Here is a 72,089-nt window from a genome sequence, read left to right as displayed (position 1 = left end):
ATTGTGAGGAAGAGGAGAGAGCCGGAAGGGAGATCTGCAAGAGATGCGCCAAGAAAGTGCGGCACAACGAGCGTGGGCTGCAGTGTGACAGCTGCCAGGTGTGGCACCACGTCAAGTGTGAGCAGGTGGAGGATGGGGTGTACGAGGCGCTGAAGAGGCAGCAGGGCACCCTGTGGTTCTGCACACCCTGCAACCCCTAGGTAATGCAGACCATTGGGGAGGCTGACCAGATCATGAAAGAAAACAAGGAGATGAAGAAAGAGCTGCATGGCCTGAAGGAGAAGAATGATCTGACGGTTAAGAAGATGGAAGAGATAGAAGAGAAGTGGAAGGAGAGGGAGAACAAGATGGAGGAGGAGAAGGGAGATCTTAAGGCAGAGCTGAGCAAGTGGAAGAAGACGAATGGTAAATTGAAAGAGAACTTTGAGAGTTTTGAAGAGAAAATGAGGGTGAAAGAGGAGGAGATGGTGAGGAGAGTGACTGAGAGAGTGTTTGAGAACCTGGAAGAGAGGGAAGAAAGAGAGAAGAGAAAGAAGAATGTGATCATGTTTAATGTCAGGGAGAGCAATAAGGATGATGCAAGAGAAAGGGAGATAGAGGATAAAGAGCTGTGTGAGTATGTGTTCAGGGACAAGCTTGGGGTGGAAGGAGCACAGGTAGAAAAGGTGTACAGGCTGGGAGTGAGAAGGAGAGGGAGAGAGCGGCCACTAGTTGCTTGTCTGAGTGACGTGTACGCAAAGTGGGGAGTGATTAAGAGAGGTAAAGAGCTGAGTTATGTACGAAAGGAAGAGATTAAAAATATCAGGATTGGTGTAGATAAAACAAAGAAAGAGAGAGAGGAAGATGCAGTGCTAAGGGAAGAACTACAAGAGAAAAGAAGGGAGGGAGGTAAATGGATAATAAAGAAAGGCAGGGTTGTGAGGGTGGCAGAGCATCAAGGTAGGGAATGAGATGGGGATAGAGGGGAAAGAAAAGGGGAGGGGGAAGTATTTGCAGCAGTGAAAGTATTGTTGGGCCTCTAGAAGGCTCCGGGAGGAGCGAGCAGGGGGGCGGGGAGCAAGGCCCCGTTCGCCCCCCGCGGGGCTAGCGGCCAGGCGCCAGGCGGGAAGTGTTGCCAACTCGCACATATTTTTGCTACATGTTCTTGTATGATCTAAAATATACTGTAACGTTCTAGACTGTACTGTTCTGGATATATATAGGAGAAGAGGGCGAGAGGAGACAGTCCCAGTCATAGTAAGCTAGTGGCCAGTGAAGAGTCAAAAGTGAATTGTACTACTAAGGAAGATTATTAAACTGCTGAAGCTGTGCAAGGTCTTTACATATCTCCCTCCCACGGAGTCTCTTGACGGCGACACTGAACCCAAATAATACGTCCGGCTTAACACTGGTGTCAGGAGTGTAGCCATTTATTTTTTTCGCCATGGAGACTCGTTCCCAAGCTGCCCAGAGGGACGACATGTTGAATGAACTTTTGGAAGCCTTGAGACTACAGGGGGAGAAACAAGAAAGAGCACAGCAACAACAAGAAAGAACACTCCAAAAACTCAAAGAACAACAAGAAAGAACACACCAAGAACTCAAAGAGCAACAAGAAAGAGCACAGCAACAAAAAGAAGGAACACTCCAAGAACTCAAAGAACAACAAGAAAGAGCACAGCAACGACAAGAAAGAGCACAGCAACAACAAGAAGGAACACTTCAAGAACTCAAAGAACAGCTAGAAGATCGCTTCACAGGATTACAGATACAGCTAAAAGCAGTACAAGATGGAAGTGAGTCAGTGCGAAGAGAAATGACTGATGTGACCACGAACTTGGGACAACGCCTGATAGAAGTGGAGAAAGAACACACAAATCTTCATCAAGAGATGGAGGTGGTACGGGAGACGACACACAAAGAAATATTAGAAGTAAGTGACAGAGTGAAGGCCCTTGAAGACTGCTTGGCTGGAAACGGACAGCCAGTGCCTTCAGGGGCTAGTTGTACCCAAGATGCTTCTCCTACGCAAGTCCGGGGTTGTTTGAGCCCTCTTTCGCCTGAGTTTATCCCCGCAAGAAGTTCCGCCAGCCCCATGAGTCTGCTGGGTTCGCCTGTTAGAAAGAAGCCTCAGGAGTTTGATGGCAAGGTCTCCTGGGAGGCTTACCGCGCTCAGTTTGAGCTGTTGGCAGCTCGGAACGGATGGAATGACCAAGAGTGCGCGGTACAGCTGGCCACTAGCCTGAAAGGGGCGGCGCTGGAGGTCCTTGATCAGCACGACAATGCGACAAAGGGCAGCTACAGCGGGCTGGCACAGGCGCTGGAGCAACGATATGGGACCAAGCACCAGAACGAGCTCTTCAGGGTTAGGTTCAGAACCCGCAACAGGAGGCGCGGCGAGTCTCTTCAGGAACTCGCTCAGGACCTTGAGAGCATGGCGCACAAGGCATACCCAGGTGCCACCCCTGACCTACTGACGGTTTTGCTGCGTGATCAATTCATCGATGCCCTGGACAGCCCTCAGCTGAAGATACAAGTGAACCAAGCTAAGCCAACATCAATGCAGGAAGCTCTGGCACGTGCCATGGAGTTTGAGTCCTTTGTTAGCTCTAGCTTGTCAAGCTTCAGGGACGACTTGACTTCTGGCTTTAGGGCACGAAAGGGCGCTGTCAAACACAGACAGGTTCCAAGGAACGTGCTGGTACTGCGAGAAGGTTGGGCACAAGGAGATCGAATGCTATAAGAGAAAAAAGGAATATGAAGGTGGCGCTAGGAAGAAGCCCAGAGAAGGACCCAAGTGCTGGACCTGTGGAGAAAAGGGGCACTTGAAGAATGAGTGTCGGAAAAATGTGCCCCCAACGAGGGACCACCACTCGGGAAACTAAGGAGGACTGGTTCACGGGGCAACGACCAGTCTGTCCTGTACATGCCCCGAAGACATCAATGTGCAGGAGAACCACCATGACGAGCTGCCAAGTGGAGGGCAAGGTTGACGGAGTGTTGTGGCCTGTGGTCGTCGACATAGGCTCGGAACGCACATTTGTGCGGCTTGACGTGGTGAGTCATCGTCGGCTTCGTAAGACGTCGCATCGACTGTGTGGAGTCACTAGACACTATTCAGGGCTCAGAGGCCCAGTGGACGTGAAGTTTGAGCTCAGAGGAAAGAAAGAGTCCCTCTCTGTGTACGTGGCTGACATGGACGGCCCCTGCATCCTAGGTATGGATTATCTTGTCTCCCACAGGTGCGAGCTGGATTTCCGCGCTAAGCAGCTGACTGTAGGAGGAAGGAGGGTGCCACTGACGACTGTGAACAAGGAAGGCCTGCCAGTGACGGTCAAGCGCACCACCATTATTCCTCCGAGGTCGGAGATGCTGTTACCCTGTCAAATTACGGGTGTCCCCCCGGCTAGTCTGTGTGTGGTAGAGAGTGGAAGTCGATGCCCGGTAGAAAACGGGATGATTGTAGGCAGTACTTTGGCAGACCCTACTGCAGCGGAAGTGCCTGTCGTCGTGGTCAATGTCTCCTGCAGCCCAAAGAAAAGAAAACAAGGGACCATGGTGGGGTTGTGCCAAGAGATCGACCAGAAACCGAGAACCTGTGTCTGCAGGAGAACCCTGACGAGGCCCCAAGAGGAGCTGTCCGACTACCTGCGCGACCTGTTTGACAGGAGCTTCAAGTGTCTAGAGGGGCCCCAAGTGGAACAGCTCAGGGAACTTCTCGTGAGGAATGCAGATGTGTTTTCCACAGGACACCTGGACTTGGGGTGTACGGACCTGGTAGAGCACCACATCGACACAGGTAGCCACCGCCCAGTGGAGCAACCTCCTCGAAGGATGGCACCAGCCCGTCGCAAGGAGATGGATGAGGTGATGGATGATCTCCGGCAACAGGTTAATCGAGCGGTCCAGCAGCCCGTGGGCGTCTGCTGTAGTGCTCGTCAGGAAAAAGGACGGCTCCCTTAGGTGCTGCGTGGACTACCGAGCCCTGAACGATCTCACCATCAAGGATTCATACCCACTCCCACGGATCGACACACGCTCGACGCTTTGGTGGGCTCCAAGTGGTTTTCAACACTAAATATGAAGTCTGGGTATCACCAAGTCAAAATGTCGGAGCAGGACAAAGAGAAAACAGCCTTCTCCTACGGTCAAAGCCTGTGGCAGTTTAAGGTTATGCCCTCTGGCCTCTGCAACGCGCCGGCCACGTTCGAGCGGCTGATGGAAAGGGTGCTGGAGGGACCTCACTGGAAGATGGCACTTATCTACCTCGACGACGTGATTGTCTTTGGCCAGACCTTCGAGCAGGAGATGGAAAGGCTATCAGAGGTTTTCGCCCGGTTTAGAGCTGCACACCTTAAGCTCAGCCCGAAGAAATGCTGCCTATTCCAAAGGGAGGTCCAATACTTGGGACACATCGTGAGCGAGGCTGGAGTACGCACTGATCCTGAGAAGGTGGCTGCGGTAAGGGACTGGCCGACACCCACCAACGTGAAGGAGCTGCGGAGCTTCCTCGGGTTGTGCTCATACTACCCCAGGTTTGTAAAAGGCTTCGCTACGATTGCTGCACCACTGCACCTCCTGACGAAGAAGGGGCGCAAGTTTCAGTGGACAGCGGAAACTCAGGTTGCCCTTGAGAAGCTCAAGGAGGCCCTCATCAGCTCGCCCGTACTCACCTACCCAGACCCCTCTAAGCCTTTTATAATGGATTGTGATGCCAGTGATGAGGGGATTGGTGGAGTGCTGTCCCAGGCATGTGCCGACATGGAACGGGTTGTGGCCTACTTCAGCAAGAAGCTCACCCCAGCCGAGAAAAAACTATTGCGTAACCCGGAAAGAACTCCTGGCAGTAGTCAAGAGCCTTGACTTTTTCCATGCTTACCTGTACGGTGCAACTTTCACCATCCGCACGGATCACGCTGCATTGCGGTGGCTGAAGTCACTGAAAAACCCTGAGGGTCAGCTTCCTCTCTGGATAGGTAAACTAGAGCAGCATCATTACACTATTGTGCACCGATCTGGGCTAACACACGGTAACGCGGACAGCTTGAGCCGGCGCCCCTGCCTACCTGAGTGTCAACATTGCCTCCAGAGGGAAAGCGTCCAGAATATGTGCCGCCGTGCTACAGTGGAGCAGACAGCGGAGGTGCCATGGGAAGACTTGGGAAAACTGCAGCGGGAGGACCGAGATCTGAGACCAATTATGGAGTGGCTGAGTCAGTCGTCAACGCGACCTGGGTGGGAAGTAGTCTCGAGAGAAAGCCCTACCACCAAGAATTACTGGACTCAGTGGGACACTCTTCGGATGGACAACGGGGTGTTGCAGCGACGCTGGGTCTCTCATGATGGTCTTGACCACTACTGGTCCACGGTGCTACCTATCAAATCCCGGGAAGGCGTCTCGAAAGAAATGCACGACAGCATCACCAGCGGACACCTTGGGGTAAAGAAGACACTGAGTCGCCTGCGCCAAAGGTTCTACTGGGTTGGCATGAGGAAGGACGTGGAAGAATGGTGTCACGCGTGTGAGGTGTGCTGTGCAAAGAAGGGCCCCAAGAAGCGTCACCGTGCCCCATTGCAACTATACCAGGTTGGAGCCCCCATGGAACGGGTGGCAGTGGATATAGCAGGACCCTTGCCTCTGACGACGAACGGAAATAGGTACATCTGCGTCACAATGGATTACTTCACCAAGTGGCCGGAAACCTAAGCCATCCCTGACCAGGAAGCCACTACCATCGTTAAGGTATTGGTGGAGGAGTTCTTCTGTCGCTTCGGTGTGCCTAACGAGCTCCATTCCGACCAGGGAAGGAATTTTGAGTCAACAGTCCTTGCTGAGTGCTGCTAGCTCCTGGGTATCAAGAAGACCCGGACCACCCCTCTGCACCCACAGTCAGATGGAATGGTGGAGAGGTTTAATTGGACGTTGGGCCAGGAGTTGGCCAAGCAGTGCAACAATGATCAGTCTTCATGGGATCAGAAGCTGCCTGCGCTCCTCATGGCCTACAGGTCTGCCGCCCACGAGACTACGGGGTATTCACCGGCAAAGTTGATGTTTGGACGTGAGCTGCGATTGCCGGTGGACCTACTGACAGGAAGGCCTCCTGGGGAAAGCCTTCCAAGGGACGCCTCCAGTTTTGCCCGTCAGCTAGAGGAACGGCTGGAAGAGGTGCACCATCAAGTCCGTGGTGCCTTGAAGTTCTCCGGGGAGGCCATGAAGCACGGTTACAATATGAGGGCAAGCCACGTTGACTTCAAGGAAGGAGACCAAGTCTGGCTTTCCAACCCGCAGAGGAAGAAAGGACAGTCTCCGAAGTTACAGAGCCCCTGGGAAGGCCCTTATACTGTGCTAGAACGCCTCTCCGACGTGACTTACCGAATCCGGAGAACGGAAAGGACCAAGCCGAAAGTTGTCCACGTCAACCGCCTATGAAGATACCACGGTCCGGGAAACTACACCTGGAACAACTACAGACACCCAGCAGCCAAGGAAAACGAAAGGGACGTCCAGGACCGAGAGGAGGTCGACGACCACATAGGCCTTCTGGACCTTTCAGCCGAGGGAGATAACTTCCCGGCTTCGGCAGATGTTCCAGGGACACCCCAAGAAGCGGACGACGACGAGGCGCACCAGGAGACAGACGCGCAGGAGGCACCGAACAATAGACAGAGACAACGCAGACGTCCACAGCGATACGACGATTATTATGTTTTTGATTAATTTTCTTATGTTTGTATATAGTTAAGTGTGTGATCGAGACGATCACAATTAAGAGGGGGGGATAGTGTTGTGCTTTAAGCTTCCCTCGGCGTCCATGGGCCTCTAGAAGGCTCCGGGAGGAGCGAGCAGGGGGGCGGGGAACAAGACGAGCCGTCCGCGCCCCGCGGGGCGCGGCCAGACGCCAGGCGGGAAGTGTTGCCAACTCGCATATATTTTTGCTACATGTTCTTGTATGATCTAAAATATACTGTAACATTCTAGACTGTACTGTTCTGGATATATATAGGAGAAGAGGGCGAGAGAGTGCCAGTCCCAGTCATAGTAAGCTAGTGGTCAGTGAAGAGTCAGAGTGAAGTGTACTACTAAGGAAGAATATTAAACTACAGAAGCTGTGAAAAGTGTTTACATATCTCCCTCCCACGGAGTCTCCTGACGGCGACACGGAACCCTAGTAACACGTCCGGCATAACAATAGAAACAAAATGTAAGGATGTATTACACACAATAGGAAAAATAGAAAAATGGGAGGTTAGGTTAGTGCTAGTCTACTTTAGTGTTGGTGATGGAGAGAGAAACAAGGAAATAACACAAGAAATAGAAAAAATAATAGAGGAAAACTCGGAGCCACTGATGATAATGGGTGACTTTAATGGACATGTGGGGTTCAAGGGAACACAAAAAGTAAACAGAAATGGGAAGGTGATTTTACAGTGGATGGAAAAGTATGGATTGATTATGTTAAATGATGACGAGAGGTGCGAGGGAGAAGTGACATGGAGCCGAGATGGACAGCAGAGTGTAATAGATTATGTATTGGTGACAGACAAGGTGTATAATAGGTTCCATAAAATGAAAATAGATGAAAAAAAGGAAGAATATGATCAGTCGGACCATAACCTGACAGAGGTGGAATTAAGGGTGAAAGAAGAAAAGAGGGAGTTCAAGAAAAATGAATGGATTGAGAGGGAGTACTATAAAATAGATAAATCATCGCTAGAAAGCTTTAGGAAAAAGTTAGAAGAAAGTGTGATGAGGAATAAGGTGGACAGTATAGAAGAGCTGGAGGAAAAAATGAGAGAAACAGCAGATGCAGTGCTAAAAAGTGTATATAGAAGAAGAGAGAAAAAGCTACGGGACGGCGAGGAACCAGCATGGATAAACGAGGAAATAAGGAAAGAAATAAAAGAAAGGAAGAGGTTAAACAGGAATAGGAGGAATGCAAAATACAAAGAAGAGGAGGAAAAGTGGAAAAAATTATATGTAGAACAAAGAACAAAGGTACAATTAAAGATAAGGAAGGAAATGTATAAACAAGAGGAGAAGATAACAAAGGAAATTAAGGATAAGAAAGATGGAGGGAAAAAGATGTGGAAGTATATAAGAATACTTAAAGGGGAAAAGGTTAAGGATAAAGACACTTTAAGGATATATGGGGAAGACGGAGTGGAACTGGAAAGAGGAAAGGTGGGGGAGGAAGTAAAAGGTTTTTGGAGTGGAGTGTGCAGAAAACATGGAAATTATAATATAAAGGAAGTTTGGAACACAGAGAAGAGAGAGGAGTATGTAAGGGAGTATGAACAGGTAAAAAAGGACATAGAGGAAAACCAGGCTGTAAAGTTGGGGGACATTAATAGCTGAGGGCAGTGGGGTGGCAGCATACTGAAAAATGTGGAGTAGAAGTGAGAGAACACATGGAAATGACAAGAAGGGTGAAGGGGAGGCTCATTTTCCTAGAAGAAGAAAGCATAAGGGAAGATAGAGTAATTAAATGTATCAATAGAATGCAGAATAAAAAAGCAGTTGGAACAGACAAAATAAAGCCAGAATTGTACAAAGAATTTGCCAAAAGTAAAGTATTACTGAAGGTGTTGGTTGAAGACCTTGGGGCAGTATTAGAGACAGGAAGGATACCAGAGGGATGGAGGGACTCTAGGACAGTCATGTTGCCAAAGAAGTGTAAACCAAAGGTTACAGAACTAAGGCCAATAGCTCTGACGAATGTAGGGTACAAGCTAATGATGGCTATGATTAGAACTAGCTTGCAGGAACACATTAGGATAAATGGTATAGGTAAGGATACACAGGCAGGATTTACAGAAACAGGATAGAAAACAACCTTTTTATTCTAAGATATTGTGTAGAAGGAGCATATAAGATGAGAAAACCATTGATAGTAATCTCGATAGATTTTGCAAAGGCCTATGACAGTGCAAGAAGAGATAAGTTAATAGAAGTTTTAAAGGATAGCAAGGTAAACCCAGATATAATAAACTTCATAGCAGGAGTGTATGTAGGAGATAGAACTAAGGTAGAGATAGATAAAGAGGAGGAGGAGATAGAAATAGAAGTGACCAGTGGGATCAGACAGGGATCTACTGCCTCAACTACACTGTTTAAGATGATAACATTTAAAATAATTCAGGAGTTAGAGGAGCTAGACTGTGGGTATAAAGATGAGGCGTTCAGGATTACCTCACTCTTCTTTGCAGATGGCATGGTTTTTTGCAAATAGTGTAGGGGAAGCAGTACAGGTGATAGAGAAGATGGAGACTATAGCTAAAGAATATGGACAAGAAGTAAATAAGCAGAAAAGCAATATTATCATTTTTAATATGGAAAACAAACCAGAAAGTATAGGGGGCATTAGTGTTGGGGATAGAATTACATATTTAGGAATAATAGTTAATGACAAAAGAAACTGTTTTCAAATGCAAAAGGAAAAAATGTACAGGAAAGCGAGAAGGCTAGCAAATATGACATACAATGTAATTGAAAAAAGCTGTTCAAGAATGTTAATAGGAAAGACTTATTGGAAAAATGTTGCACTGCCATCCATCCTGTACGGGGTAAATATAATAAACATCACAAAGACAGACATAAGAAAGTTGCAGAGGATAGAGAATGGGGTGTACAGGAAGATTTTGAGGGCACCAATGTATGCACAGGAAGCAGCACTCCGGGGGGAAATAGGAAGCTCCAGTGTTAAAAACAGGATAAGGGAGGGACAGTGGAAGTACCTTACGTATGTTCTTGTGGAAGGAAACGATTTGGTGAGAAGGGTGGGAGAGGAGATGATAGAGAAGAGACAAAGTAGGTGGGTGAGATTTGTTGAATGAACTGAGAGCAACAGAGGGACTGAGTGTGAGTGTGAGGAATGAGACAAAGGAGAGTATAAAGCAGAGAATGAGAGAAGTGGATACAAGAGAGTGGAAGAGGCAAATGAATGAGAAAGCAAGCCTTAAGGTATATAGAAAATGGAGACAAGAGTTGGGAGGGCAAGAGGAGGTATACACCAACAACCAAGCCTCAGAAGTGCCATTCAGATGCAGGACAAACAACATGCAACTGTAACGTCTTTTTTTCCAAGGTAACGCTACATTCCTTCTGACGGCCACCGATTAGATGGTAATGTGGTAGCGGGGTGGTCGTCTGGCTATTTCCGAGCGGTTGTCAATGATGTTGAGACAAGCCTCAGGACAAGTGAACACTCGTTCTGGGTTGTGATGGTTACCTTTAGTGGGGTAATGATGGAAGGTGGGTGGATTCCCGTTTGAACCACTCTGAGACAACGTTTTGTTAAGGGGGGGAGTGGTGATAATTCACTAACGTGCGTGTGTGTGGGTGTGGGGGGGGTGTTCAGTAATGTCCAAATGGCAGGTTGACAGGCTTGAAATTATAGCACTTACAGTTGTAACTTAATAACTTTTCTTGTGTATGAATATAGTTACAGCCCCTGGGCGGTTAGCGGAGTGACATTTTTAAATGAATAATGAATACATACATAAATGAATATTATTGAACCTAACTAACTATCTATCAGGGAGATTGGGGAACATTTGAATGCTTTTCTGTGTTGAAGACCCTTGAAGTGCTGACTGGTGCAGGATGGAGGAAGGCACTGGGGCGATTGAGGCGCTGTTGACGAGGCGTGTTTGAAGAGGCCGTGGTTGTGTTGTTTAAGAGCTGAGGCGTGGTTGAAGAGGCTGTGGTTGTGTTGTTTACGAGCTGAGGCGTGGTTGAAGAAGCCGTGGAGGTGGTTATGACGGCAAGGCTGGTTAAGGCGTTGTTGAAGAGGCTGCTTCTGCCCTCCTTTGTTTCGCCTCGCCTTGCTGGGTTTTGCTCCGCCTTGCCTTGCTGTGCTCTGCTGTGCCGTGCCTCGCCTCTGCCGTGCTTGTGGTGGCGTTCACAGGGCTGTGATGGACGGTCACGCCAACCTCTCAACGTGCGTCCTCACCGCTCGTCGGTCTCGCTCTCTCCTCTTACTCTGCCTTTATCTCAGGGTTTCTGTCTCCTCCCTGGCCGCCCTCCTTGCTCCCTAGGGGTGGGCAGGTACCGGTACCAGTACCGGTACTAACGGTACCAGCTAAACGGTACGGTACCGGTACCAGATTGCTCGGTACCAGTACCAGTTGCTCGGATTTATTTATTGGATTTATTGATAATTCTTCATGTCCGATTTTTTTTTTAGGTTGCTAATTAATATTGTTATTGTTATTAGACTATGATCGAGTACACCCATAATAACTATACATGCTATTTTTTTACCGAAAAAATAAATATTCACTTCATTCAGAGAGAGAGAGAGAGAGAGAGAGAGAGAGAGAGAGAGAGAGAGAGAGAGAGATCACCACTCAGTGAGTGGATATCTCGGTGATATGGGTACTCGACTACTCGATCATAGTCTAATAACAATAAAAATATTTATTAGCAACCTAAAAAAGACAAAGAATCGGACATAAAGAATTATCCAGTAACTCCAATAAATAAATCAAATAATAAAATAATGGAAACGGGAGCCGTGATGGAAACGGAAAGCAGGACAAAATGGTGGGAACTTGGGGAGACGGCCAGCGGGGCAGTGACTCAGCGTCTACACACAGGGCCCATACCACATGGAGGCGGGCGAGCGCCGAGCGTCACTGAGATCCAAACAGTACCGATACTAGCGGCAATACGCAGTGCCGAGTGATCATTAAGCTTCCCGGAACCCAAATGATCATGAGGCTTCGCGGTACCAGGTACCGGTACCTGGTACCGCGAAGAATCGATTCCTCGCGGTACCCGGTACCGGTACCTGGTACCGCGAAGCCTCATGATCACTTGGGTTCCGGGAAGCTTAATGATCACTCGGCACTGCGCATTGCCGCTATAGTCTGTTCGGAGCATGAAGACGGTTCAAGGTGTGGCAGATTCCAGAATTCCCATGAGTGCAGCGCCGCCAGTTCGACCGCCAGTTATCAGATTAGCACTCTCTCCCGGCCTACCCCCCCACAACCCACCTGTTTATCTCTCTCTCTCTCTCTCTCCCGCACGACCCGGGGGAGGGACCTAGGGGGACACACCAACCACCACCACCACCACCGCTACCAACACCACAACGTGGCAACATGGGAAAAATCGCTGCCACATGTCATAGAATTTATACAAATCCTTGTTATAATCCTAAACATCGACACTCATTGTACGATGTAGCTTCCTTTACTATATACAGAATATATAAAATATCGCTCTCAAATAGCACATGGATGGGAAATAAGAGAGAGACGCATGTACGAAGGCTGATTTGGCAGCATGGGTAGAGGTAAACGACGATACCAGCTCCACCCTGAACCGACTTCTTGCTCTGAACAGATTATAGTACCGGTACCGTTTGGATCTTAGTGACGCTCGGCGCTCGCCCGCCTCCATGTGTGTAGACGCAGAGTCACTGCCCCGCTGACCGTCCCCCCAAGTTCCCACCATTTTGCCCTGCTTTCCGTTTCCATCACAGCTCCCGTTTCCATTATTTTATAATTTTATTTATTTATTGGAGTTACTGGATAATTCTTGATGTCCGATTCTTTTTCTTTTTTGGGTTGCTAATAAATATTGTTATTGTTATTGTAACGGTCCGAATGTGAGTGAACGAGAATGTGAGTAAGTCAGTGAGTAACAGAGTGAGTAAGTGTAAGCGAGTGCGTGAATGAACGAGAGAATGTGAGTAAGTCAGTAAGTGTGAGCGAGTGGGAGCGTGAATGAGTGAAAGAGTGAATGGGTGGCTAAGGAATGTAAGTGCGTAAAAGGTTATGAGAAGATAACACGGCGAGCGAATGAGTAAATATCGTGAACGAGAGTTACTGAAATCCCTCATCTCAAAGCCTCGAACCCCCCCAAGAAACCAATAACTGGTTAGTTAGATAGGTAGGGGTTTGATTGTAAAAGAATGTTCCGGAAGGGAGGAGAAGCAGGAGCTGGCGTGAGCGTCGGGCTCGGCAGGGGACATCCACGATGGGAAAGGGTGGGAGCTGAGACACCTGACACCGCTCTCACTCCAACCAACTCACTTTTCTTGCTTCCTGCTGCTCGTCTCCTGACTAGCCCGCCTCACACAGCAGGCCGTGGGTGGGGTGTGGGTCGAGGGCTGAGTCAGGAGACGAGCAGCAGGAAGCAAGAAAGGCAGCGAGTTGGAGTTGAGTGAGAGAGGTGTCCATCTCTCCACTCAGCCCACCCCGAAAAACCATCCACGGCCTGCTGTGTGAGACGGACTACAGGATGGGAACTTGTATGGCGGGGTAACCTGCCCCTCGACTGCCCTGGTGGCCGATATACCACTGCCCCAAGCTGCTCCCTACATCACGACGAGCGCCCGCCTCTTCACACCACCCGAGCTGCTCCCTCTCCACATCAAGCGGCGCCCGTCTGTCCATCACCAGGACCGCCCCTTTCCCCATCGGTGGTTGAATACCTCATTTCTGCCGGACGGGCAGATATGTCAAGAAGCTTCATCCTAGAAACAGATGCCAGCCTCACCCATGTGGGTGCTGTGCTAATGCAAATCGATGATAATAATTTACCCAGGGTCATCGGTTATTTTTCCAAAAAGCTTCGTCCGGCAGATATGAGGTATTCAACCACCGACAGGGAAGCTTTGGCTATAGTATTGGCATGTCGCCAGTTTAGTCATTTCCTGTGGGGTACCAAAGTATTTATTCGGACCGATCACCAACCTCTGGTATCCGTTTTTAGACAAAAAACTAAATCCCCACGCATGAATCGTTGGATATTAGAAATGAGGGACTATCAATTCACCATTGATTACAAATCGGGAAAAAAGAACGTGATGGCTGACCAATTAAGTAGCCCAGTAAGACCCATAAGACCTTGGGGCGGCCAAAGTGAGTTATTTCTGGGGAAAACAAGAGAAGAGTTTAGCCAGCTGCAAATGCAGGAACCAAGGTGGAGGGAGATGAGACAGTATTTAGAGGGAGGATGTATCCCACCGCTGCCACCATATGTAGCGTGGAAAGAAAATAAATAAAGCTACATCCCCTTTTGACGACCACTATGGTTGTGATGGTATGTGATAGCGTGGTAGTCGTCTACATTCCCGAGCGCTGGTCCCGGATGGTAAGGCCTCAGGACAAGTGAACACTCGTTCCGAGGTTTGTGACCAGAAGGGCGTTACTTGTGATTAATTATGGAAGGTGGGAGGATTTCCGTGTGAACCACTTGTGAGACAGCGTTAAGAAACTGGATGGTGATAATGTACTATGGGGGGGGATGTGTGTGTAAGGGTTCAGTAATCTCAAATGAGCAGCAAAACAGGCTCCAAATTATAACACTCACAGTAAGGTTGTATATAAACATGTATTTAGTTTCATTTTTCAAAGGTTCCTCCTCCAGCAACCAGAGCTAAGCATTATGTGTATTCCCCAAATCTCCCTTGTGCCGGTAGCTAGTTAGATTAGAGGCATATACAGCCTGTCAGCCATTCATTTTTTTAGTACTCCGCTAACCTTTGAAAAATTAAACTAAATACATGTTTATATACAACCTTACTGTGAGTGTTATCATTTGGAGCCTGTTTTGCTGCTCATTTGAGATTACTGGGTTTCCAGAGCATTTGAGAAGAGTGCCCCGCGGCTCTATAATGAGTTACCCGGGATGTTAAGAACAGTGACAGTCTGGCAGTCTTCAAGAAAGCGCTGAAGACTCACTTATTCACTAAGTCCTACGACTTAACAAATATGAGGATTGAAGACAACTTTAGGTGCTAATATTACTGTTATAATGTTAGCGGCCCTGTGGAGCGCTGCTGCGGCGGCGCAGACCGGGGCCTGAATCCTCATCAACGGTATCAAAACGTACAACTAAAAGCCTTCAGTAAATTGGTTTCCCTTCTTTCTGTATCACTTGTTGGGGTTATTTCCTAAGCGAGACTGCTGCCACATTAATAATTATGGTCACCAATCCCTTACAAAATACCTTTATATGCTCTAGATTAATATTACGAAGACTGTAACAACTCCCATAGGTTAGTATGTTTTGGGAGGCGCCCACCACGTTAAGTTAGGATAGGCTTCCCAACCCCAAAATCCACATGATGAGGCGGGGGCTCTAGGAAGCCAGCACTCTGCAGATGCGCAATCAACGTAATAAAATTCATAATATTAAAGATGAAGAGCTATAGTCCATGTAGTGATATTCTAAAAGCTTTACCCCTATATGATGAGCTAGTGCTGATTTAAATAGATAGAGACTAAAGGATGACCAGGGATTCTGGGAGGCTATTTTGTACTGGTGGACTCTAGTGGGTAGATCAGGAGTTAGAACAAATAGGTCTGAAGGAGCGATTGCAGATTTATTACGAAAGATCTGCCAGTACTTGATTATGTTCATTATTGTGTGTGTGGGATTTAGCTTATAGTTTATTTTGGGGGTCTGGGGGGCACACATTACACAACTTATGCTTCCATTCACTTAAATTTAAGCACATATAGATAAATTTTATTATCAGGGATACATACAACAAGTATATTTTTCCAAATATAATATAGATACAAGGATATAGTGTTTTTTAGACCTTTACTCACTATGCTTCCATTCACTTTACTCTCTTATGCTTTCATTCACTTAAATTTAAGCACATATAGATAAATTTTATTATCAGGGATACATACAACAAGCATATTTTTCCAAATATAATATAGATACATGCAAGGATGTAATGCTTTTTTTTATTCCTGGTGCTACTTACACATGTATCCTTAGTTGTATAATCACACTCTGTACTGTCTGGGGGTTGGGACGGCGTGCTCCTCCCTTTCATGGCATGGCTCACACCGTTTCTGATCTTGTAGCGAGACAAAACACACACACACTCAGAAGGCAGGACTGTCGGCCTTTCACTGCCGCAGGATCACACACATATAGGAGGGCAGGATTGCTAGCCTTCTGCTCCAGCTGGGAAGATGAGTTCACAATTTCATGGCTTACATCCTGCACCTATTGTAAACAGGTAAGATACCATACTAAAAAAAAGGGTGCGGCTGCTGAGGTGAGGCAGGCGAGCTCGGGGCTCGAGGGCACCGTTGTCAGATTATCGTACTCCAGAGCCGCGTAATTACCGGTTTCTGGCTATAACTGTTGCCAACAAGCATCAATAATTAACCATTTAAACGATATCCATATATGAAGGCAGTTATTTGGGTGATGAAAGCAGTTTATTGGGTCGGAAATCGGCAAACATAAAAGGCTGAGTACGACAATCTGGCAATGTTGCTCGGGGGGACCGATTTTTCCAGCGTTTTGGAGTGGGCCGAGTAGCGCATATAAACACAGGTCGGCGCATGCGCAGTAGAGGGGGGAACAGGGGGGTGTGGCGGACTGAACGTTCCCCCTTGTTCCCCCCTCTACTGCGCATGCGCCGACCCGTGTTGACCCGCCCCATTTAAAGGGGGGGACCAGCTGGCCCGCATCTACTGCAGACTGATCGGTCCCCCGACGAGACATCGGTCCCCCCTCCTTATTCTGTCATTTGCATGCCTGTTATTTTCCACTGTGATGTTAGCGGCCCTGTGGAGCGCTGCTGCGGCGGCAGACCGGGGCGTGAATCCTCATCAACGGTGTCAAAACGTACAACTAAAAGCCTTCAGTAAATTGGTTTCCCTTCTTTCTGTATCACTTGTTGGGGTTATTTCCTAGGCGAGACTGCTGCCACATTAATAATTATGGTCACCAATCCTTTACAAAATACCTTTATATGCTCTAGATCAGGCATCACCAAATGGCGGACCCCGGTCCGGATCCGGACCGAGCGATGGTTCTGTCCGGACCCGTGACCAATCTGCGGCCGGGTGACAGCGGGGAGGGAGGGTGTGGCGGGTGGCGGGGCGCCGTGCAACGCTGGCGGGTGTCAACAGGCCAGTGAGAGCGTGAACACTCAATTTCCTGCAGTAGGAAGGTCAAGCTAATATGCAGGGTGGCAGGTATGACCAAAGGGCGTGGTGGGTATCTGGGTGGCATGCACCTTTCACCATGGTGACGAGGTGGTGGACGGTGGCAGCCAGCAGGCGACACGCGGGCAGTGTATAGTGTGGGGGTGGGGGTGAGAGCGGGGGTGGAGAGCGTTCGAGCGTGCTGCCTTGACCTTGCGCTCTCAGTGCACCACAGCAGAGAGGAAGAGACAGATGAGAAAAATCTTTAGTCAATACTTTGTTTGCACATGTTTTTCCTAAAGAAGCCACTTTTTATTTATTGTTTTCTGAAGATGTTGAGTTTTTTTTTAACTTGAATAGTAGGCTTTCAATTTTTAGGCTGGGACATCTTCAAGAAAAAAAATAAAACTTTAATCAATGCTATGTTTGCACATATTCTTTTTCCTAAAAGAGCCACTTTTTATTCATTTTCTCCTGATGATGTTGACTGTTTTACTTGAAGTGTAGGCCTTTAATTCTTTAGGCTGGGACCTCTTTAATTTGAGAGAAAAAAGGGTTTTTTGGCTCTGCTCGCAATTTATTTTATTCTGAGATTTCTGTTTTCTTTAATCTGAAATAAAGGCCTTAAATTTATTTGCCTGGGACTACTTTTATTTAGGGCAAAAGAGTTAGCTGTGCACTCTGTTAAACATTTCCTGCAGTGAAAATAGACAATAAATACTGTTGAATCCATATGAAAATGTCGACATAGGGAACGGCTATAAGACACAAGCTGGACTTCCGTTCGGACCTTTTACTTGGGGGAAATTTTAAGAACTGGACCTCAGTGACTTTTAATTGAATACCCCTGCTCTAGATTAATATTATGAAGACTGTAACAACTCCCTTAGGTTAGTATGTTTTGGGAGGCGCCCACCAGGTTACGGTAGGATAGGCTTCCCAACCCCAAAATCCACATGATGAGGCGGGGGCTCTAGGAAGCCAGCACTCTGCAGATGCGCAATCAACGTAATAAAATTCATAATATTAAAGATGAAGAGCTATAGTCCATGTATAGTGATATTCTAAAAGCTTTACCCCTATATGATGAGCTAGTGCTGATTTAAATAGATAGAGACTAAAGGATGACCAGGGATTCTGGGAGGCTATTTTGTACTGGTGGACTCTAGTGGGTAGATCAGGAGTTAGAACAAATAGGTCTGAAGGAGCGATTGCAGATTTATTACGAAAGATCTGCCAGTACTTGATTATGATTGATTGATTGATAGTTTATTGTTGCAGGTAAACAACAAGGGAGAAGGGAGGAACTCACTATGCTTCCATTCACTTTACTCTCTTATGCTTTCATTCACTTAAATTTAAGCACATGTAGATAAATTTTATTATCAGGGATACATACAACAAGCATATTTTTCCAAATATAATATAGATACATGCAAGGATATAATGTTTTTATATATTCCTGGTGCTATTTATAATTACCCATGTATCCTTAGTTGTATAATCACACTCTGTACTGTCTGGGGGTTGGGACGGCATGCTCCTCCCTTTCATGGCATGGCTCAAACCGTTTCTGATCTTGTAGCGAGACAAAACACACACACACTAAGGAGGGCAGGACTGTCGGCCTTTCACTGCCGCAGGATCACATACACATATAGGAGGGCAGGATTGCTAGCCTTCTGCTCCTGCTGGGAAGATGAGGTCACAACTTCATGGCTTACATCCTGTACCTATTGTATACAGGTAAAATACCATACTAAAAAAAGGGTGCGGCTGCTGAGGTGAGGCAGGCGAGCTCGGCACCGTTGCCAGATTATCGTACTCCGAAGCCGCGTAATTACCGGTTTCTGGCTATAACTGTTGCCAACAAGCACCAATAATTAACCATTTAAACGATATCCATATATGAAGGCAGTTATTTGGGTGATGAAAGCAGTTTAATTATTGGGTCGGAAATCGGCAAACATAAAAGGCTCAGTACGACAATCTGGTAATGTTGCTCGGGGGGATCGATTTTTCCAGTGTTTTGGAGTGGGCCGAATAGCGCATATAAACACAGGTCGGCGCATGCGCAGTAGAGGGGGGGAACAGGGGGGAACGTTCAGTCTGCCACAGGGGAACGTTCAGTCCGCCACACCGATATAAAGGCAAGACTCCCGCCGACAAGCAACAAGCCGACAACCCAACTCGACTCAACTCAACGTGGCCGTTTTCGGGAAACGGAGAGAAAAATAACCCTTAGAGGAAGGAAGGGCAAGGTGTGAAGACCCAAGAAGCGGTGCAAAGCGTCACGGGGCTACGGAAGAAGAAGAGGAGGGCGTTATTTCTCACAAGTGAGTGCTCCTTCCATTGTTGTGACTGCCGTAGTTTGTTGTGTCCAATATGTAACGTTTTCTGTATTTCAGCATTGTTTTGAAGCCGACATGTGGAAGTTTGGTTCCTCTGTCGCAGGACGGCTGTAGACTTTCTTAAAACAGTGGAGGGAATGATACAAAGCCTTGGAAAAGTGCCCCAGGAAATCTTGGGGCCAAATCTCTAGAATTACACCCGAGTCAAGGCGGCAGCCTTAACCCTATACGTTCCGACCCCTTGAGATTTTTCGCCCTCGTATAGCCAGCATCGTATTGATTTTTCTGAACAACAATAACGCTCGTGAACACTAAGTACTGGAACCTAATCAATGGTGTAAAGCAATAGTGAATAATGAGTGAAAAGAAACTCTCAAGAAATAAAATCCTTTTCTCCCTCTTCCTCCTATTCTTCCTTCTTTTCTTCTTCTTCCTCCTCTTCCTATTCTTCCTTCTTTTCTTCTTCCTCTTCTTCCTTCTTTTCCTCCTCCTCTTCTTTCTCCTTTTCTTCTTCCTCCTCTTCCTCTTCTTTCTCCTTTTATTCTTCCTCTTCCTCTTCTTCCTCCTCTTCCTCCTTTTCCTTTTCTCGCTAGCTTCTCGCCTCTTTTTCTTCCTCTTCCTTTTCTTCTGCCTCTTCCTCTTCTTCCTCTTCCCTTCCTTCTTCCTCTTCTTCTTCATCTTCCTCCTCTTCCTGTTCTTCCTCCTCCTCCTCTTCTTCCTCTATTTCCTCCTCTTCTTCCTCTTACTCTTCTTCCTGCTCTTCCTCCTTTCCTTCCTCCTCTTCTTCCTCCTTTTCCTCTTCTTCCTCCTCTTCCTCTTCTTTCTCCATATACCTCTTCCTCTTTTCCCCTCCTCTTCCTCTTCTTCTTTTCCTTTTCCTCTTCCTCTGCTTCCTACTTTTCCTCCTCTTCCTAGCTTCTCATCCTACTCTTCTTCCTCATTCTTCCTCTCACTCTTCCTTTTCTTCTTCCTTCTAATCTTCTTCCTGTTACTTGATTTTGCTCTTCTTCTTCCTCCTCTTCCTCTTTCTCTTCTTCCTCCTCTCCCACCTCTTCCTCTATTTCCTCCTCTTCTTCCTCTTCCTCTTCTTCATCCTCTTCCTCCTTTTCTTCCTCTTCTTCCTACTCTTCCTAGTCTTCCTCTTCTTCCTTCTTCCTCTTCTTCCTCCTTATTGTCCCCTTCACTCTTTTCCTCCTCTTCTTCCTCTTCTTCCTCCTCTTCTTCTATACTTTTCCACCTCTTCCTAGCTTCTCGTCCTCTTCTTCTTCCTCTTCTAGCTTCTTCCTCCTTTTCCTCCCCTACCTCTTCTTCTTCCTCTTCCTTTTCTTCTTCCTCTTTTTCCTCCTCTTCTGCATCTTCCTCTCCTTCCTCTTCTTCTTCCTCCTCTCCCTCCTCTTCCTCTATTTCCTCCTCTTCTTCCTCTTCCTCTTCTTCATCCTCTTCTTCCTCCTTTTTGGTGATGATGGTGATGGTGGTGATGATGATGGTGGTGATGATGGTGATGATGGTGGTGATGATGATGGTGGTGATGATGATGATGATGATGGTGGTGATGATGGTGGTGGTGATGATGGTGGTGATGATGGTGGTGATGATGATGGTGGTGATGGTGATGGTGGTGATGATGATGGTGGTGATGGTGATGGTGGTGATGATGATGATGGTGGTGATGATGATGGTGATGATGGTGATGATGATGATGATGGTGGTGATGATGATGGTGGTGATGATGATGGTGATGATGATGGTGATGGTGGTGATGATTATGGTGGTGATGATGGTGGTGGTGATGATGGTGGTGGTGATGATGATGGTGGTGATGATGATGGTGGTGATGATGATGGTGGTGATGATGGTGGTGGTGGTGATGGTGGTGTGGTGGTGATGTTGGTGATGATGATGATGTTGGTGATGATGTTGTTGATGATGATGGTGATGATGATGATGATGGTGGTGATGATGATGGTGGTGATGGTGATGATGATGGTGATGGTGGTGATGGTGGTGATGATTGTGGTGGTGATGGTGGTGGTGATGATGCTGGTGGTGATGATGATGGTGGTGATGATGATGGTGGTGATGATGGTGGTGATGATGGTGGTGATGATGGTGGTGATGATGATGATGGTGATGATGGTGATGATGATGGTGATGATGGTGGTGATGATGATGGTGATGATGATGATGATGGTGATGGTGGTGATGATGATGGTGGTGATGATGATGGTGGTGATGATGATGATGGTGGTGATGATGGTGGTCGTGATGGTGGCGTTGATGATAAGTGTCAGAGAGAGAGAGAGAGAGAGGCCAGTCATAGGCTATTTGACCGTTTGAACCTAGCTCCCTCTCTTCCATCTTTCATAGTATTTTTTTTATTTCGCTAAATTTCTCTTTCCTATTCGTCTTTATATCACAAAATAATCTCTCTCTCTCTCTCTCTCTCTCTCTCTCTCTCTCTCTCTCTCTCTCTCTCTCAATGCATCCAGGTCCCCCCCAAAATAAACCATACGAGGCCAGTGATTTATAGAAAGTAATTTTTTTTTTTTTTTTGCCGATAAGAGTATATTTGCTTATATTGAAAGGAACTGAATATGAATGACATGAATATTTCGCAGCAAGTGACACTGGCACTGATATTATTTTAGGTATTATCATTGTTGCCTGGTTAATATATATATATATATATATATATATATATATATATATATATATATATATATATATATATATATATATATATATATATATATACATATATATATATATATAGAGAGAGAGAGAGAGAGAGAGAGAGAGAGAGAGAGAGAGGCCAGTCATAGGCTATTTGACCGTTTGAACCTAGCTCCCCTCTCTTCCATCTTTCATAGTATTTTTTATATATATATATATATATATATAGAGAGAGAGAGAGAGAGAGAGAGAGAGAGAGGCCAGTCATAGGCTATTTGACCGTTTGAACCTAGCTCCCCTCTTCCATCTTTCATAGTATTTTTTATGACGCTAAATTTTTTTTTTGCCGATAAGAGTATATTTGCTTATATTGAAAGGAACTGAATATGAATGACATGAATATTTCGCAGCAAGTGACACTGGCACTGATATTATTTTAGGTATTATCATTGTTGCCTGGTTAATATATATATATATATATATATATATATATATATATATATATATATATATATATATATATATATATATATATATATATATCTGTGAAAGATGGAAGAGAGGGGAGCTAGGTTCAAACGGTCAAATAGCCTATGACTGGCCTCTCTCTCTCTCTCTCTCTCTCTCTCTCTCTGTCTGACTCCAAGCACGTACGTTTTTACTGTATTAGATATATATATGAATTTTCTTGCCAAAGTACAAGAAATTAACATATACGAGACACAGTTATCACCTTATGGTAGTGTCAAAATAAGTATTGTGTGCCATAATTCGTCATAGAAAACGAGCATAGCAACCCCTCGCCTCGCATGGCAACACAAAAACACACACACACACACACACACACACACACATACGAATGCACGCACATCAATATGTATCAAGAGGGATGGCATGTTCCTCTCTTGTCTATTGTTGGTTACTTGCAATAATAAACTATCAATCAATCATCAATCACAAGCTCGTGTCGCCAACTGCCGTTGAATAACTCTCGTACACAGCGGGCTGTGTACGTTTTTATTATGTTTTTATTACAGCCAGCTTGTTTGTTGGTCTGTTTAGTGTATCACCTAAAGCTTTGTTAACATAAAAGATGCAGAACATGCAGTATAGCACTATACAATACAGGAATATTAATACTTATAACAGTAATAATATCGTCATCCGGAGGCGTTTGAACGTTGGTTTTTTTTTCACAGCGTATCGCCGTGCTTCAAAATGATTCGCGTCGGTGTTTCTAAATATTCGTGTTTAGCAAGATAACGGAGGCTCCTATGGTTATTTTTGATATCGCATCTTAATCTACGGTATTTTCTACGTTTATCAGTTGGTCTGTTTTTCTTTTAAACTTGGTAATAAAAAAAAAATGATCGTTTTGACAAAAATCCTCAGGGGGGGGCAATTGTGGCCCGGGTCGGAACGTATAGGGTTAAGGGGAGTGGATGCCTTTACAAAATTATGTTTTACGACCTAGAGGTTAAAATTGAGTTATTGACATCATAGTCCCCCTTAACATGTCGCCGTTTTCTGGTAAAATTATACATACACTAGGTTAAGATTCGTTTTAGGTCCGTGCCAGTGTCTCATTACCTACCTTATGAAACATCAGTATCTCTTCCTATATCTTTTCTACAAACCTTCAACAGTCATGGAAACGCTTTGAAAATCCAATTCAAGGACTTATTTTTTACTCCTGAAAATAGGGGAGAATGTTTACGAAAGCGCGTCGCCTCCTCTGGCGACGGTGCAGCCGGTGTTGCGAGAAATACCTCCTTGCTGAAATAAGTCACATATACATGTGGGGGTCGAGGGCGCAGCCTCTGCTAGTAAATCGTAAAGTTCGGTTGGAGTAGTTTAAATATGCTCCCCGACCCTAAACCCTCTGCGAGCTATTTTACTGCTGCGGCGGCTGCAGCATCGTCGCGGCCGTCGCCAGAGGAGGCGACGCGCTTCCGTAAACATTCTCCCCTATTTTCAAGAGTAAAAAAAAGTCCTTGAATTGGATTTTCAAAGCGTTTCCATGACTGTTGCATGCATGAATCTTTACCATACATTAGGATAAAAATGATATACCCAAAAGGAAACCATGGTTTATTATCATATTCAGGGCTAATTGGCACCTGGTCCCCTCCTGTATGACAGGATATTACTCACTCGCAGGTGAGGGTATCAGGGGGCACCACCCTCCTCTTTGTCGCCAGGATTATTAGAAGCCACCTGGCTGGTAGTCTTCACTTCCTTCTCTTGAATGGGGCTTCTTTTTGGTCCTCTTCTGTACAGTTGTTCTGCTTTCTTGAATGAAGACTATCAGCTAGGCGGCTTCTAATAATCCTGGCGACAAAGAGGAGGGTGGCGCCCCCTGATACCCTCTCCTGCGAGTGAGTAATATCCTGTCATACCTGGGCTGGCTCTGCTGACTCTGCCTCTCGTGACGCTGGTGGCGGTGCCCAGCATGGCCAGCCGTCCGGTGGTGCTGTGTCCCGTTCTGTCCCTTTACCACAGTAAATTCATCTCAGATCAATGTAAATAGTATTAGTAATAAGTTAACTTTAGTTTCATACTTTCTGTCTCAAAACAAGATTGATATCTTAGCTGTTACTGAAACGTGGCTTCTTCCTTCTGTTTCTGATTCTTTCGTTGCCATTCCCAACTATAACATAGTGCGTAAAGATACATCAGCATCCACTGCCAAACATGGTACCTGCCTTTATATACGCAACACTTTTGCATATTTAGCGCTGGACCTACCAGTCAGAAATTTAGTAGGAGCTCACCTGCCTTCCTATGGTGTATATATTCTAGCAGCTTATCACCCTCCCTCAAACTCCCAACTGCATGATGTTGAATTTAAATCATTCCTGGAGGACTTTGCTCCTGGTAAGGAATTAATCCTTGTGGGAGATTTCAATCTACCAGGTATTAACTGGTGTGGTGATGTGCCCACTGCCTCTACTGCCCATGACACCTCCTTCCTTGACTGCTTTATGTCTCTTGGTCTTCATCAGTGGGTGACAGAGCCTACTAACACGAGCGGACAACACTCTTGACTTGGTATTTACCACGGAACATGACAGGGTTTTTAGACCCTTCTTTTCTTGTATTAAATCAACTCTTTTATCACTCATTAATTACTCCATAAATGATCTCACCGTCTCGTATCCCTGGTAGCGTGATCCGGCTTAAGTTGTTATTGGAGACTGGTGTTCGGGGATAAACAAGGGAAAAAGTAAATATACATTTATTTAAAATTAAATGAAAGTAATTGCCTTACGCAATATTCTATGCTCAGACGATCATAACACTGGCATATTCAGCAATGGATGCAACATATGACAAACGACATGTCTTAAACATAATATTACAATATGTGCTCAGTTGTTGCCAATAATAATAACACTCGTCGTTCCACAAGCAGTGGTTTGTATCTCTCTGCTTACATCACAATCATTATGTACTCTCTTCACAAAATCCTAATAACACATTCCTGTAGTATAATCTACTACAAGTCATGGAAACACATTATTTTACCACACCCAGTGGTTTTACCTTTGCTTTACATCGCAAACAAATAATCACAATCCTGTCCCACTCACAATCCTACTTCACATCTCCTACATTATAATCTCCAGGACAATACAGTCGGTTTCTCTTAGATTCTCGAATTTCTACTCACGATTAAGATCACAACAGCCATCCTCGGCTGAGTGAGTAGCAGGTCTGCTTGAGGCGAGAACCAAGCTCGGTCTACTCATACCACTGATTTCTAGGCCACATTTTTCTTTGCTTTAGGCGGACTTACATCCTTGACACGCCCTTAATTTTCTACATAACCAATGGCCAATACTTCCTGTCACACCCATCTGCTCGCTCATTATGTTGTATTGTTTTACTTCTCCTGCTATTCGTGAGTCAGTCTTAAGACACTCCCACAGTGATTTTTCTGTTAAATTATTGGCTCATAACATGTCGCCACGACTGACGCCACGGGTCAGAGTCTTTTTCAATGGTTGTTCACACTTTCTGACCACGCCCACTGGGAATCTGTTTTCTGTATCTGAGTCTGGGTATCTGTTTTCCTTTACCCTCGTTGTTTCCTCCTTGAGATGTTTACACTGTTATATATGTCACCCTTCTTGTTAGTGTTTGTCCTGTCAGATGTTTACACAGTTGTATATCTCTCATTCCTCTCTGGGTATCTGTTTTTCTTTATCCTCGTTGTTTCCCCTCTTTTGTACTTGAGATGTTTACACTGTACTGTTATGGCTATTCCTCTTGTTTGTTCGTTTTCTGGTTCCTGACATACTTCCCCTTCCGGAAGATCTCGCCCCTGAGATCTCACAGGTGTTGGTGGAGAAGATACGCCTTGCAATGTCTGCAGTTGGCTTGAGTCTGAAAGGAGGCGGCACTGTGCGTAGCGCAGGACATGGAATACCCCACGGCAGACGTCACCAGCAGAAGAACCAGGATCACGACATGGCGAAGGCAATCCACCAATGGATTACAGGTTGAAAGGGCTGATCTGGCTCGACCACAGAATTTAGGGGCTGCAAGCCAGCTATTAGCTCCTGTAGGGGGATGAACTCAGCACTGTGAAGAGAACCTTGCCGAAGCATCAATATCCCATTATCCGTCAAGCTGACAGTATGTCTGTTTACAGGTTATGGCATGTGAGTGTCAGAGTGATGGGGGAGGCAAGTGAACAGGTCCAGTAGCCAGGACCTTTTATAAACATAGGGGGAAATGTTTTCAAGATTATTGTGTGGCAGAGGTTGATCACTGACTCATATTTCAAGAAAGCAGCCGATTCACAAGAGGCTGCGTCACTAGCCTCATGGAAGGGGCCTGTGGGAGGACAAACTAACATATGGTTATTCTTGTTACAGTGTTTTATACTAGAAAGCATAAAATATATTTTCCTATTCTCACTGAAGGCAATACATCTTGAATCAACACTATACATAAGAAAGTAAGTGCTATTCTGCACAGAAAATGGAAGGGAGTCGATTCGAAAGACATCAAAGGTGTCCATCGGATCTCCTCGCAAAGGTTTGGTGAAATAGAAATTACGAGAATCGTGCAAAGCCGTTGTCCTGGAGGACAGTTATTACATCCCTATATAGAGCTAAAAAATCAAGAACTGCAAGGCACAAAAGACCTGGAGGCCGATCCTAGGCTTCCTTTAATGTACTGAACAACTGTTTGTTTCACATAATGGTTGGAGTTATGTATGTTTGCAGGGGAGCCTGCAGACTCAAATATAAATCTTGTATACCTGGTCTTATGTGTCTCAATGCTAAGTCAAAATATAACAATTCTTGTAGGAGCTTTTTTCTCTTCCTAATGCCATAGTCTATAGTAAAATGGCGCACAACTTGGTTCAATACATCTACAGCTGAATATAGCCTGTTAAAGGCAGATTGCATGACATGCATATTATTTAATGATGTTGAGTTTTCCATAATAAACATTTAACTATATAAAATCTTTCTCAGTTAATGACTCTAGTCCTCTATTTTTCCATGAATAGCATCAACTTGAGCCTGGGTCGCGGTACCAAATAGGTTATTAGACAAGGATCCTCAAAAAATAATTATTTCCCGTTTATTTTTTATTTTTTATAAATCATAGAAGCATGCAGCTTGTTTTGATTAGTAGTCATCACATAGCCTAAAACTTTTCTTAGATGATGCAACAGTGAACTGAAGTCTTTTTCAAAATTAAAGAGTGTGTATTTTATTGCTTTTACAGCTGGATACTCAGGTGACATTTGAATAACATTTCAAGTAGCGAAGCAGTTAAAATTCGTGCTTTATATAATGCAGCTAAAATATCTTCTGTGAGGCTAAACGGTACTATAGTCTCTATCTGTGAGGACTATAATATAGAGAGTATGTTGGTGTGAAACTTTGGCCAGCACGTGTTGGGGACTCCTGTTGTGTCATTGAGTCGTACACCGAAAGAGTCAAATCAATCTTTGGTTTATTTCGTCATATTTCCGCTCAATTATTGCATTTTCATCCTTATGCATTATTCCTGTTCTATATCGTATTAGTTTTGACATTACATTAGGCAACTCTTGTACCGTCGAAAAGCGAAGGCTTTATCTATGCCGAGGTGGCTCTGAAAGTTTGGGAGTAACCTGAGAAGGTAGGGACTGTGCATCAGCTGTTTATTGCTGTTGTTGAACGAACATTATTTAATGTGTCATGAGTAGCAGTCACCTCTCCGCTACGAGTTATCATTTTCGGTAGAATTTTTCTCAGCGATTTCACGGTTGAGCAATGCAAAGAATAGATCAGTGTCTGTCTCTGGATTTAAAGGTTATGCTCGCCTAATCGTTGGACATTGCTGCACATCAATGCAATCTTCATGAAGAACTTTTACTATATCTGTGGGGGCCGTTGAAACCTTACTAGTCCTGAGGTTCCTAATTTTTATCATTATATCACTGATCTTCTCTATTACCCTGTAGGGTCCATCAAAAATAGGTTGCAACTTTTTCTTTTCTTTATTTTTGGTGTATGTTTGAGGAACACTCTGTCGCCAACGTTGATAGTTTTGATTTTGTAACTTGGTAATACTTTTCCATTTCTTCTCTACTTTCTTCATTGTAAACCTGGCATCTATTATAAACTTTCTTTGCAATTGCAGCCATTTCCTTTTCATAGGAGTCAATATCATAAACTTTCCTTGCAATTGCAGCCATTTCCTTTTCATAGGAGTCAATATCATAAACTTTCCTTGCAATTGCAGCCATTTCCTTTTCATAGGAGTCAATATCATAAACTTTCCTTGCAATTGCAACCATTTCCTCTTTATAGGATTCAATATCATAAACTTTCCTTGCAATTGCAGCCATTTCCTCTTTATAGGAGTCAATATCATAAACTTTCCTTGCAATTGCAGCCATTTCCTCTTTATAGGAGTCAATATCATAAACTTTCCTTGCAATTGCAGCCATTTCCTCTTTATAGGAGTAAATATCATAAACTGTCCTTGCAATTGCAACCATTTCCTCTTTACAGGAGTCAATATCATAAACTTTCCTTGCAATTGCAGCCATTTCCTCTTTATAGGAGTAAATATCATAAACTGTCCTTGCAATTGCAGTCATTTCCTCTTTATAGGAGTAAATATCATAAACGTTCCTTGCAAATACAGCCATTTCCTCTTTATAGGAGTAAATATCATACCAGGGCTGCTGAATTTTTTTCTAACATAGTGTAGGGTACAGGAGGATCTCTAAAAATCCTCTCTCTGTCTCTCTCGATAAAATGGGGACTCCTTTATGGTGCGATAATACGCAGGATTATAGGCCAAGATGTCTATAAGTAGCATTATATCCCAAACGGACACATTTCCTAGAACATTCTCCTCAAAATGTTAACAACAGTATAATTTATGCCGCTTTATTATTCCATTTCCATTTGTATGGTAAGCCGTTATTCGCGTGTCGCTGGTAGCTTCTAATTTATCTCCTGCATCACGGAATTAACGAACTCTGAACCTTGACCTGTAACAACTGTCTGAGGAACACCGTGTACACAAACAACATCCACGTACAATGCCCTTGCCATATCGCGGGCTTCCTTACTCCGTAAGGGTACTATAATCAAATACCTTTTAAAAACATCAACTATGGGCATTACGTATCGAACCCCATTGTCCGATACACCCATGGGACCCACAAGGTCCATGTGTATTCTTCCAAAAGGAGCGGTGACGTCTGAATATTGCCGCCAAGGAGCAGGGTGCAAGTTCCCAACTCACTTTTAAAACGACTACCATGACGCACTTCCTTACATAATTTTCTACATCCTGTTTCATTCCAGGCCAGAAAGCGAACTTTCTACACCGACATAACGTAACTTTGGTTCCTCCGTGCCCTGCAGTGGCGACGAATGAGCCAGAGTTATCGCCTTGGAAATACTTGGGGGGTAGAATCACCACCTTAGTGGCTTCTGCACGGACTCACTAAAACACATCATTTATTTCCACCTGTAACTCTGACAGGGGCGGCATCTCACATTATGCCCATCTTCAACACAATATACATAATTTCCACCTGTACCTCTAACAGGGGCGGCATCTCACATTATGCCCATCTTCAACACAATATAACATAATTTCCACCTGTACCTCTAACAGGGGCGGCATCTCACATTATGCCTTTTTTCTCTGAGTCTTTGCTCAATTTTCATTCATGGGGCTTCCTTCTTTTAGCAAACTTATATGCTGGCTGCTCATCATGCAGCTCACTAATCTCCTGAATACTCCAGTCAAGTGTGTGGCCAATACACTCACTATTCAGGTCCATACATATCATATATTTTATTTTCTCATTTTTCGGTGCCTGTTTCTTTTTCTGCACTAGTGCAGTACCTTGCCCCTCATTATCCACGTGTTCCACGGTTTTTGTTGTTCCCCATCCACAAACATTATCGCGCGTTTCCTTCTAATTCAATCTCAGTGTCCTGTTGAGCCTTCATCCTTGAAAAAAAAAATCTGCTACTATATTTTCCTTGCCAGGCAAATGATTGATTGTGAAACCATACTCACTCATGAGAGTCTGCCATCTAGCTATCCTGCCGTTGGGACTAGCTACCTGCAACAACCAGACTAAAGGTCTGTGACCCGTGTGGATCTCAACAGGGTAACCCAGTATTAATGGGCGGTTTACGTGTAACCCATAAATTACAGTTAAAGCCTCTCGTTCAACTATATTGTTCCGCTGTTCTGCCGTATTCAGTTTCTCACAAAAAAAGATACAGGTCTTAGTTTATCATCATTTTCCTGTTATTGCAATACTCCACCAGTATTGTAGTAGGATGCGTAGAGTGACTGTACCAAGCATTCTATCCTTAAGGGTTGAGAACGCAATTTTTGTTTCATCCGTCCATATGAGTGGAGTTTTAATTATTTATTTATTTATTTATTTATTTATTTTTTGTGTACCTTTCTTCCCTTTGTAAATCTTTAGAAAAGGAGCAACAATTTGTGAATAATTTGCAATAAATTTGCAATAATAATTAGTCAATCCAAGAAATGACTGTAAATCATGAACAGTTTGGGGGGCCAGGACGTTTTGTATGGCCTCCAGCTTGCTAGATTGAGGTCTTATTCCCTCTGAGCGGATGGCATGGCCCAGGTAATCTACTTTGTCCTTAAAAAAGTTACACTTCTCCATCTTAAGAGTCAGTTTGGCTTCCTTTAAGCGATCCAGAATTTGTTCTAAGTTATCTGCGTGATTAGAAAATATATCGCCCAGGATAATTATGTCATCAAGGTACACCTGAACCTTGTTGCTTAATAGTCCTGTAAGGACAGTGCTTATTATTTTCTTGAAGCAGGACGGGGCTGTTTTAAGGCCAAAGGGGAGGGAAGTAAATTCCCAATGTCCTGCTGGAGAAGAAAATGCCGTCTTCTCTCTGCTGATTTCATCTTGGGGGATTTGATGGTAACCCTGTTTCAAGTCTAGGCATGAAAAAAAACTTACTATCTCCCAATTGATTGAGTATGGTAATTATATTAGGGAGTGGGTACCGGTCGTCCCGTAGTGTTTTATTAAGTGCCCGGAAGTCCAGACAAAGTCGTAGTACTCCATGTTTTTTTGCACTGGGATAAGTGGGGCATTATAGGGTGATCGCGAAGGGCGAATCACACCCTGTTGCTGGAGCGATATAAGTTGTTTATTTACTCTGTCATGATAACTGATAGGAATGTTATATGAACGCCTGTACACTACTTCATCAGTGTTTTGCTTGATGGTGCTTAAAAAAATAGAGCGTTGCTGTTAATGGTTCTTGTTCTGTGGAAAACACTGTTATATATTTATCTATTAAGGACTTTAAAACCTAATTCTCTCTCTTCACTTGGGAATTTAGCGTCAACAATTTGATAGAGGCTTTTCTTCCTTACTTCAAGCTCTGCGGGCTTCAAGTCTGTTTTAGCTGTGTCAGTGGTCTGTACACTAGATACTTGTGGCAGATCAGCATATAGCTCATGAGTGACAGGCTTCACAGATCCTAACGTTGTATTATCATCTATCTTTACACTCACTTTCAATATTCAAATACGGCACAGTGACATAAGATCTTTGATTGTCAGATGAAGGGGTTAACTTAACTATCCCTGAGCACAAGACTCTAGCCTGAGGAGTACTAACACAAGGCTCAAATAAAGCTTCACTTGCCTGTAGTTGCGTCACTAGCGTTATGTAACCTGCAACAGATGCATGCAGTTGCAAAGGTTCCGCTGCTTGGCAACGTACGGCCTTATTTTCAGTGAGACCTTCTTCATTTCCATCTACATTTAGCTAAGATCCTTCACCTCTAGATATAAGACATATTTTTCCTGGCATAATTGTATGGTTTCGCCTTCTATTATCAGTTTTAAGCTTCGTTCTTTTGTTCCTCATTTAGTTGCAATGTTTTCAAAATAATCTCGTGCTACACGACAAATCAGTACTCAACATAATATGAGTTGGCAAATCTACATCGCGTGTTATCAATAAGTCTTGGAAACTACTTTTTCCTTCCATATTAACTTGTCTTTTATCGTCATTTTCAATATGGTATCTTTGCACAGAGACAATATTCACGGGTTTCGCTTCACAGTTATTTACTGCGAGCCCTAATTCTTTAATAAATTCATCCGTTAAAAACTCACACACGCTCCTGTTTCTAGGAGTGCTGCCACTTTTGCATATGTATTATCATGAGTAGTGCGATCTGCCTACCAAAGTTACTCTTGAGTTATGTTGATTATAGCCTTCTTGTCATTATTTTTAAGGTCACTCCCTTGTTCGTTATAGCCTTCTTTTCCTTATATTTATGTGAGGCGGTTACTCCCTTGTTTGTTATAGCCTTCTTTTCCTTATATTTATGTGATGCGGTTACTCCCTTGTTTGTTATAGCCTTCTTTTCCTTATATTTATGTGAGGCAGTTACTCCCTTGTTCGTTATAGCCTTCATCTTATTATATTAAAGGTTACTCCCTTGTTCGTTATAGCCTTCATCTTATTATATTAAAGGTTACTCCCTTATTCGTTATAGCCTTCATCTTATCATATTAAAGGTTACTCCCTTGTTTGTTATAGCCTTCATCTTATTATATTAAAGGTTACTCCCTTGTTTGTTATAGCCTTCATCTTATCATATTAAAGGTTACTCCCTTGTTCGTTATAGCCTTCATCTTATTATATTAAAGGTTACTCCCTTATTCGTTATAGCCTTCATCTTATTATATTAAAGGTTACTCCCTTCTTCGTTGTAGCCTTCATCTTATTATATTAAAGGTTACTCCCTTGTTTGTTGTAGCCTTCATCTTATTATATTAAAGGTTACTCCCTTATTCGTTATAGCCTTCATCTTATTATATTAAAGGTTACTCCTTCTTCGTTGTAGCCTTCATCTTATTATATTAAAGGTTACTACCTTGTTTTTTGTAGCCTTCATCTTATTATATTAAAGGTTACTCCCTTCTTCGTTATAGCCTTCATCTTATTATATTAAAGGTTACTCCCTGTTTTGTTCTTCGCTCATTTTCCGTTTTTTCCACTGCAAGTGTGCATATTTATTTATTTATTTATTTATTTTCATTTGTTTATTTAATGTTATTTGTAGTAGATAACTGAGGGGGGCACTACCCTGGCCTCCTCTTCCTCTGATTCTCTTACTTCACACATTTATCTTAATACTTCACACTATTGTCTATATGCTTCATTTTTTTATTTTTTTATTCATGACTTTTTATCCATACCTCACACTTTTCTTAGTATTTCACATTTTTTCTAGATCATACACTTCCTACCTGGGGGACGCGGGTTAGGCCTTTATAAAGTCACTCTATGGCTGCATGCCCGCCGCGGCACACCACCACTTTGTAAGGCGTAGAGCCCCGTGCTCCCCTCCATCCTGGGGTAATAATCCTAAAACAAACAAACCTGAGAGGCAGGACGCTGCCGCTGCCTGTCACCTGACACCCTCTCACTGATGAATGGATCGCGGCGCGGGTGGAGAGAGACTGCCCATCCCTCCCCACTCCGCCCGGGAAGGAACTCATGAATTCTCGGTTGAGTCGCGTGTGCTACCCATTGCACTACAGAACAACAGTGGTTGGCCAGAGTTTCCATTACCATATCGTCAAAGTCCATGTCCTCCGGAAGAACCATTAATTATATAATTAAATCGTCACTATTATTTCCGCCACTTAAAACGAGCAAAGCTTAATGAAAATAAGAGGCGTTTTCTCGTCAGAGTAAATTAAACAAAAGCACTGTAAGCACATGTCCCTATTTATCCCTATACCGCTGCCGCCAGTTTTAGACCCTTCTTTTCTTGTATTAAATCAACTCTTTTATCACTCATTAATTACTCCATAAATGATCTTACCGTCTCGTATCCCTGGTAGCGTGATCCGGCTTAAGTTGTTATTGGAGACTGGTGTTCGGGGATAAACAAGGGAAAAAGTAAATATACATTTATTTAAAATTAAATGAAAGTAATTGCCTTACGCAATATTCTATGCTCAGACGATCATAACACTGGCATATTCAGCAATGGATGCAACATATGACAAACGACATGTCTTAAACATAATATTACAATATGTGCTCAGTTGTTGCCAATAATAATAACACTCGTCGTTCCACAAGCAGTGGTTTGTATCTCTCTGCTTACATCACAATCATTATGTACTCTCTTCACAAAATCCTAATAACACATTCCTGTAGTATAATCTACTACAAGTCATGGAAACACATTATTTTACCACACCCAGTGGTTTTACCTTTGCTTTACATCGCAAACAAATAATCACAATCCTGTCCCACTCACAATCCTACTTCACATCTCCTACATTATAATCTCCAGGACAATACAGTCGGTTTCCCTTAGATTCTCGAATTTCTACTCACGATTAAGATCACAACAGCCATCCTCGGCTGAGTGAGTAGCAGGTCTGCTTGAGGCGAGAACCAAGCTCGGTCTACTCATACCACTGATTTCTAGGCCACATTTTTCTTTGCTTTAGGCGGACTTACATCCTTGACACGCCCTTAATTTTCTACATAACCAATGGCCAATACTTCCTGTCACACCCATCTGCTCGCTCATTATGTTGTATTGTTTTACTTCTCCTGCTATTCGTGAGTCAGTCTTAAGACACTCCCACAGTGATTTTTCTGTTAAATTATTGGCTCATAACATGTCGCCACGACTGACGTCACGGGTCAGAGTCTTTTTCAATGGTTGTTCACACTTTCTGACCACGCCCACTGGGTATCTGTTTTCTGTATCTGAGTCTGGGTATCTGTTTTCCTTTACCCTCGTTGTTTCCCCTCTTTTGTACTTGAGATGTTTACACTGTTATATATGTCACCCTTCTTGTTAGTGTTTGTCCTGTCAGATGTTTACACAGTTGTATATCTCTCATTCCTCTCTGGGTATCTGTTTTTCTTTATCCTCGTTGTTTCCCCTCTTTTGTACTTGAGATGTTTACACTGTACTGTTATGGCTATTCCTCTTGTTTGTTCGTTTTCTGGTTCCTGACAGGGTCGCTCAGGTGCAGCTCCATCCTCCCTTGCCCAACTGTGATCACCACCCTATATCCTTTATCTATACCTTTCATGGTCTCACTCCAGCCCAGACTCCAAAGTCAATTATACTATGGCACATGGGTAATTATCGAGCCATGAAAAATGCTCTCTTGGAATTCGACTTTGACTACGAGTTCTCAAACATGTCTGTGGAAGCTGCTTACAGTCGACTTCTAGAAATACTGCAAGCAATGATTTCACTGTATGTTCCTAGCAGAGTGGCCCATGACCGCCCCATAGTCCCTTGGAAATCCAAGCCACCAGCTGAACTGGTCAGGAGGCGTCACAATGCATGGGTTCATTATAAAGCAATGCGACAGTCATGGGGTAGGAACTCAGATGTTGCCCAGATAGCCTTGTCCTCCTTTCTAGATATTAACTATGAGTATAGAAGCTACTTCTATCAGTCACAGAAAGACTATGAATCCCACCTGATCTCTAACCTAAAGACTAAGCCTAAGTTGTTTCATGCTTACATCCGTAACAAGAAAGTGGGACGACCCACCATAGGACCCCTTAAACAACCCTCTGGTGAAATTTGTTCTTCTGCCCCAGAAATGGCAGATTTGTTTACTAAGGCCTTCTCTTCTGTATATTCTACCAGTGCCCCTGACAATCCAGTAGAGCACCAGCACTTTGAAGGTAACTTGAATAACTTGGTTATAAATCTGTCTGATGTCACCAATACTCTGCATGATCTAAATCCTTCCAGCAGTATGGGGCCTGATGGTATCCACCCTTGTTTGCTCAAACACTGCTTCTCATCCCTTTCATACCCCCTTCTCTGGCTCTTCCATCAGTCAGTCCAAACTGGTGAACTCCCATCAGTCTGGAAGTCTTCCCAAGTAGTCCCCATCTTTAAGAAAGGTGTGCATTCTTCCCCTCTTAATTACAGACCAATAAGTCTCACTTCAGTATCCTGCAAGTGTCTCGAGCGTATTATTGTGAACAATCTGAAATCTTTTCTCGTGAATAATAACTTATTAGATTCTAATCAGTTTGGCTTCCGTAAGGCTCACTCAGTTGATGATCAGCTCCTTCTAACATATGATGACGCCACCTGCTGGCTTGATCAGGGGCATATGGTCGACCTTATACTATTTGACTTTAGTAAAGCGTTTGACCTTGTTAATCATAACATTATGATCAGTAAGCTCTCCCACATCGGTATAGGGGATCCCTTACTCTCTTGGATACACGGATTTCTGAACGGTAGAGTAATGAGGGTTGTGGTTGTGGTTGGGGGTTCTGAGAGTGATTCTACGCATGTAACTAGTGGAGTTCCCCAGGGGGCTGTCCTTAGACCAACCCTTTTTCTCATTTATATTAACTTTGTGGCTCACGGTCTGACCTGTAAATACAAAATTTTCGCTGATGACCTGAAAGTATACCAAAAGATAAATAAGACTACGCCTTCTCTTACATTGTTAGATATTGCTTCTGTGCAGAGAGATGTAGACCTACTGGTGTCACATGCGGAATCGTGGGGGCTCAGGCTCAACTCGGACAAGACCCGTGTTCTTAGGTTCTGCCGAGGATCTGCTCCAAATCTTGGCCCGTACTCTGACTACTATATTAGAGGAAATCCTTTACAGTTTGTGCAGTCTGCATCAGATTTAGGGGTTCAAGTTGATACTTCATTGAAGTTTCATCTCCACATACGCTCTCTTGCAAATAAAGCTGTAGGAATTTCGTCGAATTTACTTAAGAGCACAGTTAACCGTGAGCCTGAGTTTATGAAATCTCTTCTCACCTCTCATATCCGTCCTGTGCTGGAATTTTGTTCAGTTATATGACACACAGGGTATGTAGCTGATACCGACATGCTTGAGAGAGTCCAACGACGATGGACCAAGGAGATTCTTGGACTTTCGCATCTTGACTATACCTCCCGACTGGATGCCTTGGGTCTCTTTTCTGTGCATGGCAGACTGCTTAGAGCTTACATAGTCAAGGTCTGGAAGATTCTCAATGGCCTGTCTCCTGTGCAACCCTCTGAGTTATTTTCCCTCCAGACATCATCTAGGACCCGTGGAAATTCACACAGAATATTTCTACCCCACAGCAACACAGAAATACGTAGGCGATACTTCTCAGTCCGAGTGATTGCTTTGTGGAATAGCCTGCCAGACACAGTTATCCTGTCATCATCCTTAACTGTGCTTCAGAGAAAACTAGCAGAGTACCTTGGTCAAAGGCTATACGAATTTTAACCCCTACATACTAATACCAATGTATTCTCATATATAATTTCATATGATCTCATTTTAACTATAGTTCCTAAACACTGGTCAAAGAACATATTAACTCTAAATTACTTTATTCTACTTACAGCAATATAAATATAAATACTTATTTTACTTATATACATATAAGTCATTATATTTTATAACTAGTCTTTACTTAGTGCAATCAACACACATTCCAGCAGCGGCTTAATAGTTTTAGTGTTAAGAGTAATTACACAAATATGTATTCTGCTGGCGTGTTGGCACTTGTGGGGTACCCTTCTCGTGGAACCCGTCTAGGTAAGATGTCTAGGTAAGATACAGGAGGGGACCAGGTGCCAATTAGCCCCGAACATGATAATAAACCATGGTTTCTTTTTGGTTATATCATTTTTATCCTAATGCATGTAAAATTTTACCAGAAAAACCCAACATATGGAATTATACACATTTCTCAGAGGAAAACGGCTCGTATCTCAAAACTTGAGTTTTTTACATATCAAGCGTCTCTCCTTTGTTGTTCTACAAGATAATGGAGATGTAAAGGTATCGTTGGAAAGAGGAAAGAACGGCGTATTTTTCCCCAAAGATAGATTTTCAAAAAAGGCTCTTCATACTGTGCTAGAATTTTTTTGTCAAAACAATTGAAAAAAATTGTAAAAGAAAAAAGATTTTTCTTCTCTTAATTTTTATTTCAAAATGAAATGTCTAATAAAAAATCTATCTTTGGGGAGGTGAAGATACATATATGTATATTGTCAACACTAAGTTTTATAGCAACTAGTTTGAAAACATGTGAGAAGAGATTTTATCGGTCACGTTTTTGCTTTTTCAAAATGAAAAACGTTTATTTCTACGAAACTAATTGGCGGATCTCAATGAAAATTGGGGATTTACTATTGTAGTTATTAAGGGACATACACACCAACAAATCATGAGGATCAGACAAATATGAATGTCACCTCTAAGAGCAAGAGGCATCCATTCCCCTTAAGGTCACCCTCAAGCCAGACAATTCCTAGCCGCCTCACAGTGTGGTCCATCTTTTGTTCTGTGTTATATGTCACAGTAACAAAGCCAGAGGTCTGGGCAAAGATTTACTATGTGCACCCATCGGTAAAGATTCGTTTTAGTACCGTGCCAGTATTTCATTACTTACCTTATGAAACATCACTAGCTCTTCATATATCTTTTCTACAAACATTCAACAATCATGGAAACACTTTCAAAATCCAATTCAAGGACTATTTATTGTTGAAAATAGGGGATAATATATTCACGAAAGCGTAGCCTCCTCTGGCGGTGGCCGTGGCGACGGTGCCGCCGCCACAGCCTCAAAATAGTTCGCAGAGGGTTTAGGGTGGGGGAGCATATTTAAACTACTCCAACCGAACTTACGACCTGCTGACGGAGGGGCTTCGCCCCCTTGACCCCCACACACACACACACACACACACACATGTATATGCAACTTATTTCTGCGAGGAGATATTTTTCGCAACACCGGCTGCACGGCCACCAGAGGAGGCTGCGCTTTCGTGAATTCCCCTATTTGGTATTATTCTAGTGTTTACCCATACTCACCCCTCGCAACCAAAATTGGGTAGGGGGACATTGAGACTGCGAGCAATGTGGTGGTAAACATGAAATGCGTCGCTAATGCATAGTTTTTGAGTTATGGGGGGTTGAAAAATACACTAGATGGAGGGAAATTCCTTACATTTACTTAGATGCACGGAAATTCCATACATTCAGAGATTTTTTTACCATGAACGGAAACCACGCAATTTCACTCAGTCTCCATACCAAAGGGGGTACGAGGGGGGCGAAGCCCCCCCTGTTACAGTATTAACCCCTTCACTCCGGTGACATCGGCGTCCGATGGGCGTCCAACGGCGTCATCGTATGGAGAGGGTTAGTCCTCTTCTAAACCTGTTAATCCTCTTCCATTTCCTCTTAATCCTCTTCTAAACCTCTTAAGAGGAAATGGAAAAGGAATTTAGAGGAGGATTGAAAGGTCTAGAAGAGGATTAATCCTCTTCCATTTCCTCCTGAACCTTTCCATACTGTGGCGCCGACATCTGCATCATGGATGGAAAGGGTTAAGGTTATAATGAAGCATCTAAATGGCAGCACTGCCGTCTCATCTATCTCTAAGGCTGAACTCTTCGCTCAAACTTTCTGTAACAACTCCACTCTGGACGATTCTGGGCATATTCCTCCTACTTATCCCCCCTCTAACTCCTTTATGTCTGTTATTAAGATTCTTAGGAATGATGTTTTCTATGCCTTCTCTGGCCTCAACTCTCAGAAGGCTTATGGACCTGATGGGAGTGCCTCCTATTGTCCTTAACCCCTTCGCGCCGGATGTTCAAAAAGCCCGCCTGGCTGATATACGGCTTGTTTGGCCGCACGCTGCGCTTGGGAAACCTGAGCCGGTATGTATCTGCTTGCCGCCTCCGTATATTATGCTGCTGAAAGCCCTCATTACATGTATCCCGTATTTGCAAAGCAGCATACACGACGAGTCAACATATACCTGCTATGCATAATATAAATTGCGTCAACGCGAAATAAAAAAAAAGCGAAATAAAGAAAGGGGAGAAAGGGGCAAGGGGGAAAGAAATAGAGAAAGCAGATGATTGTGTAGAGGAGGAAGAATGTCGAGAAATTATCAGCAAATACAACTGTTATCATCAGTCAGAGAGCTGCCAGATACTCCTTTGTCATCACAGACAATGTACAGGTAACTCTCGATTTACGCGAGTTTGGTTTACGCATTTTTTAAATAACGCGGGGTCCAAAATCCATTTTTTTTTTTTATTTACACGTTTTTTCCACTGGTGGTAATAATATGCATATTATGATATCAGAAGCTGTGCATCATCAGTATGTACGGGGATGTATTTCTCACAACACCAGCCCGGCCACCATTTTCATTGCTTTACTCAAGGACACTTGTCAATTCAAGCAGTAAAGATTACACCTAAAACATATAAATTTCGGAAAACTGTACATTGTCAATGTTCTTTAACCCGTACATATTTCTGAGCATTTTAAGAACTCTTTTTTTTTTTTTTTTCAAAGTTTGGGGTGCGCGTTATACGCCGCAAAATATGGTATTTATTTTTCGAGAGAAACCTACCTCTTGTTTGATTTACATTGTTTTTGATTTACGCGACCTCTTCAAGAACGCAATACTCGCGTAAATCGAGAGTTACCTGTAACTCGATTTACGCGAGTTTGGTTTACGTGTTTTTTAAATAACGCGGGGTCCAAAATCCAATCAAATGTTTCATTTACATGTTTTTTCACTTATACGCGATATTTTATGGAATGGCCACCAGGTGTCTCACGCAACTGGACTCACACAGCGCCGCGGCCACACAGCTGTGCTCAGTTCTTCCCGCGCGCCACTTGAACAACAATACAGTACCCACGCTGCCACGCTACTCAACAATAGGGGTGGGCAGGTAACGGTACTAGCTATACGGTACGGTACCGGTACTAGACTGCTCGGCACCGGTAACAATACTAGCTAGCCGCTCATGGTGTCACTCATTTCTTCCTCGCACGAGTGAGGCTGAAACTGAGTGCCTGAGTGGATATCTCGGTGATATGGATATTCTCTCTCTCTCTCTCTCTCTCTCTCTCTCTCTCTCTCTCTCTCTCTCTCTCTCTCTCTCTCCATTGAATGAAGTGAATAAGCATATTATTCCCACCATCACTCGTAGGTTATGACAGACAACTAGGCAAGACACAATTCACACGGTTCTGGTGACACGCGGCATGCAGCTGTTTGTTGTATGGGTGTGGTTGTGTGGTTTGTAAACAATGCAAATGGTGGCCGGGCTGGTATTGCACGAAATAACTCCTCGTACAAGACACATGATGTACAGTTTCTGATATCATATTCGCCCCATTATTCTCACTTATATTAATAATTAATAATGAACACTTGGATATTTTTTTCAAATATGATTTTTTTATGTAGCTTGTACTGCTCCTAAGTCATACAATCTTAAGCCACCTGTGACATCAAGATCAAGATCATACAAATGGCGCCCGACAGAAAAACGGGATAACAGCAAGGCATGGGAGATCCTCCACCGATTTCATTTTTGTATAGTAGTTATTTGATCGCCCTGTATTCTGTGGCAACATATCATAAGACAGCTACGGACTATGAAGGATTATAAACAATAATAAAGGTAAGTTTGCCGTTGTTGTTGGATAAGTCGAAAAACAGACCCTTAAAAACACCCCAAAGAAGAAAAAAAATCATTAAAAATTTGTACATTCGGCATATAACGTGCAGGGTTAAACTTTTGGGCACTTCTTATATGAAAAAGGTGCGCGCTATACGCCGAAAAATACAGTATTTATTTTTCGACAGCAACCTACCTCTTGTTTGATTTACATTGTTTTTGATTTACACGACCTCTTCAAGGACGCAATACTCGCGTAAATCGAGTTACCTGTATTTGGACTTCATTTGACTTGTTCCTTGGTGAACGAAAACACTGGGTCAAAATATTTCGACAACTTTGTAAGACATCATTGAATATTTCTTTTCTATTTTTTTTTCTAGCTTGTAAAATATATTTATTTAAGTTATGAAGTTACAGGAAAATAATGGTACTCTTGAAAATATATAACGATACTTGCGTGATCGAAAATAAACGTACACGGCGACATCACTTCATATCGCGACTGTACATATGAATGTATGACTGTATGTATCGAAACACAAGCTCAGTGTCACCACAGGATGTTAGGGGGCACGTAGGTGCTTATGGTCGTGAGAACCAAGCTGGGTTGAAGCTAAATCGGCACTCATCAGCACCGGAACGTTGTAAGTTCTGGCCAGTCATCACCGGAAGATGCACCCTTCCGGCGAACCAGTAACGCAAATAAAACGAGCGAGCAGCGCCAAGAGAGGAGAACAAGACTGAGGTGGGCACGAGACACAAGCTCCAGCTTGGGTGTGGTTGTCTTACTTATCTTCGTGTGACTTGCTCACTTTGTAACTATTGTGTAAAACTGTAAATATAGTTAAAACTAATCACACTTTTAATATACCAGAGAGAGAGAGAGAGAGGAGTGAACTCAAAGTGAACTATGGCTCCGCTCGGCCAAACATAATCCACATCACTTACCTTAAAGGGCTATTGTGTTATCTCACCACTTCAAGCAACTTGTGACACAGGCAACGGTACACCGGACCTGATGAGAGATAGTAGTTCGTGCCCTTAACACAAAACATAACGCTTACCCACAGTTACTATAAAAACTGGTAACGTAAAAGGCTAACAGCAGTCACATAGTTTTTGAGTTAGGATGGGTTGAAAATACCCTAGATGTAGGGAAAATCCTTATATTTAGGGATTTTTACCACGTATGGAAACCAAGTAAGTTCACCCACAGGGAGTTGGGTTAGGTTACATTAGTTTAGTTTAGGTTACATAGGATTAGGTACTTTATGATTTCCCTACACATATGTATGAGTGTTGCTAGATTAGGTGAAGAGTCTAGCGTATTGAGCTACTTATCGAGGCTGCATGTGACTTTTTAGACCACTTCCCATTAATTTGCCCTATTTGCTAACATGATTTGGCTACCTTGTCTTGAAAGCCACTACCGGTACTACAATACTTTTGAAGCATTTAAACATTATAGTTCTTTTCATCACAAGAGTCTTGCATCTATGTCATAGGTTGTGAGACGGTTCGCCGGCGCGCCACTTCGCCGACGGTCTCTGGACGGTTCGCCGTATTTTCGTTGAACCGTCCAACGGTCAAAGATCATGGGCCATTCCTACACTAGGCTCTGAATATTGGGAAGGCGATTCTTGGTACTGTTTTCTTTTTTGTTATTGGTTAAAATGTGAAATATTTGAGTTAAGGAAAACAAAACATTGGAAAATACAAAAAAACATTTATTTGTAGCAGAAAGGTACACACATGCAAATGAAAAGGATGACATTAAAAATGCATTAAAATGTCATTTAAAATAGGATTTATAATTATTGGTGTGCTTTAAAATCAAGTTAAAAACAAACAAATTACTCCTGGTCATTCGTAGCTTGATTCTGAGGGCTGGGCAATATTTTAGAGGAGGGTCTGCGAAGTTTTGAAATTAGTTTTAACAGGGTGTGGGGGCTAATTTTCCTTTCAGCGTAATCATCCCAGATGTTAAGATTTGTGTTCGATACTCCCTGTAACTTTTTTGAGTGTTCGAAATCCGTAACTGATGCCTCACCATAGGCCTACATGCAAATATTTGTAAGTCCCATTTTTTCCTACGTTAAATTTTGGTTGGAGTAAAGTATCACTATTCCTACTGTACTGGCCACAAGTTAATATATTCGTAGATGAGTAAAAATGAGGGTTTTTTTTCCATCACTCAGGAATTATTCTTGTGTGAGGATTTTAAAAAATGGAGATGATAATTGAGGTGATGGTGCTACGAAAGCTTGTTAGCGACGTCTGCGAGTGTGAGGGAGAAGGAATGAAGGAGGCCACCATGTCACGTACATCATGACTTAACCCTTTCATTGCTAAACGCTTGCAGCGGGCATTAGGCGTACTTGTTGGTGGCGCTAAACACCCACTGCGACCTCCACCCGCACCCAAAGCTCCCGCGTATGAGAGTGTTCCAACACTAATTCTCACAACACAGGATTGCCAATTGAGTGGATTCTTCACTAAATTTGGTGGAAAATCATATCAGCCCAGCGTGGCAAATGTACAGACGAGTAACTGGTGGATGTTCTTGCCCAATATAGCGTCATTTTTGCATAGCTTCACCTATCACCGACTGATTCTCTGACCAAATAGCTGTAAATATTGCAATATTCCAATGGTGTTTTTGGTTTTTAGCTGTGATGAATAGTTTTTGAGATACAGAGGTTAAAAGAGACCCTTCATTGGACTCCCCGAGCGCGCCTGAGGGGATAGTCTCATTGCGAGCGCCTAGCAATGAAAGGGTTAAGGGGAGGCGCCGCCTAGCATTAGTGGAGGGCACATTCATTTTATTTCAATTGTTCTAAGGTATTTTTTTCTTTGAAGACTTAGGTAAATGCAATAAGATCTGCATGTAACAGCATAATAGCTTTCGTGCTTTTGTAGAAAAAAATTTACAAACAAAATTTATTACATGTAATAAGAGCAGAGCTAAAAACGTTAATGGGAGCCAGCATGTTCACTCTATATGTACGATATTGGGTAGTTTTAATCATAACACCACTTGTTAAAAATTGTCCATTCAGTTTTTTAATATGTCTCACCATTCCTGTGCAAAAAGCCACCAAAATCAACATTTTATGTGTTCCATAATTCTACCACTTTTTTTACCTTCAGTAAATCATATCAGCAGTGTTTTCTTGTTTATAAAAAAATCAGACGGACAATTTCTTTATCATCCACTCGTCTTTCAGCAGATATTTGAGTTTTTTATTATGTTCAAAGCTAATGGAGTTATTATTCTCCAAAGTACAAAAAATACACTTACAAGATATCGGCTATTTTGTGTATAGATTCAGTAAGCGTACAAAATTATGATTTTTAGAGGATTTTACATTGATAAAAAACAACTTAGATACCTATGTAGTTGTATTTATGAATGACAATGAATGATATAAAAAATAATAATCATATTTGGCACCTGTGTGTGCGTGTCTGTGTGTGCGCACTAGATATCTCCTGGGCTGTAGTGTTCTGTGGATGCCTCCTGTTGCTTCTTCTTCGTTACTTTCTTTTATTTTGGGCTTCTCCTTTTCTTTTCCCGAGCTTCAAAACCTGCCAAAGTACAAGTGTGTGCGGGTTGTCATGGTGACGGGCAGCCTTGTTGCGCCTCTGCCACTCGGCTGCGACACTTTAGCGTTTGTACCAGACTCCCAAAACATGAGAAAAGGTGCAGAAAAAAACTAGAAAATAGTGGGTCATCCTCATATTCGTCACTGCCACCGCCATCACAATCATCTTGGGGTGGATGAGGTGGTGGTGGAGATGGAGGGTGTGAACATGCTCTCGTGCTGGAACCACACGGGGATGTTGGTAAAATTGGAGGCTCCATTTCCTCTAAATCCTCTGGTGTAGGGACATGTTCTTCCCCAGAAGTCATCAGCGGCACTGTCCATGTGCTCATCAGACTCCAACACCATTTCTAAAGCCTCAGCCAGAGAGGGAACGACCTTTCCCTGGCAGGGGCGTAGAGTGCGGTCAGACGTGTTTGCACACTCCCTGCATAAAACTGCATAAAACATGGAGGTGAATTGCCAAGTAGTGTATACGTACTTGCTGTGCATCCTGACCCATAATGTGTGTGAATGTTATAGCCACACAACCATCATGTAGGGAGGTATAGGGTTGAGAAGTGGTGACCAGCAGGCTAAGCATTACACATATAAGCAATGGCTCAGAGCATTCTGACCCATAATGTGTGTGAATGTTACAGCCACACAACCATCATGTAGGGAGGTATAGGGTTGAGAAGTGTTCACCAGCGGTCTAAGCATGACACATACAAGCAATGGCTCAGAGCATCCTGACCCATAATGTGTGTGAATGTTACCGCCACACAACCATCATGTAGGGAGGTATAGGGTTGAGAAGTGTTCACCAGCGGTCTAAGCATAACACATATAAGCAATGGCTCAGAGCATCCTGACCCATAATGTGTGTGAATGTTACAGCCACACAACCATCATGTAGGGAGGTATAGGGTTGAGAAGTGGTGACTAGTGGGCTAAGCATTACACATATAAGCAATGGCTCAGAGCATCCTGACCCATAATGTTTGTGAATGTTACAGCCACACAACCATCATGTAGGGAGGTATAGGGTTGAGAAGTGGTGACTAGTGGGCTAAGCATTACACATATAAGCAATGGCTCAGAGCATCCTGACCCATAATGTTTGTGAATGTTACAGCCACACAACCATCATGTAGGGAGGTATAGGGTTGAGAAGTGGTGACCAGTGGGCTAAGCATTACACATATAAGCAATGGCTCAGAGCCGTCAGCGGGGCTGTACAGGTTAATAAAACCCATTCAAATTAGAGTACACTGACACTTAATAGTGAGTGGTGGAGAATGTTGGTAAAGGCCAATGTCCTGCAGTACTACAGATGATGATGATGATGACCCCCTCGCATATGAGGTGATTCACACACACCATGGCCATGCACGCCAACCTAGCCCACAGTATTCAGTCCAGTAACATGGTGTGCAGGTTTGGTGCCGCGGCACAGTGAGCCATGACCCGTAGACTCGGTGGTGTTCAGGAGCTGCGCCAGAGCACCTGTAAACCCTGTCCATCAGCCAGCTGAATGTTAGATCCTAGAGGCAGATGCACCAGGTGTGTCGTTGAGGAGTCATCAAGTGCACAGGTAGGTACGGCTTCTTACTGAGCAAGTAAATGGTCAGTAAGAGTGAAAGGGGAAAAGTTGGGGTTCTGTAACCACACTCCATTTAACCCGTGTTATAACAAAACAAAACTTTGCTTAGTGAATAGCTTTTCAGCAATACAAACTGTTTGTTAAGGGGGCTTGCCTGTACCTTGATAGAACAAGTCATTGACCTAACACATCTCTTACCAGGAAGTGGTACCGGCCATGCTGGGAGGAGGACAGCGCCAAGTGACAGCACCAACTCTGTGTGTCCTGACATCCACTGCTGGTGCTGAAGTGAGGGTCTGAGGCAGGCAGCACAGGGCCAGGACACAGCACCAACTCTGTGTGTCCTGACATCCACTGCTGGTGCTGAAGTGAGGGTCTGAGGCAGGCAGCACAGGGCCAGGACACAGCACCAACTCTGTGTGTCCTGACATCCACTGCTGGTGCTGAAGTGAGGGTCTGAGGCAGGCAGCACAGGGCCAGGACACAGCACACAACTCTGTGTGTCCTGACATCCACTGCTGGTGTTGAAGTGAGGGTCTGAGGCAGGCAGCACAGGGCCAGGACACAGCACACAACTCTGTGTCCTGACATCCACTGCTGGTGCTGAAGTGAGGGTCTGAGGCAGGCAGCACAGGGCCAGGACACAGCACACAACTGTCTCCTGACGTGCACCGCTGGTGCTGAAGTGAGGGTGTGAGACACTTGCTGTGCTCAGCCCTCAGTGTCCTTGCTCCTTGGTGGATCCTTCCCTCACCTGCTTGCTTGGTCCTTGAGTGTAGCATTGAGGAAGACTTTCTGCCCCCTCACCCACAAGGCTGGCCTGCAGCCTGAGTGGCCAGGAGCAGCAGAGCAGACTGTCACTGGTGTGGGGACCAAGGGCTGATCAGAAGGACCACCACCACCTTGCTGCTGCCTTCTCCAGCCATAAAGGAAAGGGAAAGGTTGGGTGTCAGGACTGTAGCACAATTTGATAGTTGAGAGGAAGTTCATTAGACGCAGCTTTGCACACACTGGTCAAGGAAACCATGAGAGCCAAGAGTGTGAGAAAAGCCTCCCTGACAAGGGTGGCGGTAACTAACACACTCACTCACTCTGCTGAAAGAAATCATGGTTGTCAAGTCTGTGGGGAAAGTTTCAGTAAGAAGGGTAAGCTCAAGACACACATCCTTACACACACTGGCAAAAAATGTCATGAATGTACAGTGTGTGGGAAAAGATTTAATAAGAAGAGTGCCCTCAACAGACACATCCTTATACACACTGGTGAAAGAAATCATGAATGTGAAGTTTGTGGGAAAAGATTTAATCAGAAGACTCACCTCACCTTACACATCGTTACACACACTGGGGAAAGAAATCATGAATGTGAAGTTTGTGGGAAAAGATTTAACTGGAAGAGTCACCTCAACACACACATCCTTACACACACTGGTGAAAGAAATCATGAATGTGAAGTTTGTGGGAAAAGATTTAATCAGAAGAGTCACCTCACCATACACATCCTTACACACACTGGGGAAAGAAATCATGAATGTGAAGTTTGTGGGAAAAGATTTAATCAGAAGAGTCACCTCAACATACACATCCTTACACACACTGGTGAAAGAAATCATGAATGTGAAGTTTGTGGGAAAAGATTTAATCAGAAGAGTCACCTCAATGGACACATCCTTACACACACTGGTGAAAGAAATTATGAATGTGAAGTTTGTGGGAAAAGATTTAATCAGAAGAGTCACCTCAACATACACATCCTTACACACACTGATGAAAGAAATCATGAATGTGAAGTTTGTGGGAAAAGATTTAATCAGAAGAGTCACCTCAACACACACATCCCTACACACACTGGTGAAAGAAATAATGAATGTGAAGTTTGTGGGAAAAGATTTAATCAGAAGAGTAACCTCTACAGACACATCCTTACACACACTGGGGAAAGAAATCATGAATGTGAAGTTTGTGGGAAAAGATTTAATCGGAAGAGTCACCTCAACACACACATCCCTACACACACTGGTGAAAGAAATCATGAATGTGAAGTGTGTGGGAAAAGATTTAATCAGAAGAGTCACCTCAACAGACACATCCCTACACACACTGGTGAAAGAAATCATGAATGTGAAGTGTGTGGGAAAAGATTCCTTTCAAAGTCCTACCTGAAGACACACAGCATAAGACACACTGGCCACAAAGGGTTCAAGTGTGATGCTTGTGGGAAGCGCTTTATGACCAGAGGTGAGATTGCCAAACACGTGAAGATTCACCTCTGAGGTGTTGTGCTGTGTTGCTGTATGTGGGAGAGAGTAGGTTGTGGAGGGCAGCATTGACTAGCATAGAGAACAGAAAATATAGCCCAGATGGGGAATCCAGGGCAGGCTGTGTGTGTATATTTATCTATTTGTAGTGTACAGGGCCTAAGCTCAAGCTCGGACAGTCCTGTCTCCCAAAATATATTTGTCCAATTTTTCCTTCAATTTATGAATACTGCCCACTTCAGCCATGTCTGTATGGAAAACTGAACTTTATATCTTTAAGAAAAGTCCCCTTTCTCAGTTTCTTGCTGTGTCCTCTTAGTTGCCTCCTCCTTCCCATCTTGATTTAGTCATTTCTAACCACGACATTCATTCCACTTGTATTCCTGTACAATGCTATCAGGTCTCCTCTTTGTCTTCTTTCTTTGAATGTTATTACTGCTATCTAGTCTTGTATGACAAGCTTGATAGTTCTGGTACCATCTTGGTTACAATCCTTTGATCCGTTTTCCTGTGTGGTAACCAAACAACCGCTGCATGCTCTAGCCTTGGTCTAACCAATGTGGTCATTATTTTCATCATGTCCCCATCCAAACACTGAAATACCGCTCTAATATTTTGCAGCAAACTATATGTTTCTCCCAATATCTTATTTATGTGCTTCTCTGGTGTCAGTGTATCTTGTATTATGATTCCCAAGTCCTTTTCTTCATTCACTATGTCAATGATTGTTCCTCCCACCCTATACATTCCTCATGGTCTAGTTTTACTTTTTCACATTTTCATTTTGACGTTTCTTTTTGTTAACCCCTTCAACACGAGGACGTGTATACTGTGTCTTTGCGTGCCCCGTACCACATACGAGGACGCGCATACTGCGTCCTGGCTCGCTTTAGTCAATATACGAGTTATTTTATCTTTATATTTATGCATACATCTCAAAATTATCAATTAATTTATGCTTCTTTATGTGCAACATTTAATTCTGCATATTTTCATATATAATACATGATGATTACGTTGAGTTTATGGCTGAAAACTTGTTATATTCCAAACGACATTTGAGAGTTAGCGTGTGCGGCGATCCTGGATATGGCGCGGGGCGCTGTTTTGGCCTGGTCGTAGTGAGTTTCTTTACGTGCACCATTTAATTCTGCACTTTTTCATATTATGTTGAGTTTATGGCTGAAAACTTTTTTTCTTTTTTTTTTTTCTTTTTTCTTTTTTGCAACAAAGGAGGCAGCTCAAGGGCACAAAAAAAAGCAAACAATAATAAAAAAAAAAAGCCCGCTACTCGCTGCTCCTAAAAAAAATCATAAGAGGTAGCCGAAAGAGAAGTCAATTTCAGGAGGAGAGGTGTCCTGACACCCTTCTCTTGAAAGAGTTCAAGTCATAGGCAGGAGGAAATACAGACGAAGAAAGATTGTTCCAGAGTTTACCAGCGTGAGGGATGAAAGAGTGAAGATGTTGGTTAACTTTTGCTTAAGGGGTTTGGACAGTATAGGGATGAGCATGAGTAGTAATTCGTGTGCAGCGGGGCCGCGGGAGGGGGGTAGTCATGCAGTTAACAAGTTCAGAAGAGCAGTCAGCGTGGAAATATCGATAGAAGATAGAAAGAGAGGCAACATCGCGACGGAATTTAAGAGGTAGAAGACTATCAGTAGGAGGAGGAGAGCTGATGAAACGAAGAGCCTTAGACTCCACTCTGTCCAGAAGAGCTGTGTGAGTGGAGCCCCCCCACACGTGAGATGCATACTCCATACGAGGGCGGACAAGGCCCCTGTATATGGATAGCAACTGCGCGGGGGAGAAGAACTGGCGGAGACGATACAGAACGCCCAACCTTGAGGAAGCTGATTTAGCGAGAGAGGAGAGTAAAGTTTCCAGTTGAGATTTTGAGTTAAGGATAGACCAAGGATGTTTAGTGTTGAAGATGGTGATAGCTGAGTGTTGTCGAAGAATAGGGGATAGGTGTTTGGAAGATTGTGTCGAGTTGATAGGTGGAGAAATTGAGTTTTTGAGGCATTGAAGGACACAAGGTTCCTTCTGCCCCAATCGGAAATGATAGCAAGGTCTGAGGTTAAGCGTTCTGCAGCCTCCAGTCTGGAGTCGTGTACTTCCTGTTGAGAGGGTCCTCTATTGAAAGAAGTTGAATAATGCAGAGTGGAATCGTCGGCGTATGAGTGGACAGAACAGTTTGTTATGGAAAGATCATTGATGAATAACAGGAAGAGAGTGGGTGATAGGACAGAGCCCTGTGGAACACCACTGTTTTAAGTTTAGGGGAAGAACAGTGACCGTCTACCACCGCAGAGATAGAACGGCTGGAAAGGTAACTGGAGATAAAGGAACAGAGAGAGGGATAGAATCCGAAAGAGGGCAGTTTAGAAAGCAAAGACTTGTGCCAGATTCTATCGAAGGCTTTCGATATGTCTAGCGCAACAGAGAAAGTTTCACCGAAACCGCTAAGAGAAGATGACCAAGAGTCAGTTAAGAGAGCAAGAAGATCGCCAGTAGAACGCCCCTTGCAGAACCCATACTGGCAATCAGATAGAAGGTTAGAAGTGGAAAGGTGCTTTTGAATCTTCCGGTTAAGGATTGATTCAAAAGCTTTAGATAGACAGGAAAGTAAAGCTATAGGGCAGTAGTTTGAGGGATTGGAACGGTCACCCTTCTTAGGCACAGGCTGTACAAAGGCATACTTCCAGCAGGAAGGAAAGGTAGATGTTGATAGGCAGAGACGAAAGAGTTTGACCAGGCAGGGTGTCAGCACGGAAGCACAGTTTTTAAGGACAATAGGAGGCACTCCATCAGGTCCATAAGCCTTCTGAGAGTTGAGGCCAGAGAGGGCATAGAAAACATCATTTGGAAGAATCTTAATAACAGGCATAAAGGAGTCAGAGGGGGAATGAGTAGGAGGAATATGCCCAGAATCATCCATGGTGGAGTTCTTTCAGAAAGTTTGAGCAAAGAGTTCAGCCTTAGAGACAGATGAGACGGCAGTGCTGCCGTCAGGGTTAAGGAGAGGAGGGAAAGAGGAAGAAGTGAAATTGGAGGAGATATTTTTGGCTATATGCCAGAAGTCACAGGAAGAATTAGAAGAAGCAAGGTGTTGACATTTTCTATTGATAAAAAGTTTTGGTAAGTCGGAGAATAGATTTGGCACGATTCCGGGCTGAAATGTAAAGGTCATAGTTAGTGGGAGTTCAAAGGCTCTGGAACCTTTTGTGAGCTGCCTCTCTATCTTTAATAGCACGAGAACAAGCATGATTAAACCAAGGCTTTTTAGCATGAGGAGTAGAGAAAGAACATGGAATGTATGCCTCCATTCCAGAGACAATCGCCTCTGAGATGCGCTGGGCACACACAGAGAGGTCTCTCTCCTGGAAGCAGTAATCATTCCATGAGAAATCGGAAAAGTACATCCTCAGGTCGTCCCACCGAGCTGAAGCAAAATGCCAGAAGCATCGCCTCTTCGGTGGGTGCAGAGGATGTACAGGAGCGATAGGACAGGAAACAGAAATAAGGTTATGATCAGAGGAGCCCAGGGACGTGCAGAGAACTTTTTCAGGGCAGGTGCTCAAGTGAAAAAAAGGGCAAAAATATAGTAATGAAGGAGAATAAAACATATATCTGCTCAATACCCTTTCAAATTTGTTTAAACTGTCATAGGTACCAGCAGGCTAATATTTTATATGAACATAAAGTCTACTGTACTGATTATCAGTAGAAGACTAGGGAATAATATAATTATGATTGGGAGGGGACTATATTCAGCTCTGAATGGGACAATTAATTAAGCTGATAATGAAGACATGTATGGAACTAATTATAAGTTGAGGCAATAGTAAATTAAGCGAAATATGTAATGAAGTCGTGTCAATCCTGCGAGACATCGAACGGGCGGGGCACAGGCCTGTATTACATTTCTCTGAAAAGGGCACTTTTAAAACAGGAGCAAAAGGGGCAGGTGCTTGGGCACCCCTAGCACCCCCCCTCTGCACGTGCCTGGAGGAGCCCAACAGAGAGAACTGTTTGACAGAGTAAGCAGAAGGATTAGAGGTAAGGAAGAGGTCTAGAATGTTGGGCCTGTCTCCAAGACGGTCGGGAATACGTGTAGGGTGCTGAACCAACTGCTCTAGGTCGTTGAGGAGAGCAAAGTTGTAGGCTTGTTCACCAGGCTGGTTAGTGAAAGAGGATGAAAGCCAAAGCTGGTGGTGAACATTGAAATCTCCCAAGATGGAGATTTCAGCGAAGGGAGAGTGAGACAAGATGTGCTCCACTTTAGAATTCAAATAGTCAAAGAATTTTACATAGTTAGTAGAGTTAGGTGAGAGATAAACAGCACAGATGTATTTAGTAATAGAATGACAATGAAGTCTTAGCCAGATGATGGAAAATTCTGAAGAGTCAAGGTCGTGGGCACAAGAGCAAGTGATATCGTTGCGCACGTAGGCGCAACATCCAGCTTTGGATTGAAATATAGGATAGAGATAGTAGGAGGGTTGTATTCAATAGCGACATTTGAAATTTGGAGCACGCGGCGATCTCGGATATGGTGCGGGGCGCTGTTTTCACCCGGCCGTAGTGAAGGTGTTAAACACCATTTCCCATTCTTTACTCCATTCATGTATCTAATATAAATCTTCCTGCAGCTCATTACAATTATCATCATCTTTTATTTTTCTAAGCAATTTGGTGTCATCTGCAAACATACCCATTTAATCCATCCATCTATCTATATCTCTGAGGCCTTGCTATTGGTGGGAACTTCCCTCCAGGGGTTGGCCGCGGCAGAAATGTCTCCATCTCTCCCTGTTCTGGCACTCCCTCTCAGCACATTCAATCCTGCTACTTCCAACTCTCGCTCCAATAGTCACTCACCCAATTGATCCACTTCACAGGTGGTCTTCCCCTGACGCCCCCTCCCTCAGTCCTTCCCTCATACACACACTTCACGAATTTATTCTCCCCGATTTTCATCACGTGTCCAAACCACCTCAATGCACCACGCTTCACCCACTCCACACTCCACTCCTTTTGCTGTCGCACCCATACCAAACCGCTCATACACACTTTCATTACTTTCTCCATCCCATCATGACACACTACATGCATGTCTTACATAACTCATTTCCACTGCACGTATTCTCGATTGCTCTGCTGCATTCCATGTCCACGTCTCTGACGCATATGACAGAGTTGGCAGGATAATACTGTTCCTTATTCCCCTCTTTACCTCCATGCTCACTCTTCTTCCTTTCAAAACTCCAATGCACCCACCACCTGTCTACCCTTCACTGCTCTTTCCCTCACTTCACCTTCCATACTGCTATGCTTACTTTAAACAGTCCCTGAATATTTAAACTCAGTCACTTCCTCCATTCTCCCCTCCCCTAACCTTATCCCACACTTGGTGGTGTACCCTCTGCTCTTAAGTCTGTAAGGGTTTGCAAAATCAATGACCGGTTTTCTTGCCCTCTCAAATACCATAACCTTACTCTTTCCAGCATTCACTCTCGGTTTTCTCCTACACACCTGGTCAAACTCATCCACTATCCTCTGCATCGTCCCCTCATTCCCTGCCAACAACACCATCATCTGCAAACAGGCCGCAACCAATGACTCCTCCGTACCTCTCACTTTCAGCCTTGGACCAAGCTCCCCCACTCTGGCTTTCATTTCTCTCATACAACCATCCATGTGAACATTAAAAAGCCATGGTGACATTACACACCCCTGTCTCACACCCACACCAACACCAAAACTTTCACTCAACTCACCCTTCACGCGTACAGAGGCACTTACATCCTCATAGAAGGATCGGATTCCCTCCATCAAACGCCCTCCCACACCATATATCCATAGAACATCCCACAACCCCTTCCTGTCAGCCCTGTCATATGAGGCAATTACTGTAAAATGGGCGACCTGCCATTTTTATAGTTTTGAGAAAATCACGTTTAATCCGTAAACTGCGCCAGACATCTCAAGATGCTATGAGTTAGACTGCGCCAGACATCTTAAGATGACACGTGTTCCAAGGTGAATATTTATATTTCCCGTGATGCCAAAGTATATTCCAATGAACCTCGTGTGGCAACATCATCCTTCTTTCGCACCATGTAGTCACCATCATCATAATTAGTTGCTCTTTAGGAGCCATGGAGAGTAGAAGTATGTCATCTACTGATGCCAATCAGTCTCATTTAGCTCCTGCGGTCATGACTGAGGGGGAGGCATGGGAGGGGGTAAAAAGAAAGTATTGGTAAAGAGAAAGATTGTAGTAGACAAATTTGAAAGAGACAGTGATTCAGATCGCATTCAACCATCAGATTCGCTGGTCTGAGGAAGCGTGGCAAGCGTGAGCATGCTTCTGGCGCTCAAGGTCACAGACACGCGTGCTTCTCCAACAGTGCGTATTACTAGCTAGCCTAGTCACTCATTGACACCATCATCACTGTCCGATGGTTCAGAGTGGCAGAAAGATGAGGAAAATGACAATGGGGTTATGAGAGAAGACTCGGCTAATGAACTGAGTGAGGGAGGGGTGTCAGCTGGTGTGGGAGAGGAGTGGGAGGCAGAGGAAGAACAGGAGCCGCAGAGACGCGAGACAACGCGTACTCCATCCATCTGGTCAGATGGATCAGATTTTGTGCCAGACATTCATAACTGACAAGAATATTGCTGGTGTGACTAATGACTGGCCTCTTGATAATGATGCGCAAGAGGTTGATTATCGAAATTGACAAAGTGATGTTTCCTGTGATATATTTTGTTTGTTGTAACTGAAATGAATAATTAGTGGCAAGAGAATGTTCAGATGTGACTGTGCCGTGTGTCATCTTCCTTCTACCGCCGTCCTATCTACCCCGTCACTACCAGCGCTCCCAAAGTCGCCTCATATCCGAAACCTTTATCCCGCCATCATTGCCACATTAAGTGAATTATTATTATTATTATTTTATTTTTTTTGCACTACAGGTAACTCGATTTACGCGAGTGTTGCGTTCTTGAAGAGGTCGCTTAATTCAAAAACAATGTAAATTAAACAAGAGGTAGATTTCTGTCGAAAAATAAATACCGTAATTTTCGGCGTATAACGCGCATTTTTTCACCTAAAAAATGCCTGAAAGTTAAGCCCTGCGCGTTATACGCTGAATGTACAATTTTTTATTTATTTTTTTTCTTCTTTGGGATGTTTTTAAGGGTCTATTTTTCGTCTTATCCAATAACAACGGCAAACTTACCTTTATTATTGTTTATAATCCTTCATAGTCCGTAGCTGTCCTATAATATTTTACCATAGAATACAGGGCGATCTAATAACTACTATACAAAGACTAAATCGGTGGAAGATCGTCCATGCCTTGCCGTTATCCCGTTTTTCCGTCGGGCGCCATTTGTATGATCTTGATCTTGATGTCACAGGTGGCTTAAGACTATGACTAAGGAGCAGTACAAGCTACATAAAAAATCATATTGGAAAAAAAATGTCCATGTGTTCATTATCAATTATTAATATTAGTGAGAATAATGGGGTGAATATGATATCAGAAACTGTACATCATGAGTCTTGTACGAGGAGTTATTTCACGCAGTCCCAGCCCGGCCGCCATTTGCATTGTTTACAAACCACACAGCCACACCCACACAACAAACAGCTGCATGCCGCGTGTCACCAGAACCGAGATATCCACTCGGGCACTCATTCTCAGCCTCTCTCGTGTGAGAAAGAAATGAGGGACACCATGAGGGGCTGGCTAGTATTCGGTACCAAGCAGTCTGGTACCGGTACCGTACCGTATTGCTGGTACCGTTAGTACCGGTACTGGTTCCGGTACCTGCCCACCCCTATTGTTGAGTAGCGTGGCAGCGTAGGTACTGTATTGTTGTTCAAGTGGCGCGCGGGAAGAACTCAGCCGTGTGAGTCCAGTTGCGTGAGACATATGGTGGCCACTCCATAAAATATCGCGTATAAGTGAAAAAAAAACGCCTAAATTAAACATTTATCTGGATTTTGGACCCCGCGTTATTTAAAAAACGCGTAAACCAAACTCGCGTAAATCGAGTTACCTGTATTTGGTGCTCAACATGTCTCCCTTGGGTGTTGTAATACTAAAAATCGTTTTCCAGCAGGTTAATTTTTTGCCATTTATTGCGCACCCAGGAGCTATTCCCGAATCTCAATTGCGCAGTTTATGGGTTAAGGAAAAGTTTTCAAACTTGTCTGTAACTGGTATTTATAGCTGGATTGCAGCATTTTATGTGTTAATGAAAAGCTTGAAACAAAAGCCATTTGGCTACATAAAGAAAATTACCATGATAACAAGAATTAGCCTTCCTTTCAGGGTGAAAACATAGATTCTTGGAGCTATGTGTCTAGAAATTCTAGGTTTTGGGACACTTTCCTTTTGTGTTTGATTATTTTTGGATTGGTTTTGATAACTTTCATCAAGGGATATTTGATTATGTTAATGAAAAATAACTCGAAACATAAAAAATAGAACCTCATTCTATAGGTCTAATAAAAAAGGTCAGTTTCCCTTTATGGTTTATGTTGAAAATATAGGTACAGAAGGATGCTGACTGCGTGACGTCACAGCCATGGGAGTAGGGAACGATCACCGCATTGGCTAAGCCGCTCGCCTCTTTTAAAGAGACTGCCACACACTACACCCCCCACGCCGGGCGAGTTTGGTAGAAAAATCACGCAACTTTAGCCTAATGAATCATCCCCTCTTAGGTAATTCAGCTCTCAGGAGCTGCTAAAAACTCAATACCGTCCGATTTGGTTTGGTCACCCCTTTTACACTATATGCCTCTTACGGCTGCTCCAGGTCCATGAATGCAGCAAACGGCCTCCTATCCTTCTCTATGAATTTTTCAACTAACATTTTGAGTGCAAATATTTGGTCTACATAACCCCTCCCTTTCCTAAACCCTCTTGTTCATCACCTACACTTTTCTCAGTTACTTTCTTCATCCTCTCATTTAAAACCCTTCCATACCATTTACCATGTAACTTTATTTTTCTGGCATATCATTTATGTACCGTATATCAAAACCATTGTTGGCACTAACACTGATCCCTGTGGAACTCCACTTGTGATCTTTTTCCAATCTGATTCTTCATCATCTCAACATGGTTCTCATCTCTGTTTGTCAGGTAAGTTTTGTTCCATTCTGCCATTTTTCTCCCTTATCCTCCTCTTATGTTCTAGTTTCCACAGCAATCTTTATGTGGAACTTTATCAATGCCCTTTTTAGGTTCAAAAATATGCAGTTCGCCCATCTGTCTCTCCTGTACTTTATCTAGTGGGGGTCCCTGGGTTACCATGTCCTTGACCTGTGATGTCTAGAGGTTATGACGCAACCCTCATAAATGATCCAAATATCCTTGTTTTGATGTATGACATTTGCCATAATTATGAACTTCCTGCGTGAATTATTTGCAACCTCGGCGTAAAAATACGTTGTCACGCGGCGCTTGACCGAGGAAGAAGGCAAGCACATCTCTCTTCAGTACAAATGTTTACTGTCTAATTAAGACTTTACCACTGTACTAGCATAGGTTTGTCATTAAGTGCTTGTGGCACTTTGATATAAGGGTTGGGGCTGACAGTTTCTTCTGTTAAAGGGTTTGTTTTGATTACTTATAAAATCGGGTTACGATGTGTTGTAGGAACAGTACTCTGTCGTAAGTCGAAGACCCCCTGTATTACTCTTGAATAAAAACATTAGATTTGTCTGAATCCTAATTAACTTTACCTCCTTGCGGATGGTCCACCCACTGTCTTTTAATTACCTTGTCACACAGTGTGCACATAACACTTATTGGAGAAACTGGTCTATTGTTCAGAGGCTTTTGTTTATTTCCACTCATGTGATGGGACCACATGTGCCCCCTTCCATCACAGGGACTTCTTCAGTCCTAATTGAACAACTTATAATGTCATGAATTGGTTCATTGTCAGTGTTCACTGCACCTGGCCGGATATTTGATCTGGACCTGTTGCCTTCTTGCCATCTAGTGATTTCAATAGCCACAGTATCTTCTTTATCCACTTCTGTGTTTTCCATTCTTTTGACATTTCTCATCCCTCTCTTCAGATTCTGTCTCTTGGGAGTTATTCTTCTCTTGTTTTTTTTCCTTATTTTTGTTTCTTCTTTTCCTTTGTATCTTTTCCTTTTGTAATTTGTTGTCTCTTTGATATGTATTTTATTTCTTGTCTCTTTTCTTTCCACTTCCTTTTTTATCTTTCTTTTACTGTATTTCTTTCTTCCTTTCTCTGTCTTATTTTTCTTCTTTCTCTCACATGCTCTTTCAATTTTTGTCTCTTTCAGTCTTTCCTTCCTTGTTTCTTTCTGTTTCTTTCTTTCTTTCTTTGTTCCTTTTAATTTTCTATATGTCTATGTCAACTTCGCTGTCACATTCGTCCTCTTTCAGTTTTCCTTCATTTCTTTCTTTCCTTCGTTCGTTCTTTCCTTTCTTTTCTTTTATTTTTTTGTCTGTGTCAAGTTCGCCGTGTCACACTCTTCCTCTTGTTATCTGTGATGCTCTTTCTTTATCTTCTTTTTTTTTTCTTTCCGTTTACGTTCTCACAGCTCTTCCTTCTATTCGCTCTGCTTTTGGAGGACTGAGGAGGAGGAGGAGTGAGGAAGGGGCGTGGCGTGGCGTGGCGTGCGACCGAGAAGGAAGAGAAGGAGGAGCAGGAGGAAGAGGGGAAGGAGGAGGAGGATGTTAGGCGATTGCTCTCCCGGAACTGATCTCTCTCTCTCTCTCTCTCTCTCTCTACAGCACCTGTTAATGTAACCCTTCTAATTACACCTAAACTTTAATATACCTGTAATTGAGAAATGTGCTAATGAGTAAACACGAAAATACAATTAATAGACTTTTTTTTTTTTTTTTTTTTTTTTTTAGATGTGTAATGTAAGTCGATTCTTTTTTTACAGTAGCATGAATTAGTCTATAAAAGGATGTTTATGAAGATCTAGTTACTCTCTATATAAAATCTCTATATATAAGTATGTTTCAAAGTAATGACAACTCTATACTTAGATCTCTGTGTAAGATTGGATGACTTTATACTTTAGGTTTCGCTATATAAGTATGTATTCAAGTGTTTCGAAGCAATTACAACTCTATACTTAAAATCTCCATAATAGTTATGTCCCGAAGGTATCTAAGCCCTTATGACTACACTTCTGCCTGGGGCAGGCCCCTTTCCATCCCGAGTACTTCACTGCAGGATTTATCGACTTGCTCAAGCTACGAATTCTGTGGTTGTCCCCTTGGCCTCCTCCACTCGGGGCTGTTTTTTATAGAACTCATTTTAAACAAGGTTGGCTTCTGGGCAACGTGCCCCATGCCCGTATAGCCTGAGTTGGCGTTGACGGACTATGCGGGTAAGGCTGGTGTAGCAGTAGGAACTTCCTACTGTTACACTTCCTACTATAGTCTCTTGGAGGAAGAATAGATGGAGTGGCCCTCAGCGGACACCGTTCTTCACTGCGAGGTGAAGCATGGGGCGTAGGGGTGGGTGGAGCCTAGCCGGTGAGCAAGTCCACCCATAACATTGACTTTCTCGGGGTTCCCACTATTCCGTCTTGATGGCATCCGTCGACATTAATGACATCAGCAAAACAGCGGCCGCCTGTCAGGGATGAGATACACTCCGTCCCTCCGTCGCGTGCCTTATGTTGACAAACATGGCTGGCCTGAACCACAACGACTTCTTGATTGTTGTCGCTCTGCTTGCTGCTGGAGAAGAAGAGAGGCCAGCTAGGAGGAGGCGAAGGTTCTGGACACGCCAGCTGTGTGTAGAGAGGCCACTTCGCGGAGAACATAGGGTTCTTATGGAGGCAGAGAAGTTGTTCGGTGGAGAAGCGTTCAACGCAGCTTACCGGATGACCCCAGCCACCTTTGATGAACTCCTGGAGCTAGTCAGCCCTCACGTCGAGAAGCAGGTCACAACGTTCAAGGACCCTGTTAGTGTACCTGAGCGCTTGGGAATAACACTAAGGTATGTTGATCATGAATCCTATACATAATAATGGTAGGAACCAGCACTCATGCCCGTGTCCCGTATAGTTTCTACATCAGCCTCAAAATGGCCCTAAACTTACTTGATATTCACAGAAATTTTGCATGCTCGCTTCACTAGCCACCCTCCCCCAGAACTCATAGATGTATTTTGCCCTCTACTATTCATAAACCTTCCAAAGTTTCAGGCCTGTTCACAAAATATATGTGACAGTAAGGCTACACTCACATGAGTGCTGGTTGCCTGCCCACTTCAATATGTTGAAATTATCAACACCGTGGCTAAGATCTGGAGGTGAACGGAGGGTAGAGAAGGGCTGGTGGCTGCTTGATCTCTCTCTTCTTGCTGAGACTCGTTTATTTTCAGCGACAGGAACTTGTACAGACAAAACCCGAGAAAGGCAAATATGTACCTATCTCAGTTCAACTAAGAATACAAAACTTGATTTACAGAAACTAAATTAAATTAATTATAATAAAGGAAAATAATGGATTCAGTAATTTCAGCTTAAACTGTTGGATTTATAAAAATATGTGGAGGAGTAATTAAAGAAACTGTATTTTATATGGGAGACTTAAATAACTTCTTCACTAACTTCAACATACTCTCCACCATAGGAGTCTAGCACTCCTATTACATATGACAACTGTATTCCTGAGTATAAAGCATCAACCTTAAATTATTCATACATATCACTTAGGAAATACAATTCACAGCCTCAGAAACTAGTCCGTCAACTTGAACTTCAACTGAAGATTTCAAGATTTCTAGGAACTTTAACAGACCTACCAGAGCGAGTACAGGTAACTCTCGATTTACGCGAGTATTGCGTTCTTGGAGAGGTCGCGTAAATCAAAAACAATGTAAATCAAACAAGAGGTAAGTTTCTGTCGAAAAATAAAAACCGTATTTTTCAGCGTATTGCGCGCACTTTTTTCACATAAAAAAATGCCTGAAAGTTTAGCCCTGCGCCTTGTATGCCGAATGTACAAATTTTTAATGATTTTTTTTCTTCTTTGGGGTGTTTTTAAGGGTCTTTTTTGTCTTATCCAATAACGGCAAACTTTCCTTTATCATTGTATATAATCCTTCATAGTCCGTAGCTGTCTCATAATATGTTACCATAGAATACAGGGTGATCTAATAACTACTATACAAAATTGAAATCGATGGAGGATTGCCCATGCCTTGTTGTTATCCCGTTTTTCCGTCGGGCGCCATTTGTATGATCTTGATGTCACAGGTGGCTTGATTGTATGACTAAGGAGCAGTACAAGCTACATGAAAAATCATATTGAAAAAAAATATCCATGTGTTCATTATTAATTATTAATATTAGTGAGAATAATGGGGTAAATATGATATCAGAAACTGTACATCATGAGTCTTGTACGAGGAGATATTTCGCGCAATACCAGCCAGGCCGCCATTTGCATTGTTTACAAACCACACAACCACACCCATACAACAAACAGCTGCATGGCGCGTGTTACCAGAAACGTGTGAATTGTGTCTTGCCTAGTTCTCTGTCATAACCTACGAGTGATGGTGGGAATAATATGCTTATTCACTTCATTCAGTGGAGAGAGAGAGAGAGAGAGAGAGAGAGAGAGAGAGAGAGAGAGAGAGAGAGAGAGAGAGAGAGAGAGAGAGAGAGAGAGAGAGAGAATATCCATATCACCGAGATATCCACTCAGGCACTCAGTCTCAGCCTCACTCGTGTGAGGAAGAAATGAGGGACACCATGAGTGGCTAGCTAGTATTGGTACCGGTACCGAGCAGTCTGGTACCGGTACTGTACCATATAGCTAGTACCGTTAGTACCGGTACCTGCCCACCCCTATTGTTGAGTAGCGTGGCAGCGTGGGTGCTGTATTGTTGTTCAAGTGGCGCGCGGGAAGAACTGAGCTCTGCTGTGTGGCCGCGGCGCTATGTGAGTCCAGTTGCGTGAGACATCTGGTGGCCACTCCATAAATCGCGTATAAGTGGAAAAAACGTGTAAATAAATTCTTGGGGGGGATTTTGGACCCCGCGTTATTTAAAAAACGCGTAAACCAAACTCGCGTAAATCGAGAGTTACCTGTACGAGTTTCAGCAGCTGTCTCAGGAAGTGGACTAGAATCTGAGGACTCCTGGACAGCTGCATCAACTTCAGGTAAATCTTGGACAGTCTCATTAACATCAGTATACTCATGGCTAGATACTTCCAAGTTATGTAACTTCTGAACTGCCCTATTTAGTACTCCTCTGGGAGTCTTCACATTTACACTTCTGAGAACACCATCCTGACCAGGGAAAATATCTACAACCAAACCCAGGGGCCATTGTAGCCTTGGAATGTTGTCCTCCATCACAAGGACTAAGACACCTTTTTTAATTAAGCCTTGAATGTTGTGATGGCTGCTGAGTCACTGCCTCGCTGACCGTCTTCCCAAGTTCCCACCATTTTGTCCTGCTTTTCGTTTCCATCATAGCTTCCGCTTCCATTATTTTATTATTTTATTTATTTATTGGATTTATTGGATAATTCTTCATGTCCGATTCTTTTTTCTTTTTTAGGTTGCTAATATATATTGTTATTGTTATTAGACTATGATCGAGTACATCCATAATAACTATGCATGCTATTTTTTTATCGAAAAAATAAATATTCACTTCATTCAGAGAGAGAGAGAGAGAGAGAGAGAGAAATATCCATATCACCGAGATATCCACTCATTGAGTGGTTCTCTCTCTCGCCTGCTACACCTCCCGTATTTGATCATCTGATACTCCATCAGGCAAGTCTTTATACCCAAAAACTCTCGCCAAGGGATTTAAACTCGGTTTTTTTCGTCCATGCTTTATTGGGTAAATATGATATCTCTCTCTCTCTCTCTCTCTCTCAAAAAAAATTAACGAGTCATACGAATTTAACAGTGGCAAGTAAAAAGAAAACGAAGTATTGGGCTATTTTTTTTATCGAAAAAATAAATATTCACTTAATTCAGAGAGAGAGAGAGAGAGAGAGAAATATCCATATCACCGAGATATAAACTCATTGAGTGTTTCTCTCTCTCTCTCTCTCTCTCTCTCTCTCTCTCTGATTGATTTTTTTTTTTAAAAAAAAAATAAAAATAGCATGTATATTATTATTATGCTCTCGGTCATGGTCTATATAATACAATAATATATAATAAACTAAAAAAATAGGACATGAAAAATTATCCAATAAATCCAATAAATAAATCTAATAATAAATAGAGCAACGAAAAGCATGGAAAAATGGTGGGGACTTGGGGAGACGATTGTGGACAGTCTCAGAGCAATGACTCGGCAGCCATCACAACATTCACAGGGCCCATACCGCATAAGGCGACGGGCAAGCGCCGAGCCTCACTAAGATCCAACCGGTACCGACACTAGTGGCAATGGTCAGTGCTGAGTGATCATGAGGCTTCTCGGCACTGGGTATCGGTACCGAGTGCCAGCTGAATCGATTCTTCTCGGCTCTCGGTACCAGTACCAAATGCTGATTGAATCGATTCTTCTCGGCACTTGGTACCGGTCCCCAGTGCCGAGAAGCCTCATGATCACTCGGCACTGACCATTGCCGCTAGTGCCGGCACCGGTTGGATCTTAGTGACGCTCGGCGCTCGCCCGTCGCCATGTGGTATGGGCCCTGTGGAAACAAACTAAGCCTTGAAATGTTGTGATGGCTGCTGAGTCACTGCCTCGCTGACCGTCTTCCCAAGTTCCCACCATTTCGTCCAGCTTTTCGTTTCCATCACAGCTCCCATTTTCATTAATTTATTATTTAATTTATTTATTGGATTTATTGGATAATTCTTCATTTCCAATTCTTTTTCTTTTTTAGGTTGCTAATATATATTGTTATTGTTATTAGACTATGATCGAGTACATCCATAATAACTATACATGCTATTTTTTATCGAAAAAATAAATATTCACTTCATTCAGAGAGAGAGAGGGAGAGAGAGAGAGTTTTCTTTACAGAAAATTTATTTGGGAATTTCATCAGAAGTCATAAAGATAAAAAAAAAAAAAAATACTCCTTTGGGTACCAGTACCAGTATCGGTACTAACTGTACCTGAGTTTTCGGTACTGATTCTACAAGTACTCAAATTAACGGTACCTGCCCATCCCTAACTGGTACTGGTACCGGTGTCACGGGCCCGAATTCATCAATCTTACCAACCACGCCTCTGGTATCTCTCACATTTACCGGAGCGCTACCAGAGCTGCGGCATCTTTCAAACACGGCATTCATCAACGGTATGGTAACGCTCCGGTAACTCGCACCCTAGCAACGATTGGTTGGGCTGGATAGCCAGTCACGTGCGACCTTTGATGCTGTATTTCAGCTTTCACGTGTCGTTTGTTTACTAATACTTTTAGACTTCAAAATCAAGACGTGTGTATTGTACAGGCGTAAATACTGCCTTAAAAAAATAATTAGCGTGGTGATCCCTCAATTAGATGCGTTTTTTACGAATGAATGCACGTTACTTGTATATTTATTCTTGAAATAAAAATATACTCGCTTATGTAGCCTAGCAATATTCTGAACATTTTTATATGTTACCTATAGTTTTCCGTCGCCAACGCCAGCTGCGTGCCTCGCTATTACAAGATTGGGTATTATTCTAATGTTTGCCCATACTCACCCCTCGCAACCAAAACTGGCTAGGGGGCCATTGTCATCATGCCTCACTGGTGCAGCCAAGCAATGGGTGTGGGCGTGGGAAGCTGTGGCTGCTGAGGTGAATGGCGTGATCGAGTGGCTTCGTGAGTAGTGTAGAGGAGGTCAGAGCAAAATTTTACGACATTAAACTCCACAGCAAGAATATCGGAGACTTGAGACGGGAGGTGACTGTCACAGACAGAACATTATTCCCTCTGCAGCGTTTTAACAAGTAGGGAAAAGTCATGTGGGTGGACAGTACCACAGACTTACATACTATAGAGTGCGGCTTGAAATGAAGCCGGCCTGAGGCCGTGCACGGGTCTGCCCAGTTCATCCCAAACCGACGACTTCACACACCTCACTCCCACCCCGTTTCCTGACCCCAACATTCATTTTTTGAGAAAAATGGAGACCACCATCATCTTGAGAAAATTCTGCATCACACTAGCATAAAATTGTAACAATAATGTGTAAATACACATACGAAAATCAAAGTTAAATGAATAGGGAGTACACATTTTCTTGCATTTATTTCTCTTCAACTCCTTCGTACTCAGCTGGTTTTCGTCACATCGCTTCTATAAGCCCAGATCCTAAATCTGCATGCTTTTCTGCTTCTGATGGTGTAGGGCACGTCACGAGGTAAAAAATACATTGGCTCAAAATCTCCTCCGAACATTAGCCGCGGCAGTGTCTAAGCACTTACCACGCCTGCGGTAACTCAGTTACGGGTGCTCGGAGCCGCGGTAACTTTTGGCCTTACCACAGCTCCGGTAAGTGGTTGATGAATGCCGATTTACCGGGTGGGCGGAGATACCGCGAGACTTACCAGACAGAGGTCCGGTAAATGGTTTGATGAATCCCGCCCCTGGACGATGATTGGCTGGCGTCTCGATAAGCTCCGCCCCTTCCTCGAGCCTCACCTGTTTCCTGACTTTCATTAATTTAGGGTCACCATGACAGCTTTCATGCGCATCATTTGAGCCTGCCGCTCACGCACAGCCCCAAGGCCACGGCGTGAGGCAAGGAGACTATAGTCTCTTTGGCGTGAGGTGAGCGGCGAGTCTGACTTGAGTAAACAAAAGCCGATGCGAATGAACCCCGTCACGGCTCGGCTTATGTTCGGAGGCGATTTTGACCCTATATATATTTTTACCTCGGGACGTACCCTACACCATCAGAAGCAGAAAAGCATACAGATTTAGGATCTGTGCTTAAAAAAGCGATGCGTCGAAAACCAGCTGAGTACTAAGGAGTTGAAGGGAAATAAGTGCAAGAAAATATGTATCCCCTACTTCATTTAACTCTGATTTTCGTATGTGTAATTTTACATTATGGTTACAATTTTATGCTCGTGTGATGCAGAATTTTCTCAGGAAGATGATGGTGGTCTCAGTTTTTCGTAAAAATGAATGTTGGGGTCAGGAAACAGGGTGAGAGTGAGGTGTGTGAAGTCGTCGGTTTGGGCAGACAACGAGGATGGGCTATAGGAGTTGCCGTGAAGCGTGAAGGCTATAGGAGTTGCCAACGAGTGATTTCCTCCCGCCTGTATGACGATACCTTCTCTATACTTGCCTTGGAGCGGATGGCGTGGAAGAGCCCACTGAGGACTGGCGGCTGGTCGACGGCGTGACTGACAGGCGGAGCCCCTTGGGGGAGCAAGAGGAGACTGTGGAGGACGTGGTGGAGGACTGATGTACTTGTGCTCCATGTATTTTTGTGTGTTGTATGTTGGGTCAGTCGGGTCGACTGCTTCTGTAAGGGGGGGATAGTGTTACGCCAGGGGGTATATTTTCATGTGTTTTTGTGTCATTTGTGTGGGGGGATGCTAGTTTGGGGCGCGGAGGGCTGGTGATGGCCGGCGGCGTGGGGTCCATCGCGGCGGCCCGCCGCGAGGCAGAGAGAGAGAGAGAGAGAGAGAGCCCAACTTTCAGAGACGAGAGACGTGCGCGCCGCTGTTTGTGTGTGCCTTGCCCGCTTTTGTGAGCCCTGTGCAGTGTCCGTGCCCCTCTCTGTGTACTGGGAGTTACTGTGCCTTGTAAAGCTGTTTTTGTACGGTGTTGGAGCTGTTCAGTAAAGTAGAAAACCTACACTGTGAGCCTCTTTGCCCTGCCTTGTCCCTGGGGAGTGTCGGTGTGGTGTGTCTTGCTGTTCTGGAGTGTTCGCGACCCGTGTCACGCAAGGATGGCAGTACGGTATGGTATGGTACGGAATTACGGTACGGTATGGTATTTTTTAAGGTAAAAGTACGGTACGAAATTACGGTACGGTATTTTTTGTCAAGTACGGTACGGTACGAAATTACGTTATTTTTTCCGTACCTTTTCCGTACCCTTTTCATACTTTATTAAAATTCTAATATGTATTCCACTGCCTCTGTTCAGAATAGACTAATATGAATATCCGGACGATTGCGACACAAAATAGTTTTATTTACGAGAGAGAGAGAGAGAGAGAGAGAGAGAGAGAGAGAGAGAGAGAGAGAGAGAGAGAGAGGTACTAGACGGCAACTCGTCTGTTGGCCTTCGGGCCTCGGCCCGTCATTTCTAAGACATATTATGTAAGTTCATACTACCGCACCTATTAGAACTGGAACTTTTCACTAACAGTAAAAAGTTCCAGTTCTAATACCTATTATATTTAGTGATAAATATACGTACTATAAAAGGTATATTCATTAATAAGAAAACAAAACAGTTATATGAACTTAATCTTCAGTCTCATCAATAAGGAAGTGTTTCCACAAGTACTTCATAAAATTGGTTAATTTTAGAGATGTAGGCAGCTTATCGCATTGGTACGATATTGGGTACGAAATTACGGTACGAAATTTTATTTTTTCATACTAGTACGGTACGGTTTTTTGGTAACGGTACAAATTTACGGTACGGTATTTTTAAGCATGCGGAATTACGATATTTATTACGTACCGTACCGTACTGCCACCCTTGCCCGTGTGTGGTGGTCTGGGGTTGAGGCACACCGCCTGCCTGTGCTTGGGATGTGGTGTGCGTGCCGGTGGTGTAACAATATACATGGTTCCTACTGTTCATTTTAATATTTATCTCCCTATATTTTTTCATTTAAAATGGGAAATAACCAGACTGAAGAAAAAAGTAGCAACATTTGCTGCTTGATCCCATGGAGCAACACTGCTGATGGGTACTGGGGGTTGGGGTTTGGTGTCTGGATGGGAGTGGGGGGGGCGCCTGGATGTAAGCAACACTGCTTCGGTGCCATCTGGTGGAACCAAGGAGACTCACACTACAGAGGAGGGGACATTGCACAGCTAGAAAAGGTTCAGAACACAGTAGGCCGGTAGGGATTAGGAGCCCCTAGGAGCACAGCGGTAGAGGCCGTCAGAGGAGATATGGGATGGAGTACGTTCAAGGAAAGAATTGTAAAGGGCAAGTTGGGCTTCCTTAAGAAAATTGAAAAGAGTAGTGAGGAGAGATGGGCAAAGAAAATACTGCAAGAAAGTGGAAACAAGTCCACCTGGGGGAAAGAGTTAGAGAGGTGGAAAAGGAGAGAACACTTGAGGGAAGAGTGGAATGAAATGGAGATCAGGGATGTGAAGAAGGCAGTAGAAAGGAACGGACAAGTTAAATGGCAGGGAGGGATGAGTGGCAAGTCAACGCTAAAATGGTTGCTACAGTAGGAAACAGAAACCAGAGGGAGTACACTGGCGTGTAGGAGACTGGGAGAGCAAACTATTGTTGTGCTGGAAGCTTCCCCCGGCGTCCATGGGGCTCTAGAAGGCTCCGGGAAGAGCGAGCAGGGGGGCGGGGAGCAAAACCTCGTCCATATGACCAGGCGCCAGGCGGGAAGTGTTGCCAACTCGCACATACTTTTGCTACATGTTCTTGTATGATCTAAAATATACTGTAACATTCTAGACTGTACTGTTCTGGATATATATAGGAGAAGAGGGCGAGAGGAGTCCAGTCCCAGTCATAGTAAGCTAGTGGTAAGTGAAGAGTCAGAGTGAAGTGTACTACTAAGGAAGAATATCAAACTACAGAAGCTGTGCAAAGTGTTTACATATCTCCCTCCCACGGAGTCTCCTGACGGCGACACGGAACCCAAGTAACTCGTCCGGCATAACACTGGTGTCAGGAGTGTAGCCATTTGTTTTTTCGCCATAGAGACTCGTTCCCAAGCTGCCCAGAGGGACGACATGTTGACTAAACTTTTGGAAGCCTTGAGACTACAGGGGGAGAAACAAGAAAGAGCACACCAAGAACTCAAAGAACAACAAGAAAAAGGACACCAAGAACTCAAAGAACAACAAGAAAAAGCACACCAAGAACTCAAAGAACAACAAGAAAGAGCACAGCATCAACAAGAAGGAACACTCCAAGAACTCAAAGAACAACAAGAAAAAGCACACCAAGAACTCAAAGAACAACAAGAGAGAGCACAGCAACAACAAGAAAGAGCACAGCAACAACAAGAAGGAACACTCCAAGAACTCAAAGAACAGCTAGAAGATCGCTTCACAGGATTACAGCTACAGCTTAAAGCAGTACAAGATGGAAGTGAATCAGTGCGAAGAAAAATTACTGATGTGACCACGAACTTGGGACAACGCCTGATAGAAGTGGAGAAAGAACACACAAATCTTCAACAAGAGATGGAGGTGGTACGGGAGACGACACACAAAGAAATATTATAAGTGCAGGGAAAGGTGAACCGTACTGAACAGGCAGTTTGTGACGTAAGTGACAGAGTGAAGGCCCTTGAAGACTGCTTGGCTGGAAACGGACAGCCAGTGCCTGCAGGGGCTAGTTGTACCCAAGATGCTTCTCCTACGCAAGTCCGGGGTACTTTGAGCACTGTTTCGCCTGAGTTTATCCCCGCAAGAAGTTCCGCCAGCCCCATGAATCTGCTGGGTTCGCCTGTTAGAAAGAAGCCTTAGGAGTTTGATGGCAAGGTCTCCTGGGAGGCTTACCACGCTCAGTTTGAGCTGTTGGCAGCTCGGAACGGATGGGATGACCAAGAGTGCGCGATACAGCTGGCCACTAGCCTGAAAGGGGCGGCGCTGGAGGTCCTTGCTCAGCTCGACAATGCGACAAAGGGCAGCTACAGCGGGCTGGCGCAGGCGCTGGAGCAACGATATGGGACCAAGCACCAGAACGAGCTCTTCAGGGTTAGGTTCAGAACCCGCAACACGAGGCGCGGCGAGTCTCTTCAGGAACTCGCTCAGGACCTTGAGAGCATGGCGCACAAGGCATACCCAGGTGCCACCCCTGACCTGTTGACGGTTTTGCTGCGTGATCAATTCATCGATGCCCTGGACAGCCCTCAGCTGAAGATACAAGTGAACCAAGCTAAGCCAACATCAATGCAGGAAGCTCTGGCACGTGCCATGGAGTTTGAGTCCTTTGTTAGGTCTAGCTTGTCAAGCTTCGGGGACGACTCGACTTCTGGCTTTAGGGCACGAAAGGGCGCTGTCAGCGACACAGACAGGTTCCAAGGAACGTGCTGGTACTGCGAGAAGGTTGGGCACAAGGAGAACGAATGCTATAAGAGGAAGAAGGAATATGAAGGTGGCGCTAAGAAGAAGCCCAGAGAAGGACCCAAGTGCTGGACCTGTGGAGAAAAGGGGCACTTGAAGAATGAGTGTCGGAAAAATGTGCCCCCAACGAGGGACCACCACTCGGGAAACTAAGAAGGACTGGTTCACGGGGGCAACGACCAGTCTGTCCTGTACATGCCCCGAAGATATCAACGAGCAGGAGAACCACCATAACGAGCTGCCAAGTGGAGGGCAAGGTTGACGGAGTGTTGTGGCCTGTGGTCGTCGACACAGGCTCGGAACGCACATTGGTGCGGCCTGACGTGGTGGGTCATCGTCGGCTTCCTAAGACGTCGCATCGACTGTGCGGAGTCACTGGACACTATGCAGAGCTCAGAGGCCCAGTGGACGTGAAGTTTGAGCTCGGAGGAAAGG

At 43.9% G+C, this 72,089-nt stretch overlaps 2 long non-coding RNA genes across 2 annotated transcripts; one reads left to right on the top strand and one right to left on the bottom strand.

The window, feature by feature from the left end:
• Positions 1-18,945: 18,945 nt before the first annotated feature.
• Positions 18,946-48,419, top strand: LOC127002853 (uncharacterized). The gene is made up of 2 exons (XR_007756577.1): positions 18,946-19,229; positions 47,345-48,419. It is a non-coding gene; the product is annotated as an uncharacterized LOC127002853 (long non-coding RNA).
• Positions 48,420-48,567: 148 nt separating this feature from the next.
• Positions 48,568-60,057, bottom strand: LOC127002854 (uncharacterized). Its single transcript, XR_007756578.1, has 3 exons — positions 49,219-60,057; positions 48,883-49,134; positions 48,568-48,798 (listed from the first exon to the last, which is right to left on the bottom strand). It is a non-coding gene; the product is annotated as an uncharacterized LOC127002854 (long non-coding RNA).
• Between the last annotated feature and the right edge of the window lie 12,032 nt (positions 60,058-72,089).

This window comes from Eriocheir sinensis, chromosome 24 (genome assembly GCF_024679095.1).
Source record: "Eriocheir sinensis breed Jianghai 21 chromosome 24, ASM2467909v1, whole genome shotgun sequence".
In the NCBI taxonomy this organism is placed as follows: Eukaryota; Metazoa; Arthropoda; class Malacostraca; order Decapoda; family Varunidae; genus Eriocheir; species Eriocheir sinensis.
The sequence above is the reverse complement of the archived record's forward strand: the minus strand, read 5'-3'. Positions and strand labels throughout refer to the sequence as shown.